This window comes from Podarcis gaigeae, assembly GCF_964106915.1.
Source record: "Podarcis gaigeae genome assembly, chromosome: 7".
NCBI lineage: Eukaryota > Metazoa > Chordata > Lepidosauria > Squamata > Lacertidae > Podarcis > Podarcis gaigeae.
Window position 1 is genome coordinate 5576002 of NC_139683.1, and position 72089 is coordinate 5648090.

General features: G+C 45.1%; 1 long non-coding RNA gene across 2 annotated transcripts; it reads left to right on the forward strand.

Moving 5' to 3' along the window:
• Nucleotides 1-26548: 26548 nt before the first annotated feature.
• LOC310849340 lies at nt 26549-46223 on the forward strand. Of its 2 annotated transcripts, XR_014566876.1 has the most exons (4): nt 26773-26877; nt 35672-35769; nt 39049-39182; nt 45898-46223. It is a non-coding gene; the product is annotated as an uncharacterized lncRNA (long non-coding RNA). The 2 variants fall into 2 exon arrangements; XR_014566875.1 differs by lacking the exon at nt 35672-35769 and having other exon boundaries at nt 26549-26877.
• Nucleotides 46224-72089: the final 25866 nt, after the last annotated feature.

The following is a 72089-nucleotide window of genomic DNA, read 5'->3' on the forward strand; positions in this document are numbered from 1 at the left end:
CTCTTTTCCCAGGCAGTTTCTACAATGGGGAACTGGTTTGGCCTATATTGTAATACTTCACTAAATCCAGAATCTGGCAGTTTATTTTAACACACCAAGCATGTATTAAACTCCAACATCCAGGAATTTTGGGGGGTCAAGGCACCCACAAACCCCAAATGAGTATTGTATTTCCTGTTCAGAACAGAATGAGAGGAGGGTTTTTTGGGGGGTGTCCCTCTCCACCCTGCATCTCCCTGAAAAAACTGCACTGGGGAGTTGGAGTACCTATCAGTTCACTGTGGGAGGTGGCACAGGGAGGAGAAATAAGATGAAGGAAAATCCTTTCTCCCCTTCTATAAGTATTGCAGAAGAATGATGTCAATCAACATTTGATGATCTCCTTCTACCGGTCCACAATAGAAAGTGTCCTTTCATACTGCATCACGGTGTGGTACACTGGTTTGACATCAACTGATAGGAAGTGCCTACAGAGGGTGGTGAATAAAGCACATGATATTTGTCAGCATCGCCCTTGAGCCAGTGTACCAACTGGACTCATGCACTACAGCCCCGACTGGGCTAGGTGAGCTGGGTAGCACTGCCAGAGACCTCCTTTCCCACAGGAACAGGTCACAGTGCTGTGGACTCACAGCTTGGAGCTGAGAGCACTGGATTCACTGTCTCAATAATACAGCCGTTGCGCAGCAGCGTTTTGCAGAGTCTTGCAGAGTATAAACCACTCGGAGAGCAGCTCTGTAAAATATCCTCCTTTATTCTATAACTACAGCTATAATACAAAACTATATACAGAGCTAAATATTCTGAGCATAAATCAATGCTATACTCTGAGTGTCTGCAGCTGCTCTTAGCAGCAATCTTATCTATAAACACGATCTCTTGCACTCTCTCTCTCCGACACACTGACTGACACTCTCTCACACACAGATTCACTCACTTGACTAATTAAGTAGAGAGCAGTACATTGCTCCTCCTCTCTGTAGAGTCAGCAGAGACCTCAGGAGATCATCAGGAGATTCTTGGGTATGGGAGGGGTGAAATCTCCTCAATATTATGGGCTGCCCTGTGAATCCTCTGGATGAAATAGCAGAAGAACGTTGCCTCAGGAGAGTGAGGAAAATTCTCAGGGATGCTTCACACCCTGGCCAGCATTTTCTTGATCTTCTGCCCTCGGGCAGAAGATATAGAAGCATGATTAGTCACACCAACAGGGTAAAGAACAGCTTCTATCCATGGGCTGTTAGGCTGCTGAATGAAAAAATAACAACAGTGCAACTGACTTTCGGGTTTGGTGGGTGTGCGTCAGTAAACGAGGGGAATTAAGACTAAGAGAGCTGAGTGGGGTGGTGTAAGAGAGTCTGTGTACTGGTCCAGTAAATGCTTCCGCTGCGCAACCAGCAACAGTTCTCTTTGCAGAGTATTAATTAAGTCCAGTGCAGAGATTCTTGTTGCAGTACAAGCTTCAGAGTCTCAGTAGCAAAGGAATAACGACACAGGGAAGCCTGTCTTTCCAAACACAGGTTTATTGCAGACAGATAACAGAAACACCTCCGGAGCTTTCAGACATTTTTGCTTCATGCCCCGCAGGCAGAGAAAACAAACACTCTTTATATACTGAGCAACTTAACAACTTAACGAGCTTGACTACTTAAAGTCACATGACATTGCTAACTTGCCAGCGTCTTAGGTTTCACACCCTAACATGGTGTTCATGTAATCTCACTTTATACAAGTTGTACAAGTGACAATAAAGTATTTCAATTTCAGTTTCAACAACTGGAGGTCTCCACTGGTTCTCAAGCCTTTCCATGGACAGAAATACTCATTTCAGTACACAGGTGGGCAATGCTGGATGCACCATTACGTGGCGTTTGAAAAGCAACTAAATCTGCTCTTCCAGGCCTCTCTTTTTGACATTTGGAGGAAAGTGGCAGTGGCTTGCGCTAAATATAGCCCAGCACAATGAAGTTAAATAAACAGGCCTGCCTGGAGAAATGTAGAGATGTGTATGCTACAAAGAGATATAAAAGCACACAGAGATATACATACACGCACGGGGAGGGTTGGTTCTCTTATTATTTCTGTAACACTGCCACCTAATGGAACGACTTTGATGTGACCAACGGCCACCCTGGCAGAAGGCATGGGGATAAAGCGAAGCTGTTCATTGAACAGCTTGCCTTAGAAGAATTTCCCCCCTCCAGAATGCCAGGTTAATGGCTCCAGCAGAAAGGTTTCAAAGGAAGCAGCCTCAAGGGCGGCAACGGATTAAAGAGAGAGATTTCACAAAAATAGATCGGCAGCATAAACCTCAAAACAAACCGATATTGTTTTGGAATCACAGGCAGCAGTCTCCTAGCGTGATTCCAAAGAGAAGAGGGAGGGACAGATATATAAACAGAGGACTGGGTTGCGAAAGAGAGCAAGGAAGAGCATTCGTGAGGTTGTTGCAGATGAAGTCAGGGAGCAGATCTTTCGAGTTTGTTGCTGTTGAAGTGAGGGGAAAGACACATCAAGAACAAAGTGGCTGCACTGGGGTTGCAGAAGAAATGCCTTTTTGCTTCTGATCGGCCTCATTATTGTCTACCGCTGAAACGCCTATCGTCGTCACAATCCAGATAGGCATGGCGGATGCGCTTGGATATCGCAAACAGTGGTGGCTGGTGCCCATTGGGACTGGTGGGGCAGAAGGCAGGAAGGTCAACAGTAGGTGGTGCTATAGCCAATGCTAGACACAGCAAACTCATTCTAGTTTTGTTCCCATCCTCCCCAGCAACACAAGGACTATGGAGGAGGAAGCTGGAAGACAATGCTACCCTATGTGCTGGTTGTAAGAAGGCATGGTGGTGGCGGCATGCTGAAGGCTGACTCGGGTTGCTGGGGCAGTGCCCCACTTACACTAATGGAATAGCTGTTACAGATAACAACAACAATATTTAGAGGTTGCCCACCTGGCTGAGTTGCCCCAGCCACACTGGGCAGCTACCAGCAAAATATAAAAACACAATAAAACATCAAGCATTAAAAACTTCAGATGTCTTCTAAACATCATATACAGTCATACCTCTGGTTACATAAACTTTGGGATACATAAGTGGCAAACCCGGAAGTATATTTCCAGGTTTTTGCCACGTGCGCATGCGGTAGACTGCTTCTGCATATGTGCAGAAGCGCTCTACCGCCCCACGCACAGAAGCAGTCCCTACGATTGCGGAAACCTCAGGATCCGACCGGAGCTCCGGAACAGATCCTGTCCACAACCGGACATACCACTGTATTCGTTTATCTCCTTGACATCCCATCATTCAGCCCGGACACTGAGGTCTAGCCTCAAGGGCCTTCTGGCGGTTCCCTCACTGTGAGATGTGAGGTTACAGGGAACCAGGCAGAGGGCCTTCTGGGTAGTGGCACCTGCCCTGTGGAACGCCCTCCCATCGGTTGTCAAAGAGAAGAACAACTACCAGACTTTTAGAAGACATCTGAAGGCAGCTCTCTTTAGGGAAGCTTTTAATGTTTAACAGACTACTGTATTTTAATACTTTCTTGGAAGCTCCCCAGACTGATCCAGCAGGCTTTTATTATACAGTGGTACCTCGGGTTACAGACGCTTCAGGTTACAGACTCCACTAGCCCAGAAATAGTACCTCGGGTTAAGAACTTTGCTTCAGGATGAGAACAGAAATTGTGTGGTGGTGGTGCAGCGGCAGCAGGACGCCCCATTAGCTAACCTCAGGTTAAGAACAGTTTCAGGTTAAGAACAGACCTCCAGAAGGATTTAAGTTCTTAATCCAAGGTACCACTGTATTTGCAAGTTCTTAACCCATATCTGGTTATTTCAGTCCCCATAGGCAAAGATTCTTCAGCAAAGTGCAGATTCTGTGTGTGAGTGTGTGTGTGCAAATATCTTCAAATGCATCTCAAAAACTCCTACACACACGAGCCATAATGATGGTCTGTACTGATGGTAAGTAATAATAACTAGAAAGGCACAGCAAGCCAGAGTACACTAACGATTGCTCAGAGTAAGCAAAGTAATTGTACAGAACTGCCGAAAACATCGTACTTAGTCGTTCTTGGGAATCGGCAGAGTGACATTCATCGAGGAATTGCAGAAGTCTGATGCAGCCAGTCCAGAGGGAGAGCCAATCACTGGCAAGTTCACAATAACAGCAGCAGACACCAAATCAATACTGCCTGCATTAGAAGAGATCATTAAGGGGCCTAGGCTGCAGTTTCAGCCAGGGGAGGGGGGGAACTATTTGGGAAAGGGGGGCGGGCAGAAGAAGTGGAGCTCTTTGTCTATGCTTTACTGAAAAACAAGGTAAGTTCAACAGCTGCCAAGGGGGAGCTGATGTCAGGCCATTTGATAGCTTGGGACAGGGTCTTATGTTCCATCAAATGACAAGGATGGTGCATTAAAAGTGCTATGGGGGGGGGGGAGATTTAATAGTTTGCGGAGAGAAGGCAAGAGATGGAAAGATGCTCAGATTGAGACTCTGGTTGGGAGTTGGCTGCTGTTGATACAGAGGTTGGCAAAAATCACATCGGGAGAAAAGATTTTGTGCAGCAAGGATGAATAACTGTGCTGGTGGTTTGGATTATCTCTTTATGTTTGCAAAGGACATTGTGCTTTGAGCTACAAATTAAACACTCTTCCCCCTCATATTTGTGGCCTTTCACCTCCCTACCAAGTATAATGGATCAAACGAGAGCAGATTTGCCCGTAACATAATCTATAGACCCAGGGACACGGGTGGCGTTGTGGGTTAAACCACAGAGCCTAGGGCTTGCCGCTCAGAAGGTTGGCGGTTCAAATCCCCGTGACGGAGTGAGCTCCTGTTGCTCGGTCCCTGCTCCTGCCAACCTAGCAGTTTGAAAGCACATCAAAGTGCAAGTAGATAAATATGTACCTCTCTGGCGGGAAGGTAAACGGCGTTTCCGTGCGCTGCTCTGGTTCGCCAGAAGCGGCTTAGTCATGCTGGCCACATGACCCGGAAGCTGTACGCCGGCTCCCTCGGCCAATAAAGAGAGATGAGCGCCGCAACCCCAGAGTCGGCCACGACTGGACCTAATGGGGTCCCTTTACCTTAATCTATAGACCAGAGGCAGGGGCCTCCAGGTGTTGATGAACCCCAACTTTATTCAGCCCCATCTAGCATGGAAAAATAGCTGGAGATGGTGGAAGCTGCAGTCTAGAAACATCTGGAGGGCCAGAGGCTGGACACTTCTGCCTTCTCTCAGTTCACCATACGCACCCAGATGGTATACCAGAAATGTCAGTGCAGAGGAAGAAAGTGGAGTGTGAAAGATCTCCACAGCAATCGCTCTTCTTTTAATTGTGTTCATGATTTCTCGTCCTCCTCCTGGACTCATTATTAAAGAGGCACATTGCCAAGCCAATTAAAGCATTGGCTTCCCATGCCAACCTTGTTATTTCACCAAGGGATGGTCTGCTTAAATAATCAAACCCAATGGCCACTGTTGTTATCAAATGCATAATTTCAACAACAGGTCTCCTTCCTTGCAAGGAGAAGAAAGTGCCTTGGGGCGATGCATGGTTTTCTCTGCAGCATTCAAGTTGATGCAGACAAGGTGACCCGAAGAAAGGAACTTGGAAAGGAGTTTCACTGAGATGGAGATGCTTCTGAGCTTTGGAAGAAGGAAAAGTCAAAATTAAATAGGAATGCTAGAATTTGTTGGTTTCTGCCACTGTGCAGTGCTTGGAGTCAGAAGACTCTGTTTTGCATTCCAGAGATTCCAGGCTATTGGAAATCTCAAGGAAGATAGGAGACGGATGTGCCGTTACTGGTTTCCTGTTCCTATGTTTGTCCAGTTGCTCTCTGCTTTCACAGAGAGTGCATGTATATTTCTTTTCTGTCTGCGTAGTTAGAAATAAAACCTAGCAATGTAGCTCAAACTTCTCGTCTCCTTCCCTGCTGCTTTGATACTCTGCTGAATGGAGAACATGCCTGGAGCCTTATCAGAGGCTCAGGTCGTTAATCGTCGTCGGAGGCGATTCCGAAGGACTTGACCAGAGGGTGAGCTTTTCCAGCTCAGTCATAGTGGAGGCTCCGACATTTAGGGGGAAGGGGAGGCCAGTTTGGGCTATTCGTTAATTTGATTAGGGATTGATATCTCACCCATGGAGGAGATTCCTGACTACAGTAAATATTTAGTTCACCTCTCCTATCCATCCATCTAAATTGGGGGGGGGGGTGTCACGCACCGACACCCATCACCAATGTATGTTAAAAGAAGTTGATGAACTTCTAAATTATACCATTTTACTTAGTTCATTTTCCTTTAATATTTCTGGACTGATTCCAGGCTAGAGTACAGTACTCTTGATTTAATTCATTAATTTTTAATTTACAGTTCTTTGTAGTGATCGGCGAATCTCTCAATTTTAATTTCTCCCTGTTTTTCCTTTTTCCCATCTTAAGTTCAGTTATCCACATTTTTCAGTTATCCACAGTTTGCAGTTTTTTGTTTAAAGAAAGAGTCCTTGTGAATATTCATTTCCACTTCAGTGCAAATGGGAATGTATCTTATTCACACATCCCGAAGAAAAATATGTGACCAAAATGTAACTGTCCTTCAAAATTCATGTTGTTCTGGAATTAGCCCTTGCTGTGGTGTCACCTAATCATCAGAATTCCCTACATTTTAGTAGCAGAGAGGCCCCATCTCTGTTGTCTTTTTGGTGCCTATTGAAGACCTTCCTTCTTCCACAAACCTTTTAATATGAGATCTTTCCCAATCTGCATCTGTACCGGAATTGCTTTTAATATATTTTATCATTTTTTGCCACTCTGGGCTCCTTTGGGAGGAAAGGTGGGATGTAAATTTAATCATCATCATCATCATCATCATCATCATCATCATTTTTTATACCCCCCTTCCCGGTTCAGAAAACCAGGCTCAGGGCAGCTAGCAACAAATTTAAAACACTTAATTGATGCAACAACAAAAACAGCATAAAATACAGTATAAAACGTGAATAACAATAAATTCAGAATTCAAAAATCAGTTTAGGGGGGAAATCCATCCAATAAACATTAGATGATCACCAGGGCTAGCTGGCTAAATTAGTCCTATTTGGGCCAGCGAGGAGACCAGGGGAGAATTAGATGTGGGATCCCAGAGTGAGTAATCTTCATAAAAAGGGGAGGGGGAGGGAAGGAAGGGGAATAAAAGATCAGGCTAAGTTCAAATTGAAAGCCAAGCAGAATAGCTCTGCTTACAGGCCTGATGGAAGGAGGTTAAATCCTGAAGGGCCCTAATCTCAAGCGACAGAGCATTCCACCAGGTCAGAGCCATCACTGAGAAGGCCCTGGCCCTGGTGGAGGATAATCTGACTTCCAGCCAGCCAACCAACCAACCAACAAAATCAAGCAGTATCTGAGCTGTCCATAGTGCTGAATTTCTTTTTTTTCTTTTTAAACTATCAATTCTTTATTGATTAAAAGATTTGCATGTCTAGGCAAACCTTATGTACTATCGTTTCACAGGTAAAAAAAAAAATTATATAAAATAGAAAACGTATAAAGAAAAAAAAAGAAATAAAGAAGTAACAATGATAAGAAACAAAGAAATCAAATTTAAAGAGAGAGAGAGAAAGTTATTACTCATCAGTACAATCCTTCCAATCCTTCTCATTATACTGTTTGATATAACATTCTTTTTTACACAGGTTTACATTGTATAATATCATTTCCTTCTGCTTTGTATACATTCCTTTATCTTTTTCTTTACAAATATCACTCAATTTCTGCAAATATGGAGTTATTTATACAATAAAGTTTTATCTGATTCCTAAATATTATCCATTCTCTAGTTGTTTTTTGTTTCGATATTCCTCTAACTGATCCCGTCAGTTTTGCTAATTGTAGATATTCTAACATGAGTATCTGCCAATCTGTAATCTCTGGGAGCATTTCCTTCCATGATGCTGAATTTCATACAAATTCACAAACGCAAACCTGAAATAGCAGTTGCTTATTGATCTCCACCAAGGCAGAAATGTATTGGATAAATAATGCAGAATGCTTTTCAATTTAGCAGTGATGAAATTAAAAAGCTATAAACTAATATTTGGTCTCTCGGGCTGATAAGTGGAGAGTGTCATCTCCTGACTTGTGACAGAAGTCAAACTGACAGTACTCGTGGAGTCCAGAGGAAGCACTAGGTTTTTGTCATTAATGTACAACACATATTTGAAGTCTTGTTCTGCAAAGTCCCATGACTCAGGACAGATGTCACAGCTCACTGGTAGAGCAGCTGGTTTGCATGCAGAAGGCATCTTCAATTAACAGGATATAAAGAAAGGAAAGCTTTGAAAGACTGCCCACCAGGATAGACAACACTGTAGTGCATCAGTAGCCTGGATCACTGACCAGTATAAGGTAGCTTCACAGAAGGGGATAGACTGGTCAGGAAGTATGACAATTTTCCTGCTGGACCATCAGAATAGGTCATGTCTTAGTCTGTCTCAATAGGCCATGGCACCATTCTCTTTAGAATGATTGCAGGATTCGGGGAGTATAATCCTATATTCCAACAACCACTATTTCAGGGCCACTCTCAAAGAGCCTTATATGTTCTGAAAGTCTTGGGAAACTTGTAGCCATGCTACGATCAAGAGATGTGTTGAATTTTGGACTGTGCAACTTTAGACATCAGGTGCAGTCCTTATGATCTCCACCAGTAGTCCAGTGTCAGGAATCCAGGTTTCCAGCTTGATAACACAGTAAGCGTAGGTAATTAAAAAGGAGGATTTATTGCAAAAACGACAAAGCTCTGACAAAGCCTCCAGCAGCATTACTCTAGATAACCCTTCTGAAGACCCCTTCCTGTATCTACAAAAGATATTGAATTTACGATCTTTATGTCTCTTGTTTTGTTTCCTATCTAGCAGCCCTTGCATTCGCCGACTCCTTGGACTTCGTGGATCAGTTCCACCCTCTTCTTGTTCTGATAGGCTGTCTCTGAGTCTATTCGCTCCTATCTGTACTACTGCCTTATCAGTCTGCTCAACAAGGTCAGGAAGAACTGAAGTCTGCAGCTGCTGGGTCTCCTCTGCCTGACTAACATCTAAGCCTCTCTGTTCCTGGGTGTTTTCTGCTGTTGGCTGCAAACCTTTGCTTGGAGCTGGCTCATTCCTGACATCCAGCATTCACCCACTTGAGACTACCACTTTTATCTTGAATTTCTAGAATGGCTATTGGTAGGATTAGATGGGCCTTTAGGAATAGATAGACTTACTTGCAAAAGGTGATGGAATCAGAATTTTTTATTAAAACAAACATGGCTCCATTGATCCTGAATTGTGATGCAAGGTTCTAAAGTCAAGGTCTATTATACTTTGTGTTACACATTCATTCTGGACCTCAAAGTTAGAAAATAAATAATAAATTATAAAGCATTATGAAAGAAGATTATTTCTTTGACCACACAGAAGACTGATTGATTGATGTTTTGCCATCCTATTCCTCCCCCGGTTGCATTTATATCCCACCTTTTTCTCCAAGGAGCTAAAGGTGGTCACATTGTTCTGTCCCTCCTTATGTAATCTCCACAACGACCCTGTGAGGTAGGCTAGGCTGGGAGACAGGAACCCAGTGAGCTTCATAACTGAGCGGGGATTCAAACCCTGGACTCCCAGGTCTTAGTCTGACACTCTAATTATTTCTTATTTAACAACAGCAACATGTTATCCACATTATAAGAATGCAGGAGAGTAACTGTATGCGGACTTGAAGAATGCAAAGCCCATAATGCAGTGCGACACCACGTGACACATGAATGCAGGAACACATTCAAGGGTCTTTTAGAAGCGAAAGAGGAGAAAATGCTGAGTGAGCTAACAGTGCAGCTGGAACTTAATAAACTTCCAGTCAGCAGATGTGTTTTCTAAAGGAAAATCTGAAGTTTGTGGTAAGTGGGGAAAAAGAAGTGAAAAAATAATGCATGCAGCAGGCTTTGCACATGACCAAATGCAGTCGCTATGGCGAACTGCTTGGGTGCAGAAAACCAGTGTTCAAACTTCTGTCTATGAAAGTCAAGGGCAAGAGGCCAGATAAATCTCAATACCTTCCAGCATGGTTCTTTCTTTCTCAGTGAGAAATTTCTGACAGTTACTTATACTATTAAGGGATGGAAATCCCTAGAACTTGGTTATCTAAAGGAGCCCTGTGACCTAAATTTGGGTGAGTGAGGAGTCCTTTGCACTGGAGCTGTTAGAGCTGGACCATAAAGAAGGCTGGTTGCCGAAGAATTGATGCTTTTGAATTATGGTGCTGGAGGAGACTCTTGAGAGTCCCATGGACTGCAAGAAGATCAAACCTATCCATTCTGAAGGAAATCAGCCCTGAGTGCTCACTGGAAGGACAGATCCTGAAGCTGAGGCTCCAATACTTTGGCCACCTCATGAGAATAGAAGAAAAGACTCCCTGGAAAAGACCCTGATGTTGGGAAAGATGGAGGGCACAAGGAGAAGGGGACGACAGAGGATGAGATGGTGGGACAGTGTTCTTGAAGCATGAGTTTGACCAAACTGCGGGAGGCAGTGGAAGACAGGAGTGCCTGGCGTGCTCTGGTCCATGGGGTCTTGAAGAGTTGGACACGACTAAACGACTAAACAACAACAAACAACAACCATCAATGAATTGCTTTCCTCAAACAATGTAATTGCAAAAGTTATAACTTCTTGGGGGAGAGGAACCAAAGTATTTAACTGAATCCACTAATTGCATCAGTTCCAAAGACTTAGAAAAAGGTATATTAAATTTGCCTGCAATGTTGGTGATTTACAGCAGCAGTTTAAAGCAATGATTTTCATATTCCGGAACACCTAAAGTACTTTGTATAATTGTCCAACTCTCTTCTTATTTCCTCTTGGTAACTCTTAACAATTTCTGCCCACTTTCAAGCCATTAAAAGTTTCTTTTAGCAGCATCTGTATTTACCCCCTTGTTGATCTCCAGCCATCATCCCAGAATAATATCTTAATTATTTTTCTAGTAATTAACTTTGCCCCTAATTATGAGGGTCTCATTTGCAAAAAGTTGCAGCAGCAGTGCGCCATTATCGGGCAAAAGATTGCACTTGCTAATTTTTAATTACAGATGAATGTGTTAGGTAATTTGCACTTGCCAAAAACAAAATAGGAAAAAAAGAAGCTTTCATTCATTGAAACTTTGTCAACAATTCTAGTTTATTTGTTTGCTTCTGGAACAAACGCAACAGCACTCTCTCAACTTGTGGAACCCGGCAAATGGAAATTACTGCCTCTGACTCCCAAGCATTTAACTTTTGGGGTCTTTCCCTCCTAAGTTGTTGCATGGCAAGACCCTCAAGCCAACTCCCCATTAGCACAAAGAAATTCACACAGACACAGAATTTTTGTTTAAGGTTATTGGGCAAATTTTTTGGCCACAACTTTATTGATTACAGAAAATGAGAGCTGTATTGGCTTAGGCATTGGCAAAAGACTATATATGACTCCTGTCCCCTTTGCAGGAAGTCTGTAAGGGTAAACCACCCAAAGGGAAACTGCTTCAGGGGAAGCTGCTTGCATCTCCCCTGGTGTTCCCAGAGACTTGGCATGAGCCTAGCCCCCAAGTGGACTTCAGACAAGATCCAGGCCCCAGATTCCTTTAACGGAATACCCTTGAAATGGAGGGGCAGGCAATGGCTGACCTCCCCTCCTCCACTCAACAATAAGCCAATGGCTAACCACCAAACCTTACAAAGTTGTGATGATTGCTAAGAGGTAGGCAAAAACCAAGTGGCCCGTGCCAATTCGCCAAATGGAAAAATTCCTACCCGATCCCCGACCCAAGACGGGCAACCAACCGAAGTCCAAAGCAAGGCCAAAGGACACTTAAATTCAAGGGTGGGTGGGCAGGTGTTCAGCAGTGCGAAGCAGGTACTTGGCGCACGTTGCACTGCCACTTTTAAACATCCCCCCCATGATCACCCATTCAAATTGATTGGGCAATAGCCCTGGGTGATCATGGTGCCACCCTGGCGTGATGGCTCCACCCATGCCAGGGTGGGGGGGGGACTGGGTTGAGGGCCTGCCTGCAACCAGGACCATCTATTAAGATGATCCCATTTGTTGTTGTTAGTCTTGCTCTGAGTCAGGCAATTGTTCCCTCCTGTGTATTCTGACTTGCAGAAGCTCTCTAGAGCAGTGTTTCCCAACCTTGTGCCTCCAGATGTTTTTGGCCTACAACTCCCATCATCCCTAGCTAGCAAGACCAGTGGTCAGGGATGATGGGAGTTGTAGGCCAAAAACATCTGGAGGCACAAGGTTGGGAAACACTGCTCTAGAGTTTCAGCCATGCTTGTCTCCTAGCCTGCTTGCAAGCTCCAGGGATTGACCTGAAGAGGACTGCCCTGCCTCTCTCCACCTGGCTTGGGGTGGGGCCTGACAGGCTCCATAAGGGACTGCTGCTGCTGCTTCTGCTGCTCAACAGAGAGGGCTCCTTTTTTAATGTTGTTCTTATTTTTTAACTGTGTCATTTTAAATTGTTATTGATATTAATTTTTAGTTTTTATGATTTATGTGGAAACGTTTTCCATTTGGTTGTATACCTTTGGATGTGCTTTGTTTATTGTTTATGACTTTCGTTATGTTGGTAATTACGTACCGTATTTTTTGCTCCATAAGATGCACCAGACCATAAGGCGCACCTAGGGAGGAGGAAAACAAGAAAAAAAATTATTCTGAATCACAGAAGCCAGAACAGCAAGAGGGATCTGGCTTCTGGGATAACCGCGCCAAGCCTCTTCAGGGCAGTGGGATGAAAGCTTCCCCTGCCCAAAGAGGCTGTGCGTGGCTAAGGCAGAAGCCAGGTCAGGCACGTCACTGAAGGGGCACTGCACAGTTCTCCCTCTCTGCGCAGCACCCCTTCAAGCGAAGCTGGAGAAGGAACAGAAGGAGTCCCTTCTGTTCCTCCTCCAGCTTCGCTGAATGGGCGTTGCACAGCTCTCCCTCTCTGCGCAACGCCATTCGCTCCATAAGACGCACTCACATTTCCCCTTACCTTTTAGGAAGAAAAAAGTGCATCTTATGGAGCGAAAAATACGGTACATCTTGTCATGTTGTAAGCTGCCTACAGTGTAGCAGTAGCAAAACGCGTACACATACAGTCAATTAAAAGTTGGTTTTATTCCAGAAAAAACATGCCACTTGTCTGGAGCTCTCTGCCCCCGTGACTTATGGCTACCCTGATGATGACTCAACTAAATCCTCAGCGTTGTTCCTCTTCCTCCGGAAACAATGCATGAAAATGAATCTCTTCCGTCGCTTCTGTGATGTCAATTTCCCCTTTTCTTGTATCGCCCCTCTTCTGCGTTCTTGCATTCTGAGAGGTTTGCAAACTGGCTTGGACAAGCTATCGTCTGCTAAGTCCTGTGTTTCTCTGGCCTGTGAACTCCCCCCTATTCCTTCCTCTGATCTTCTCATAACAAACCTCCCTTCGTCACCTGGGCTGCCATCCAAGTCTGGCAGCTGCTGTTCTTCGCTTGCTGGCTCCAGCCTGACATTGGGCATTGTTTTAACTATGGAAAGGCAAATAAAATGAAAATAATAATAATAATAACAACAACAACAATTATTTATTATTTATTATTTATACCCCGCCCATCTGGCTGGGTTTCCCCAGCCACTCTGGGTGCCTTCCAACAAAACACAAAAATACAATAACCTATTAAACATTAAAAGCTTCCCTAAACAGGGCTGCCTTCAGATGCCTTCTAAACGTTTGGTAGTTATTTTTCTTTTTGAAGTCTGGTGGGAGGGCATTCCACAGGGCGGGTGCCACTACCGAGAAGGCCCTCTACCTGGTTCCCGGTAGCTTGGCTTCTCACAGTGAGGGAACTGCCAGAAGGCCCTCGGTGCTGGACCTCAGTGTCCGGGCAGAACGATGGAGGTGGAGATGCTCCTTCAGGTATACTGGACCGAGGCCGTTTAGGGCTTTAAAGGTCAGCACCAACACTTTGAATTATGCTTGGAAACGTACTGGTGATGAAGATTGAATTTGGGGATTTTTGCATGCAAAGCAGATACCCTATCACTGAACTAGGACCCTTCCCTGTTGGCCCACTGTTGAATCATCTGAACTGTCTTCAATGGTAGATCAATAGAGAGTGCATTGTGGCAAGCGAGTCTAGAGGATGGATGACAAAAGCCAAATTTGCCTCCTCTGGGTAAGATTATAGCTGGCATATTGACCAAAGCTGATAAAAACGAACCACCCAGAAAGCTTCAACCATCTGAGCAGCAAAAGAATGTGATGGATCAAGGAGAATCCCCAAGGGATCTAGTCCTGGCCAAGGCAGTATGATGGGCTTCATTGAAGAGGAATAAACACACATATACCGAAACACACGCAGTGTCCTTTTTTAATTAAAAGAAAAGAAAAGGAATTAAGCCCAACTGAGTGGTCTTCAGATCCAAAAATAGACATTTTAGAGCAACCAAATAGTGTTTCTTTTCCCTGGTTCTCTCTCATGATAGCCTTTTACTAGGTAAGTAATACATCGTCAGATAGCCAAGCTTTGACAGCACATCCATCATATCAGATTGCTTTGAAGGTGTTGTATGGAAAGTGGGAGAACCATGGCAATCAATTACAATTACTAGAAATATGCCAACAGGATAACACACCAGATTGCCAGCTCACATTACAGAAGAAGCGGGGAAAGGAGTTTGCAAATCTGGGTTGGAAATGGTGGCAGTTCAGGAGAGGACTTTAGGAGATGTCTTCTTTCAGGTAGGTGTGAATTAGCCCCTGAACTCTGCAGCACCAGGAATAGTATCAAAATTATTATTTACTTGCATCTTTATATTATTATTATTATTATTATTATTATTATTATTATTATTATTATTATTATTAATGCATATGCCACCTGTCTGACTGGGTTGCCCAAGAACTGTAAGGATAGAACGTTGTTGTCCCATGTCTGGGGAACGAACGAAGGGGCAATAATTTGATTCAGTTCCCATCTAAAGGGGAACCTTCCTAATTCGCAACATTATACAAACCGAATCACAGCAATCTCTCAAAATTCTCACCTCTCTGAATCTTGCAGTGCAGTTTTTCAGTTAATTAACTTGCACAGAAATAAATATGCTGATGTAAAATGTACATAAAATGTGTATATTGTTGAAAACATACAGTATACAGTATACTGTATGCTTGTGAAACATGGACCACTTATAAACGGCAACTCCTTGAAAGATTCCATCAATGGTGTCTCCGAAAAATTTTGCACATCACTTGGAAAGACAGGCAAACTAATGCCTGTGTACTGGAAGAAGCCAAGATCACCACTGTTGAAGCAATGATTCTTCAACATCAACTAGGTGAACTTCAAGATCCTTTCCAACTCAACAATTCTATGATTCTAAGCTTTTTTATTAGGAATTGTAGGTACCAACATACCAAAGGAGCGGAAAAGACTTTTTATGTATATGACAACAGCCACATGGATGCTACTAGCCCAGAGTTGCAAAGAAGTCCCTACCAGAGAGGAATGGCTAACCAAGCTGTGGGACTACACCGAAATGGCAAAACTGAGTGGAAAGTCCAGGGACCAAGAAGACAAAAACTTCAAGAAAGAATGGGGGAAAATTATGATTTATTTAGGAGGCCACTGTAAGCAGACGAAAACATTAGCAGGATTCTAATAACACTTGTAATGTAACAAAGACTATGGACAATATGGAGAGATACAAAATATGGATTATGAAATAATATGTGTGCTGGTCCCAGGGGGAAGGTTACCGTTGGTGTAGCCAAAGTCCAGTCCTGGGTCACTAGCCTGGAAACAGTTCACAAGTAGCGGGGTGAGGTCCGAAGCCGGAAGCCAGGCAGGGACAGGAACACTGGAGGGTCAGGTCTGGGTCCAGGCAGGAACAGGTACTCAACAACGACGTTGCTCCCACAACCTGGGACCGGGCTGACTGGCCTTTATCTTCTCTGAGGCCAGGGGCGGTCCCGGCCCCCAGGAGACCCACCTCTCCTGGCCTTAAGGCGAGCACTCCTCCTGGGAGAAACCAGTTCCCTTCGCATCTCTGCCCTGAGCCTCTGCAGTTCAGGAGAGGCTGAAGGGTTACTGGGCCTAGGGGGAGACTCACCTGTAGGCACTGAGTCCTCAACCACCTCTGGAGCCAGAGTGGATTCACCTGGTGCCTGCTCCTGAGGATCCGGCACAGGTGCAGGCGCTTCAGAATCAAGGCCCTGCCCCAGTTCAGCTGGCCCTGGAGGCGGGGACTCCTGTGCAGGCTGGGATTCCTCAGGTTCAGCCTCTGAATCGGATTCCCAGGCCATCACAATATGCAGCTGAAAATGTTGACAATAGGATCCATAGAGGGGAGGGTGGGAAGTCTGGAGATTCAGAGAAATCTCTCAATATGGATATGTGTCTGGTATTGTTATAACTCTACGCTTGTAAAATAAAGGGGGGGAAACACAGTTATATGATTCTATGAAGTGCAGAGAGGGAGTTGTCCCACAGGTATCTGGTCGGCCTTTTGTAACCCAATCTATTAGACAGCCTAGATCACTCAGTGTGGTTGTAATTATTATTATTTAAATTTCTATATCGCCCTTTATCCATAAGTCACAGGGCAATTTACAATATTAAAAACACCAAAATACATTTCCTAAATTAAGCTTCGAGTCCTCACGGAGGAGCTGTTTTTAAATGTGATGGCCTGGGAATCTGATTCAGAAGCTGAATCTGAGGAGTTCCAGCCTGCACAGGAGTCCCCGCCTCCAGGGCCGGCTGAGCCAGGGCTGGGGCATGAGTCTGAAGGGTCCTCACCTGTGCTGAGTCCTCAGGAGCAGACACCAGATGCATCCACTCTGGCTCCGGAGGTGATTGAGGACCCATTGCCTGCAGGTGTGCCTCTCCCAGCCCCATCAGGGGAAGGTGAGGTTGCCTCTGGGTCCAGTAACCCTCCAGCCTCTCCTGAGCTGCAGAGGCTCAGGGCAGAGAGGTGGAGGGAACTAAGTTCTCTCAGGAGGAGTGCTAGCCTTAAGGCCAGGAGAGGCGGGTCACCTGTGGGCCAGTACCGCCCTATGCCTCAGAGGAGATAAAGGCCAGGCAGCCCAGTCCCAGGTTGCAGGAGCAACGACGTTGGAAACCTGTTTCTGCCAGCACCCAGACCTGTCTTTCCGGAGTTCCCGACCATGCCTGGCTTCTTGCTTTGGACCCAGCTTCCCCCTTGGTGGACAGTCTCCAGACCCTCAGCCTAGGACTGGACTTTGACCATGCCTCATGGTAACCCCCCCCCCGGGGCCAGCACATTAAAAGCATGTTTTTAGTCCTCAGTGGTAAGCTCCTTTTTAAAGCAAGTTTCTAGTCCTCATGGCTGAGTTGTTTTGAAAAGCTCCTAGTCCTCATAGCTACTTTCAAAGCTTCTAGTCCTCGTGGATGCACTCTTGGTTAGAGAATGGTGCTGATAATGTCAAGGCTGCAGCTTTGATCCCTGCACTGGATGAAACTCAGGGTCCCTTCCAACTTCTATGACTGTGTAGCGACTTTTGCAATAAAGAATTTGGAAGTACCATATTTTTCGCTCTATAAGATGCACCAGACCACAAGACGCACCTAGTTTTGGAGGAGGAAAACAAAAATATATATATTCTGAATCCCAGAAGCCAGAACAGCAAGAGGGATCACTGCGCAGTGAAAGCAGCAATCCCTCTTGCTGTTCTGGCTTCTGTGATAGCTGCACAGCCTGCACTCGCTTCATAAGACGCACACACATTTCCCCTTACTTTTTAGGAGGGAAAAAGTGAGTCTTATAGAGCAAAAAATACAGTAATCATGCTTAGAGTCTGAATACTGTGTCCATGAGTGGGAACCAGGACACTCTGTCTCACTGAACCCACTGGGCTCCAAACATCGCACTGGCAATTAATCGGCACATCTTAAAAGGAAGAGAGAAGGGGCAGTGGGAGTATTCATGGCAATCCCTCCAGCAATTCAAAAAGTGAACAATTTATTATAATCAAGTGACAACCGCTATGGATGGAGGAAGGCAAGGTGCGGGTAATGAAATTGATCAATTGATTAAGCAGCCGCCTCTTACACTCTGTTCTCCACCGGCTTCCAATATTTCCCGGCCCCCTCCAGGGAGAACCGGACTGATATTGCTATTTCTTTTTAATGGGGATATTATTTTTCTTCTCTCCCTTATGCTCCCTCCACCAACACTTTGGCACCGAAATCAAGATTAACATTCTGTGTCACTTGGAAGAATATTTATATTAGGGAAATGCCTCAGGAGTAAAGTGTGCTGGAAGTTCCTTTTAATCATATCAGGAATGGCAGAGGAACTGTCACTCAATTTAGCTCGGGCCTATTTCTTACGCTCTTCAAAACGCAACGAAAAGGAGGGGGCGGAATCACCCTTCGAGACATATGCATAAAAACATATGTTCATCATGGTTTAATTAAACCATAGTTTTCATCATTTTTGCTCTCTCCCACACACTTTCAGAACAATCCACAGCTTCCAAACTTACCAGTGAAAATAGGATTACTCTGCTGCAGGCTTGCACTAATATTGATATTATTATTATTATTATTATTATTCACCCTAAAGTCTCTGGGTGGGATGCAACAATGTAAAATTCCTGCTGAGATTCCTGCATTGCCAGGGGTTGGACTGGGGTCCCTTCCAAATCTACAATTCTATGAAAAACATGTTATTAAAATCAGTTAAAATAATTTGCAGACAGAAGAATGGGATAGGTCCTAAAGAAAAAAAAATCCTCAGGTGCCAAACCCTAAAGAGTTAGGTCTTCAGCCTTCAATTGCTAATATTTATTCTGCTGTTAATATTTATTCCATTTATATACTTCCATTTATCAGAAGATCTCATTACAACATTAAAAATACATTGCAGAATATCAGTGATAAAAACATAATAATACAATGAAGGTGTGGAATGAAGTGGCCAGGCACACGTCTTTGGGGAAGGACTTCCACAGGCTCTCCTGAACCACCACCACACGTCAAACTTCTGAGACTGTCAGGGCCTGGACAGAGGGGGAATGGTGGAGATGGCCTCCTCAATTTGAACCTTACAGAGAAGAGGAGAAGACAGTGCAGAATTACAACAGGGGTTTGAGAGAGGTCACAGCTCAGAGGCAGACGAGAAGGAAAGTTGGGAAATACAGTGGTAACTCTGGTTAAGAACTTAATTCGTTCTGGAGGACCGTTCTTAACCTGAAACTGTTCTTAACCTGAAGCACCACTGTTATGTACTGAGTTGAATAGGATTCAGAATGCAGCAGTCTGATTGGTCCTAGAACAATAGGATCCAGAATGAAGCAGTCTGATTGGTCCGCAGGAGCCACCCAATCCAACTGTGGGTGGAAGTGAATCCACAACCTGATTGGCCTAAAGGAGAATCCCAGAATTAGCCAATCACGTGGGGCCCATTGTGTTAAAAATGCATATAAAGCAGACATTTCGGGGGAACTTCCATTCCTCACTACTCTGAGCTGAATAAAGAGCATGAAATCCATACTCAACTCCGAGTATATTTAAACCACTTTAGCTAATGGGGCCTCCTGCTGCTGCTGTGCCGCTGCCGGGGCATGATTTCTGTTCTCATCCTGAAGCAAAGTTCTTAACTTAGGGAAACCCACATGACCTGAAAGTGTTGCTGTGCAATGCCAGGTCAATGATGAATAAAACCACTGCCATCCACGACCTGATTGTGGATGGAGGATTTGACCTGGCATGTGTGACAGAGACCTGGTTGGATGAAGCAGATGGGCCTGTCCTTGCCGCTGCTTGCCCACCAGGTTTCTCTTACGCACAGCAACCCAGGTCATGTGGGCGGGGAGGGGGGGTTGCAGTGATTTTTAGGAAGTCATTAGTCTGCACCAGGCGTCCTATTGGGAAGACCCAGTTTTCTGAGTGCATGTTCTGGAAGTTGGGCAATAGGGGCAGTACAGGATTCCTTTTGGTGTACCGACCTCCCCGCTGCACCAAGGATTCCCTGCCTAAGCTGCTTCAGGTCGTGGCGGATATGCTCCTGGAGACACCTAGCTTGGTTGTCCTGGGGGATTTTAACATCCATGCTGACACGACCTTACAAGGGGCCGCTCGGGACTTCGTGGAAAGCATGGCCTCCATGGGGCTGTCCCTGAATAAGTCTGGCCCAACTCATAGCCACAGACATGCCTTAGACTTGGTGTTTACCTCTACGGATGTTGGTGATCTGACATTAACTAAAAGCGAAACAAAAGAAGTGCCATGGTCAGATCACTTCCTGGTGCAACTGGACTTCTCCGCAACCCTTCCCCTCCGCAGGGAGGTGGGACCGATTCGGATGGTCCGCCCCCGCCACTTAATGGATCCAATTGGCTTCCAGCGAGTGGTAGGGGATGCTTTATCCCAAGTTGATGGCCTTTCAGCTGATTCCCTGGTGGCACGCTGGAATGCAGAGTTAACCAGGGCTATTGACTGTCTGGCTCCGAAGCGCCCTCTCCGATTGCATGGAGTCCGGACAGCCCCGTGGTTTTCCCTGGAGCTGAGGGTGATGAAACAATTGTTGAGACACCTAGAGCGCTGGTGGCGGAAAACTCATTCTGAATCAGACCGGACATGGGTTAGAGCTCAACGTCGAGCCTACCAAGTGGCAATGGCGACGGCGAAGAGGGCCTTCTTCGCCGCCTCCATTGCATCTGCAGAAAACAGCAGCAGGAGACTTTTTCAGGTGGTTCGCAGTTTATCGGAACCACCTGTACCACCGGGGCCTGGTAGCGACCCCAAGATCTCCTGCAATGCTTTTGCAAAGTTTTTTGCAGATAAAATCGCTCAGATTCAGAAGGAGGTAGACTCCACAGTGGGAGCAGGGCCAGGGCGGGAGAGTGCTAGAGTTCTGTCCGGTCCTGTTATATGGGATCAATTCCAATCTGTTACCTCCGAGGATGTGGACAGGCTGCTTGGACGAGTGAAACCGACCACCTGTCTCCTTGATCCTTGCCCACCCTGGCTGATAAAAGCGAGCCGGGAAGGGCTGGGCGATGGGCTTTGCGGGGTGGTGAATGCTTCCCTCTGTGAGGGAGCCTTCCCAGACCCGCTGAAAGAGGCGGTCATTAAACCGCTTCTTAAAAAAACATCTTTAGACCCGGCCAATTTGGCCAACTATCGCCCAGTCTCAAATCTGCCATTCTTGGGCAAGGTGATTGAGCGGGTGGTTGCTGAACAACTCCAAGCATGCCTGGAGGAAACGGACCATTTGGATCCCTTCCAATCGGGATTCAGGCCTCACCATGGGACTGAAACTGCCTTGGTCGCGCTGGTTGATGATCTCCGGCGGGCTAGGGACAAAGGTGAGAGCTGTTTCCTAGTTCTGTTGGATCTCTCAGCGGCCTTTGACACCATCGACCATAACATCCTTCTGGACTGTCTAGAGGGGCTGGGAGCTGGGGGCACTGTCATACAGTGGTTCCGCTCCTTCCTCCTGGACCGTGTCCAGAAAGTGGTGGTGGGGGGTGAGTGTTCAGACCCCTGGGCTCTCACTTGCAGGATGCCTCAGGGTTCTGTCCTCTCCCCCATGCTTTTTAATATTTATATGAAGCCGCTGGGAGAGATCATCAGGGGGTTTGGACTGGGTGTTCATCAGTATGCAGATGACACCCAGCTCTACCTCTCCTTTAAATCAGAACCAGTGAAGGCGGTGAAGGTTCTGTGTGAGTGCCTGGAGGCGGTTGGAGGTTGGATGGCAGCTAACAGATTGAGGTTGAATCCTGACAAGACAGAAGTACTGTTTTTGGGGGACAGGAGGCGGGCAGGTGTGAAGGATTCCCTGGTCCTGAATGGAGTAACTGTGCCCCTGAAGGACCAGGTGCGCAGCCTGGGAGTCATTTTGGACTCACAGCTGTCCATGGAGGCGCAGGTTAACTCTGTGTCCAGGGCAGCTGTCTACCAGCTCCACCTGGTACGCAGGCTAAGACCCTACCTCCCCGCGGACTGTCTCGCCAGAGTGGTGCATGCTCTGGTTATCTCACGCTTGGACTACTGCAACGCGCTCTACGTGGGGCTACCTTTGAAGGTGACCCGGAAACTGCAATTAATCCAGAATGCGGCAGCTAGACTGGTGACTGGGAGTGGCCGCCGGGACCACATAACACCGGTTCTGAGAGATCTGCACTGGCTCCGAGCACAATTCAAAGTGTTGGTGCTGACCTTTAAAGCCCTAAACGGCCTCGGTCCTGTATACCTGAAGGAGCGTCTCCACCCCCATCGTTCAGCCCAGACACTGAGATCCAGCGCCGAGGGTCTTCTGGTGGTTCCCTCATTGCGAGAAGTGTGGCTACAGGGAACCAGACAGAGGGCCTTCTCGGTAGTGGCGCCCGCCCCGTGGAACGCCCTCCCATCAGATGTCAAAGAGATAAAGAATTACCTGACATTCAGAAGACATCTTAAGGCAGCCCTGTTCAGGGAAGTTTTTAATATGTAATGCTGTACTGTTTTTAACACTGATTGGGAGCCGCCCAGAGTGGCTGGGGAAACTCAGCCAGATGGGCGGGGTATAAATAATAAATTATTATTATTATTATTATTATTATTATTATTATTATTATTATTATAGTACTATTTCTGGGTTAGAGGAGTCTGTAACCTGAAGCGTCTGTAACCCGAGGTACCACTGTAATGGGAGAGGAGGAGGAGGGAGAGTAGGAGCAGCTGGCTGACATGTTATCACTAGAAGGCATTCCACACCCTCCATCTCCCAGACCCCGGCAAGCCTTAGACGTAGGAGAGCAAACAGCTCAGAGACAGATGGCCCTAAGCAGCAACCGTAAAGGGGGTGGGACTGTTGGCGAATGAGGAAGTGGGAGAGAAGGGGAGTGGAGATTTACTCAGAGCAATGCCATTATTCCAAGAGGTTGCATTTCTAAGCCTCTCTCTGTGAATATTGAATAAAAGGCAATTGGTAAGAGCTTTTCCTTGTCATACATTCCTGGCAACCTACCATGGAGGTTGGATCCTCTGGCGCCTTACAGAGACCCATGAAACTACCAAGGGGTGCACCTTCCAACTTAGCACTAGGGCTGTGCAGGAGATTCAGCTGAGTTCCAAGCCAAATTGGGAATACTTGGAGGGACTTGGATGTTGGATGTGTCATCTTTGATGTGTTTTGGCTGTGGCCTGAAGTTCTTCATCCCTTTTTTATCCCCATTTTCATCCCCATTTTCTGGGTCCACCACCCGCTCCGAGGAAGGCTCAGAGACTGATGAGAAGGAAGGGGTGTTCTGCTCAGTTGTGGTTCTGTGCAATGCTCTCCCCAGTGAGATCTGTCTGGTGTCTTCACTCAAGGTAAAAATATACCTATTCCTCAAGTACAGTGATACCTCTGGTTAAGAAATTAATTCATTCTGGAATTCCATTCTTAACCTGAAACTGTTCGTAACCTGAGGTACCGCTTTAGCTAATGGGGCCTCCTGCTGCTGCCGCACCGCTGGAGCACGATTTCTGTTCTCATCCTGAAGCAAAGTTCTTAACCCGAGGTACTATTTCTGGGTTAGCGGAGTCTGTAACCTGAAGTGTCTGTAACCCAAGGTACCACTGTATTTGAAGGACTGAGTGATATTGTTCTGCTGTATACTGTCAAAGTCTTCCTGCGACTGTTCTTGTGGGTGGTTGTCTTTCTTCTGTGTGTGTGTATGTGTGCGTTATTGATTTATTTATTCACTAACTTCATTGGTTGCCTTTTCGCCAAGGTAACTCGAAGTGACGCACAATATATAAACAAAGAAGCACATGCATCAAAACCAAACTGCAAGAAATACAAAGAAAAATGTGAACGACAATCCTATTTTTAAAAGACAGGATTAAAACATCCCACCAGCTGAATTGTAGGTGTTTGCATGAGAATGTTAATGTTGAATATATGAATTTTAATGGTATGGTGTGTTTTTTTTATTTTTTTATGATTTCCTCCTCCAACCCCTTCCTCCAGCACACCCATATAATATACCTAAAGGAGGTATGATCAGCAGTACGCCATCAGCCTCTGTCTGAACCATACCCTCTAAGTGCCCTGATTTTTCAAGGACAGTCCTGGAATTACAAAACCCATCCTGACTTCTGATTGGATCCCAGAATGTCCCTATTTCTCCCACCAGTACTGCTGCCACCAAGTTTGGGAGGGAGGCGGATGAGCCGGCACTTGTCCCATTGGTGAGGGGGTGATGGCACTTGCCTTCCTTCTGGAAGGAAATGTTCTCCAGGGTAGGGGGGTGTTGACAAAAATGTGAGGTTGAGGTCAGTTGCTGTGGTGTAGTGGTTAAGAGCGGTGGACTTGTAATCTGGTGAACCGGGTTTGCGTCTCCGCTCCTCCACATGCAGCTGCTGGGTGACCTTGGGCTAGTCACACTTCTCTGAAGTCTCTCAGCCTCACTCACCACACCGAGTGTTTGTTGTGGGGGAGGAAGGGAAAAGAGATGGTTAGCCGCTTTGAGACTCCTTAGGGTAGTGATAAAGTGGGATATCAAATCCAAACTACTACTACTACTACTCTTCTTCTTCTTCTTCTTCTTCTTCTTCTTCTTCTTCTTCTTCTTCTTCTTCTTCTTCTTCTTCTTCATCCGAGGAATGTTGGAGGGGATGCTGAACTAGCCGATTCCTTCTGTGGGATCCATCTAACCATTTTGAAACTCTTCATTAGTGAAAGAAGTCCTGCATGCAGATATTCTGTCAAATATCTGGCTCAGGCCTAAAAGTCATCACTGGAGTCAAAACACGGCAGCAGAAGTGGTGCATGGGTACATTAATGTGTGACAACCCATCTTAAATCTCCCTCCTTTGGGTCTTCATTGCTTCATCTCATCTACCACGATGGCTTCAGCTGTAATGAACCAAGACGCCAGTGCGTTTTTCTCTGCGAGTAGCTCAGAGTGGTATCTGTCCCTAAAGGCGATGCGGTTTGTAAAATCGCGCTGTCTAATGTTATGCACATATAAATGTATTTGCGGGCAAATCAAAGCCGTTACTAAGAATAACAATTTATCAGGCTGTTATCTGTGACTGCTCAGGAGGGCAAATTATTATTTGTATCAGAGCTCCCCTAAAGAGGAAAGAAAAATCCATATATATAAGCAATTTATTTGCTACAGGGAGAAATAATTTTCTTAAGACAGCCTGTGGGGGGTGTCAAGTACGGTGACATGTAAATAATAAATAATACAATACAGAAAAGATGAAGCATTTAGGCACATTAAAGGATGAGGTAATGGTCCAGAAACAGTCGGAGTTATTCTACATGAAAAGGGAAATTTTCTATCATTTTTTCCCCTGCACGTGAATCTAAATCAAAGGCAAAACCCGACTCACTTCAAAGGAAGACACATTTTGAATTTGAGATATGATTACGATCTCCTTTTAGGTCTGTTCACAGAGAGGTCAGAAGTCTGGGCTGGAATGAGTCACATATTATGTGACTGGGAGAGGGAGAGACTAAGGAAATGGGCATATGCTAGAAAATGGATTTTGGTTTATTTCGAAACAACAAATATCAGGACCAGGAATGAGTTTAAACAGTGCTTTGAATCTATGGAATAGGGAACTGGTAGAAATGCATCGAGTATTCTGTTTCCTCTGTCCCATTATGCACATTTTTTTACATGTTTTGAGTTGTGCTTTCAGACATGCACACTTTCCAGTGGTTTTAACCACAGCAGGATATTATTATTATTATTATTATTATTATTATTATTATTATTATTTCCATTATTTATACCCTTCCCATCTAGCTGGGTTTCCGCAGGCACTCTGGGTGGCTTACAGCATATATAAAAACACAGCAAAACAATATTATTTTGTGCATGCTTCTTGCGCACCAAAAATAAATTGCAAAATTAAGTGCATTGCACAAGCCGACGGGGAGTTGTGTCCCAATCTACAGAAAGCCTGGGAGCATGGGAAGGAGCCTTCCTGCTGTGGAGAGCGAACCAAATGAATCCATCCTCTATCCCTAGTGAGGCAACATGGAGACACAATCTAGATACAATCATATAGCTGAGTGCATCACAATGTTCCTCCCACCCCCTGCATCTTAAGGAGCATTGTGTGTGTGTGTGTGTGTGTGTGTGAGAGAGAGAGAGAGAGAGAGAGAGAGTGCACATGTGTGCATGAATGACTATCACGATGGCTATACTCTGTCTCCATGGTCAGAGGCAGCAATGCTTCTGAATAGGTAAAGGTAAAGGATCCCTGGATGGTCAAGTCCAGTCAAAGGTGACTATGGGGTTGACTGCTAGTCAATGTAGACCAGTGTTTCCCAATCTTGGGTCTCCAGCTGTTTTTGGACTACAATTCCCATCATCCCTGACCACTGGTCCTGCTGGCTGTAGACAATACTGCTGTAGACAATAGGTAAAAAAAAAAGGTAAAGGTAAAGGAACCTATATTGGCAAAACCTGTTGGTGTTTTCTGACTTTCTACTAGTTTCAGGACCTTAGCCAGATCTAGCAGAGTAAACGCAGAATCCACGGAAGCAATTGGCGACTTGGCTACAGACAGGATGGACGAAGCAGGAACCAGTAACTTGTAGTTAGGTGTTTATTATATACAGTGGAATATTTACAGGAACAGAACACGGATCTTTAGCTAGCTCTCTCATACACGACTCACAACTCCTACACTGACACACTGAACTCTGAACCTCTGAACTATGAACTAACACATTCCAGTTAGTAGGCCATTAATTATCACTCCTTTGAGAGAGCTTGACCAATCATGGAGCTGACTCCATGCCTCTGTATCATCAGGCAGACTTACTCCTTCAGACTGCCTTCTGGCTGTCTGCCAAACCTTAATAGACTCTGTGTGAGTAGCTGCACATACACAGTTTCCTAACAACCTATGAGGTTGCGGCGCTCATCACACTTTCAGGTCGAGGGAGCCGACGTTGGTCCACAGGCAGCTTTCCGGGTCATGTGGCAAGCATGAATAAACCACTTCTGGTGCAACGGAACACTGTGATAGAAGCCAGAGTGCATGGAAATGCCGTTTACCTTCCCGACACAGCTGTACCTATTTATCTACTTGGACTGGCATGCTTTCGAACTGCTAGGTTGGCAGGAGTTGGCACAGAGCAATGGGAGCTCACCCCATTGTGGGGATTTGAACTGCCGACCTTCTGATCGGCAAGCCCTAGGCTCAGAGGTTTAGACCACAGTGTCACCCACGTGCCTACCTGCTTCTGAGTACCAGTTGCTGGAAAATGCAGGAGGGGAAAGTGCTTTTGCGCTTAGGTCCTGCCTGAAGGCTTCCCACAGGCATCTGTGAGAACAGGATGCTGGACCATTCAACTGATCCAGCATTCAGCCTCTTCTTATTTTTGTACGAATGATCTTTCAGAAGTAGAATCAAAATCTCTGACAAACTGAATATATAACAGCGCTTACGTTTTTTTTAAAAAAAAAAACAGGTGAGAAAACCCAGAGCCATTGAGGATTTTGAAAGAAGGCTAGGTGATTTGGATGAGAAAACCATGTCTGTGATAGGGTGTGAAATATTGTTGTTGTTGTTTAGTCGTTTAGTTGTGTCCAACTCTTCGTGACCCCATGGACCAGAGCACGCCAGGCACTCCTGTCTTCCACTGTCTCCCGCAGTTTCCTCAAACTCATGCTGGTAGCTTCAAGAACACTGTTCAACCATCTCATCTTCTGTCATCCCCTTCTCCTTGTGCCCTCCATCTTTCCCAACATCAGGGCCTTTTCCAGGGAGTCTTCTCTTCTCATGAGGTGGCCAAAGTCTTGGAGCCTCAGCTTCAGGATCTGCCCCTCCAGTGAGCACTCAGGGCTGATTTCCTTCAGAATGGATAGGTTTGATCTTCTTGCAGTCTCCTCCAGCACCAGAATTCAAAAGCATCAATTTTTCGGCGATCAGCCTTCTTTATGGTCCAGCTCTCACTTCCATACATCACTACTGGGAAAACCATAGCTTTAACTATATGGGCCTTTGTTGGCAAGGTGATGTCTATGCTTTTTAAGATGCTGTCTAGGTTTAGGTTTATATCTGCATATAAAGCTTTTCATATTAAGCAGCCACTGTTAGCATGGGGACCAGAAAACAGCTGACATATGTGAAGACTTCAAAGAAAATGTGACACCTTTTAATATATATATATTGTTTGTTTCTAAAAGTAACTTGCATAAAGCAAATAAAATAATATGTTTACAGCAACAAAAACATAAAACCATACAGGTTAAAAACAGATATCAGTTAACCACTGGAGGAGGATGGTTTCTTAAGTGCCCGCATAAGCCTGGCAGAACAGGTCCCAGAAGGTATTTAAAAGTTGTCACAGAAGATGCCCATTAAATCTCTACTAGCAGTATATTCCACAGGGCTAGGCTGATGCCACTAAAGACTCAGTTTCTCATTGTCAGATGAGCCTCACCAACTCAGGGATCTCTCAACAGAAGTTCTGCAGCTGATCTCAGCGATCAAGCTGGGGTATAAGGGTTTAGGGGACCCTTGAAGTTCCCTGAACCTCAGTTTGCAAGCTGTTTTGGATGGGCATTTGCCCAGGAAAGTGGCCTAAAAACATTTTAAACAAACAAAATACAAGAAGAGGTGTTTCCACTGAGGTGGGTTCTACTGCACAAGAACACAAGAAGAAACCCATTAATCTTTTTTTATTTTCCAGGATTTGTAGGAAATTCCAAATTTGCACACACTTCCAACTGATTCCATGCACACACTTCCAACTGATTTCCCCTGGGATGTATCTCTAAAATGAATTTGACTTCTGCTTTGGGTGAAATCCTCATTGGACAATCCTAGCTAAGATTCATGTTCTGCAATTCAGGATGCAAACATGGTCTTTTATATATCTTTTTTTTAATATAAAAAAGAAAATGTATATATTTGCACTCCACTCGAATTTAGCAGAAGACTAAGGCCATATTAAAAGGGACATGGGTGGCGCTGTGGGTTACACCACAGAGCCTAGGACTTGCCAATCAGAAGGTCGGCAGTTCAAATCCCCACGATGGGGTGAGCTCCCGTAGCTCGGTCCCTGCTCCTGCCAACCTAGCAGTTCGAAAGCACGTCAAAGTGCAAGTAGAAAAATAGGTACCACACTGTTGGGAAGGTAAACAGTGTTTCCGTGCATTGCTCTGGTTCGCCAGAAGGGGCTTAGTCACGCTGGCCACATGACCCGGAAGCTGTACACCGGCTCCCTCGGCCAATAAAGCGAGATGAGCGCCGCAACCCTAGAGTCGGCCACGACTGGACCTAATGGTCAGGGGTCCCTTTACCTTTTAAGGCCATATTAAATCATGAGAAGTGCACCTGTCCCAGGACATGACACTGCCGATTTTGGGGGCGCAAAGTCTTTGCCATCCTTTGTAGCGTCTTGCAGTCACCTCCCTTAGTCAAGTTACAGAAGGAATAATCGTAAACATAATGCCACCGATTTAAGCACCCCATAAAGCATCCTTTTCAAATCGGGGGGAAACAATCGCCCTTGTGCTGTCAGATGCTCACATTTTGAAGTCATAATAATGAAATGAGAGATTCTTTCCCCCTCTCTCTCATTCAAGGCATTCCAGTGGGGCCACTCCCCGGCTCAAACGTGTTGGAGAAGACTCTGGGGTACCAACCCTTAGTCTTTCCCATTCCATTGCTCATTTTTAGAGAGGCTGTAAATTTCACTGAGGAGATAAATGTCTCATTTTACGAGGTGATAACAATCTGGATCCTGACAGTTAAAGCAGCAGGCTTCAAGGAAGACAAAAAAACAAACCCGGATACAGTCCGAGATTTTGGTTTACAAACTTCTCTTTGGATTTTGATGTGTGGTTGAGTTGATAACGTGTCCAGAGGAGGGCAACCAAAATGGTCAAAGGCCTGGAAACGATGCCTTATGAGGAACGGCTAAGGGAGCTGGGCATGTTTAGCCTGGAGAAGAGAAGGTTAAGGGGTGATATGATAGCCATGTTCAAATATATAAAAGGATGTCACATAGAAGAGGGAGAAAGGTTGTTTTCTGCTGCTCCAGAGAAGCAGTGGACACGGAGCAATGGATCCAAACTACAAGAAAGAAGATTCCACCTAAACATTAGGAAGAACTTCCTGACAGTAAGAGCTGTTTGACAGTGGAATTTGCTGCCAAGGAGTGTGGTGGAGTCTCCTTTTTTGAAGGTCTTTAAGCAGAGGCTTGACAACCATATGTCAGGAGTGCTCTGATGGTGTTTCCTGCTTGGCAGGGGCTTGGACTTGATGGCCCTTGTGGTCTCTTCCAACTCTATGATTCTATGATTCTATATAGATCACATAGGAAATGTTGACTGAGGAAGGTCAGGGGCGGGGAGCGGATAGTCAAATGTATTATTAGCAGGACAGCAGTCAAGAGAAAGAACTAAAGTAGGACTAGGAGAGGAGAGAAGCTGTAGCTGGTCAAAATAATGAAGTCCTACATGTATCTTAGGGACACGGGTGGCACTGTGGGTTAAACCACTGAGCCTAGGACTTGCCAATCAGAAGGTTGGCGGTTCGAATCCCCGCAACGGGGTGAGCTCCCGTTGCTCGGTCCCAGCTCCTGCCAACCTAGCAGTTTGAAATCACGTAAATGTGCAAGTAGATAAATAGGTACCGCTCTGGCGGGTAGGTAAACGGCATTTCCGTGCGCTGCTCTAGTTCACCAGAAGTGGCTTAGTCATGCTGGCCACATGACCCGGAAGCTGTATGCCAGCTTCCTTGGCCAATAAAGCGAGATGAGCACCGAAACCCCAGAGTAGGCCACGACTGGACCTAATGGTCAGGGTCCCTTTACCTTACATGTATCTTAAAGACATTGTAGCATTTTTGATATCTCCTGAAAAAGTTTAGGAGGGTTAACGGGCGCAGAATACGCTGAAGATTAGGATAGGAAGGAGAACCTGTGTCCCTCTAAAGGTTGTTGGACTCCAAATGCTATCATCCCCAGCTACCACAGGAAAAGGTCATGAATGATGGGAGTTGTAGTCCAACAACTACAAATGAACTTTGTGAAAATATCCATGTCAAGCAGGAATATTTTCTTATGATCACGGTGTTCCTTGATCTCAACAAAAAAACTTTTGTTCCTGCTCTGATACAAATATGAACATTTTCATTTCTCACAAGCATTATAATAAGTATTATTATCCATAATGTTAGACTATTATATTCATATACACTCTTGGTTTCCTAAAGTAACCAGCAAAGAAACAGATACGTGCTACAGTGCATATAAACTGTATAGAAGTATTTATGTATTGATATTAGTAAAATACTGCTGTGGAAATATGGTACAACATGGGACTCAACACTTCCATAATATTATACATAATATATATGTATTTTTTGCATACAATATTGCTTAGTCAACCTTTAAAAATAATAATGTGAATGCACAAGTCATTGGAGATTAGTGGGTGCTTGATGCAGAAGGTAGTTCAATGTGGGGAAAAATTTGATAAAACCAGCTATCAAATTCCACGTATAAATCCATTTAAAATTGATTCCATCTGCATTCTTTGCCAACAATATCTGAAGGAACACGGGTTAGCAATACAGCATTCAGAATTTGATTCCCACCAGCATCCTGAAGTGGTGCAGTCCTAGATGTGCTATACCACGCGCATTTTCTGAATGATGCAAATAATCTCCTAGTTTTATGGACCAGTCTCAGGGCTACTTCTTGTCTTACAGATCCATACAGAGCGATCCACTGTCAGTTATAAAGAGATGGACGTCTTGTGATGTCAGAGTGATTGAGCAAGTGGTTGCTGAACAACTCCAGGCACGCCTGGAGGATGCGGACCATTTGGATCCCTTCCAATCGGGATTCAGGCCTCATCATGGGACTGAGACTGCCTTGGTCACAGTGGTTGATGATCTCCAGCGGGCTAGGGACAAAGGTGAGAGCTGTTTCCTAGTTCTGCTGGATCTCTCAGCGGCTTTTGACACCATCAACCATAACATCCTTCTGGACCGTCTAGAGGGGCTGGGAGCTGGGGGCACTGTCATACAGTGGTTCTGCTCCTTCCTCCTGGGCCATGTCCAGAAAGTGGTGGTGGGGGATGAGTGTTCAGACCCCTGGGCTCTCACTTGCAGGATGCCTCAGGGTTCTGTCCTCTCCCCCATGCTTTTTAATATCTATATGAAGCCGCTGGGAGAGATCATCAGGGGGTTTGGGCTGGGTGTTCATCAGTATACGGATGATACCCAGCTCTACCTCTCTTTCAAATCAGAACCAGTGAAGGCGGTGAAGGTCCTGTGTGACTGTCTGGAGGCGGTTGGAGTATGGATGGCTGTTAACAGATTGTGGTTGAATCCTGACAAGACAGAAGTACTGTTTTGGGGGGACAGGAGGCAGGCGGGTGTGGAGGACCCCCTGGTCCTGAATGGGGTAACTGTGCCCCTGAAGGACCAGGTGTGCAGCCTGGGAGTCATTCTGGACTCACAGCTGTCCATGGAGATGCAGGTCAATTCTGTGTCCAGGGCAGCTGTTTATCATAGAACCATAGAATCATAGAGTTGGAAGAGACCACAAGGACCATCGAGTCCAACCCCCTGCCAAGCAGGAAACACCATCAGAGCACTCCTGACATATGGTTGTCAAGCTTCTGCTTAAAGACCTCCAAAGAAGGAGACTCCACCACACTCCTTGGCAGCAAATTCCACTGTCAAACAGCTCTTACTGTCAGGAAGTTCTTCCTAATGTTTAGGTGGAATCTTCTTTCTTGTAGTTTGGAACCATTGCTCCGTGTCCACTGCTTCTCTGGATCAGCAGAAAACAACCTTTCTCCCTCCTCTATGTGACATCCTTTTATATATTTGAACATGGCTATCATATCACCCCTTAACCTCCTCTTCTCCAGGCTAAACATGCCCAGCTCCCTTAGCCGTTCCTCACAAGGCATCGTTTCCAGGCCTTTGACCATTTTGGTTGCCCTCCTCTGGACACGTTCGAGTTTGTCAGTGTCCTTCTTGAACTGTGGTGCCCAGAACTGGACACGGTACTCCAGGTGAGGTCTGACCAGAGCAGAATACAGTGGCACTATTACTTCCCTTGATCTAGATGCTATACTCCTATTGATGCAGCCCAGAATTGCATTGGCTTTTTTAGCTGCCACGTCACACTTTTGGCTCATGTCAAGTTTGTGGTCAACCAAGACTCCTAGATCCTTTTCACATGTACTGCTCTCAAGCCAGGTGTCACCCATCTTGTATTTGTGCCTCTCATTTTTTTTGTCCAAGTGCAATACTTTACATTTCTCCCTGTTAAAATTCATCTTGTTTGTTTTGGCCCAGTTCTCTAAACTGTCAAGGTCGTTTTGAAGTGTGATCCTGTCCTCTGGGGTGTTAGCCACCCCTCCCAGTTTGGTGTCATCTGCAAATTTGATCAGGATGCCCTTGAGTCCATCATCCAAGTCATTGATAAAGATGTTGAATAAGACCGGGCCCAAGACAGAACCCTGTGGCACCCCACTAGTCACTCTTCTCCAGGATGAAGAGGAACCATTGATGAGCACCCTTTGGGTTCGGTCAGCCAGCCAGTTACAAATCCACTGAGTGGTAGCATAGTCAAGACTGCATTTTACCAGCTTCTTTACAAGAATATCATGGGGCACCTTGTCAAATGCCTTGCTAAAATCAAGGTAGGCTACATCCACTGCATTCCCTTCATCTACCAGGCTTGTAATTCTGTCAAAAAACAAGATCAGGTTCGTCTGACATGACTTTTTTTTCAGAAATCCATGCTGACTATTGGTGATCACAGCATTCCTTTCTAGGTGCTCACAGACTGTTTGCTTAATGATCTGCTCCAGAATCTTCCCTGGTATTGATGTCAGACTGACTGGGCGGTAATTATTTGGGTCCTCTCTTTTCCCCTTTTTGAAAATAGGGACAACATTTGCCCTCCTCCAGTCTGCCGGGACTTTGCCTGTTCTCCAGGAATTCTCAAAGATGACTGCCAGTGGTTCTGAGATCACATCTGCCAGTTCTTTTAATACTCTTGGATGCAGTTCATCTGGCCCTGGAGACTTGAATACATCTAAACTAGCCAAGTATTCTTGTACTATCTCCTTAGTTATTCTGGGCTGTGTTTCCTCTGCTGAATCATCTGCTCCAAATTCTTCAGGTCGGGCATTGTTTTCTTTATCGGAGAAGACTGAGGCAAAGAAGGCATTGAGGAGTTCAGCCCTTTCTGTGTCCCCTGTTTGCATTTCACCATCCTCTCCTCTGAGTGACCCCACGGTTTCTTTGTTCTTCCTTTTGCTACGTACATACCCATAAAAGTCTTTTTTTGTTGCTTTTAACCTCTCTAGCAAGCCTGAGTTCATTCTGTGCTTTAGCTTTTCTGACTTTGTGTCTACACGTGCTGGCTATTTGTTTGAATTCCTCTTTGGTGGTTTCCCCCCTTTTCCATTTTTTGTACACATCCTTTTTTAATCTTAACTCAGTTAAAAGTTCTTTAGATAGCCACCCTGACTTCTTTAGGCACCTTCCATGTTTCCGTCTCATTGGTATTGCCTGAAGTTGTGCTTTTACTATCTCCCTCTTAACAAACTCCCAGCCATCATGAACTCCCTTTCCTTTTAGTATTACTGTCCATGGGATCTCACCCAGCACTTCCCTAAGTTTTATGAAGTCGGCTTTCTTAAAATCAAGAAATTGAGTCCTAGTATGCTTGGCTGCTCCTTTCCACTGTATAGTAAACTTCAGAAGAGCATGATCACTCGCGCCTAATGATCCTTCCACTTCTACCCCACTAACCAGGTCATCAACATTGGTTAGGACCAGATCAGCTCCATCTGATACGCAGGATGAGACCCTCCCTGCCCGCAGACTGTCTCTCCAGAGTGGTGCATGCTCTGGTTATCTCTCGCTTGGACTACTGCAATGCGCTCTATGTGGGGCTACCTTTGAAGGTGACCTGGAAACTGCAACTAATCCAGAATGTGGCAGCTAGACTGGTGACTGGGAGCAGCCGCCGAGACCACATAACACCAGTCTTGAAAGACCTACACTGGCTCCCAGTACATTTCCGATCACAATTCAAAGTGTTGGTGCTGACCTTCAAAGCCCTAAAGAGCCTTGGTCCAGTATACCTGAAGGATCGTCTCCACCTCCATCGTTCTGCCCGGACACTGAGGTCCAGCGCCGAGGGCCTTCTGGCGGTTCCCTCGCTGCGAGAAGCCAAGTTATAGGGAACCAGGCAGAGGGCCTTCTTGGTAGTGGTACCTGCCCTGTGGAATGCCCTCCCACCAGATGTCAAAGAGAAAAATAACTACCAAACTTTTAGAATTCATCTGAAGGCAGCCCTGTTTAGGAAAGCTTTTAATGTTTAATAGGTTATTGTATTTTAGTGTTTTGTTGGAAGCCGCCCAGAGTGGCTGGGGATACCCAGCCAGATGGGCGGGGTATAAATAATAAATTATTATTATTATTATTATTATTATTATTATTATTATTATTATTATTATACAAAAATGTCATTCTTCTGGCTGACACATGGACATGGAGGCTTCCACTTCATAATGAGCTAATTGGGCTGAGATAGGCAAGGACATTTCCATATTATGAAAGAAATGTCTTTTTTCTTTCCCTCACCTCTCCTGCTGTGATGATCCAAACATAGAATTAGGACATTTGGCAGAAAGCAACTATTGGTCTATTGGCTACTGATATCACCAAGGCAATAATTCTGCATTGGGAGAGGTTTTTCTTTGCTCTAAGGTACTGGATTTCATTTACTATTGAGCAAATGCAGATAAATGTTTGTATTCTTGTTTTTTTATTATTATTGATCAAAACGGAGCCCAGAAGCTTTTCTTCCAAATGAATAAACAAACCCCCCCAAAACACAAGCAGCATAATTTGATTTGGGGAACACGACTGGTATTAAATTCCCCCATTTGCATCTGCTTGAAAACAGGGGGCTAATTCAATGGCTCTGGAAGCCCTCCGGGAGCCATTCCATTTACAACCTGATTCTACCCATTTTTAATCACAAGGAAGTCCCTACTGATTTCAGTGGGACTTGTGCCCAAGAAAGAATGCTTAGGACTGCAGCCTTACACTTGAAAAGCCTGGTTCCAGCAGCTTTTCTGCCCTTCGGGGAATTTAGCAACTGGCATGGTGCCTACCAAATTATGGCAATGCTTAGATTCTGCAACAAGGCCATACCTGTACACTAGAAAATCAGAACTATCTGGTATGTGTATTGGAGACGTAAGAGGGACCAGCTTAGTCTACATCAGGGATAGGGAATTTGCGGCCCTCTGGACATTCTTGGACTCCAGCTCCCATCACTCTGGCCAGCATGGCCAATAGTTAGGGATGATGGGAGTTGTAGTTCAGCAACACTTGGAGTGGCACACACCCCCTATTCCTGGTTTGCAGGCTGCTGCTGTCACAACTGTACTCACATGCAAATATGGTCAATGGCCAAAGGTACAGAATGGTCCATTGGTTGAGGATGTTGCAAGCTTCCTTAATTCTGCATTGCGCGAGATTGTTCCATACTGGTCTTTCAAAGGATGAGATTCCTTTGCCTTCCAGAGCAAAAGGTCCTTGTCAGGGACTGGACTGAAGAGGAGGTTTGGGAATCGCCCCCTCCTACTTCTCTGCTTCCCTTGGAGGAGGAGTGGGTGAGGGGACACCCCCCCCCCATCCAGTAGTTTCAAGAGAAGAGGGAGACAGGGTTGTATTACAGCAGAACACAGAGCTGCCAAGTTATGAGATGTTAGGAGAGGGAGGGGGAGTTGGAGAACTTCCAGCAGAGACTTCCTTGGAGAGCATACAGTAGAAGCTCCACCATCGCCACGTACTGGCCGCTCACTTAGAATTCAAGAGCAAAGAGCTCAACAGCATTTGACTTCTGAGGACCCTCGCAGAGCCACGGGCTGTTGCTGGGGAAGGAAGGAGAGGGGCTCAGAGTGAGCAACTTCACCATGGAGTTAAGGACTGGATTGTTTGCCTTGCTCCACAATTACTGAATAAAAACCACAAATACAAACTTTCTTGTTTCTCCTTTGATCCTTGATGCTACCAGGGGAGTGTCAGGAGTGTGTGCAGGAGCCAGGCCCTGTGACCAGTAGGACTTTGCAGGACTGGGGCCTTCCTCAGTTTGTTCTGAAGAGGCAAGGCGTGGCCGCATAGGTGAGGCCGCTTGCTAACTAAATGCACCTGGTGGCAAGAGCCGGGAAGGAATATAAGGTCCGCATTTCCCTTTGGCTCTTTGCCACAGCAACACACTCCCTGCCTTGCTGTGTTTGGCTTCTTGCTTCCTGATCCTTGAACCTTGGCTTCTGGACTCCCTACTTCTTGATCCTTGGTCCCTTGACTTTGTGACTCCTTGCTTCTTGACACCTGGACCCTTGACTTTGTGACTCCTTGCATCCTGACCCTCGGACCCCTGGCTTCTTGACTCCCGGCTCTCTGACCCTTGGACTCTTGACCTCCTGACTTCTGGCTTCTGAACTCTCATTCCTGCTCCCACCTCACCATCTTGCCCCCAGTCCTGATGTCCTCAGCCGGGACTTCGATCGCCTGTAGACAGGACCGTGACAGGGAGGAGAGAATTCCTTGAGCCTGACAGCCATAAGAAGATAGGAAGAGTCCTGTTGGATCAGGCCAATGGCCCATCTAATTCAGCATCCTGGTCTCACAGCACCCAACCAGATGCCTGTAGTAAACCAAGGAGCAGGACCCAAATGCAAGAGCACTTTCCTGCCCTGTGGTTTACAGCAACTAGTATTCAGAAGCCAGCTATGGAGGCAGAGCCAAGCCTACATGGATAGTAGTCATTGATAGCGGCCCATCATAGAATTATAGAGTTGGAAGGACTCCAAGAGTCATCTAGTCCCACCCCCTTCAATGCAGGAATCTCAGCTGAAGCATCTGTGATTGATGACCATCCAACCTCTGCTTAAGGACCTCCAAGGAAAGAGATTCTACAACCTCCCAAGGGAGACCATTCCACTGTCAACCAGCTCTTACTGTCAGAAAGTTCTTCCTGATGTTTAGTCGCAATCTCCTTTCTTGTAACTTGAAGCCATTGGTTCGAGTCCTACCCTCCAGAGCAGGAGAAAGCAAGCTTGCTCCCACTTCCATGTGACAGCCCTTGAGATATTTGAAGATGGCTATCATATGGTTGTTTTGAGTTCAGCCTACACTTGAGTAGGACTCTGGTAGAGACACATGCCCGACTGGCATGTTCCCTCCCTCCTGGTGAATCGTTCAGGAGCTTCAAAAGCTTTCTTCAGCCCAAACATCACTGCGACCGATGCCAACAGACATCGGCACACTTAGGGATCTGCAGAGTTTGCGCAGCTTGCATAACAGACCTCAGCAACTCAGCATTTTGGCTAATCTACTTTATTTACATATAAACACACACGGAGCACTGCAACATGGCTCCCTCTCTCTCTAGCATCAGACAGCAAAGAGGAAAAGAACAAAGGACAATAGTCCCGCTTCACGGAACACAGGAACACAAACATCCTGTCTTCGTCACTTCCCACTCTGTGGAGTCAAAACAAATAGCATCATGTGAAAGACAACAATCCTATGACTGTAATCATTGAGCCAGGAATTCTAACAATGATACCATGATATCATATGGCTATCTTACCTCCTCTAAGTCTCCCCCATCAATTTGTCTCATCCTCTTTTAAAGTCAGCTAAGTTAGTAGCCATCACTTCATCCTGTGGGTATAAGCTCCATAGTTTATGAACTGTGTGAATTTTTTTTTTATCTATCCTGAATCTTCAAGCTTCTCAAATAAGCTTCCCATCCTTAATGTAGCAAAGGTTGCCCTTCCCTTCCTAAAATTCAGGTTGCCCTTCCCTTCCTAAAATTCACCAATCTTTCGCTCCTGATCTGTCAAAAGCTGTCTCTGTCTCCAGCTACTGAACTAAGCAGCAATCATTTAAAAGAACAAGTTGGAAGCCTTGGCCATGAGAGTTGGGTATCATAACATATTGTGAGTATATCTTGGGTTCTCTTTGCAGAACATACACCCGTAATGAAGTCCATAGATGTCTTCTCTTACAGCCAGCAAGAAGAAATATGAGTTACCAGACAAGTACGAAGAGGCTCTCTAAAATCTGAACCTCAGTCAGGAACAAGATGAACAGCTAATCAGGTTAGTCTGAAGGGCACTAAAGAGCACCACAAGATCAATTGGCACATCATTTTAATGTTTGCTGGGGAAGAAGGGAGTTGGTAAATTATGAATATCTTCACTGATGGAAGTGCTGCTTCAGCAGGTTTATCGTGGGGTTGTCATAATACAGTGTTGGCCAGGCTCACATGAACTGAAACCAGCCGTGATGACTATGTGTCTCACCCACTGAGCATGACTCTGAATTCCAGTTGCTGGGAATCACACACTGGGGGAGTACATCTCATTTCTCCAACCTAATAATAATAATAATAATAATAATAATAATAATAATAATAATATTTTTATTATTTATACCCCGCCTATCTGGCTAGGTTTACCCAGCCACTCTGGGAGACTCACAACATATATCAGAACATATTAAGACATAAAAAATTAAAAACTTCCCTAAACAGGTCTGTCTTCAGATGCCTTCTAAAAGTCAGATAGTCATTTATTTCCTTGATATCTGGTGAGACGGCGTTCCACAGGGCAGGTGCCACTACTGAGGAGGTCCTCTGCCTGGTTCCCTGTAACCTCACTTCTCACAGTGAGGGAACCTCCAGAAGGCCCTCAGAGCTAGACCTCAGTGTCCAAGCTGAATGATGGAGGTGGAGACGCTCCTTCAGATATACTGGGCTGAGGCCATTTAGGGCTTTAAAGGTCAGCACCAACACTTTGAATTGTGCTCAAAAACACACTGGGAGCCAATGAAGATCCTTTAGGGCCGGTGTTATATGGTCCCAGCGGCCACTCCCAGTCACCAGTCTAGCTGCCGCATTCTGGATTACTTGTAGTTTCCGGGTCACCTTCAAAGTAGCCCCACATAGAGTGCATTGCAGTAGTCCAAGCAGGAGATAACCAGAGCAAGCACCACTCTGGCGAGACAGTCTGCGGGCAGGTAGGGTCTTAGCCTGCATGCCAGGTGGAGCTGGTAGACAGCTGCCCTGGACACAGAGTTAACCTGCGCCTCCATAGGCAGCTGTGAGACCAAAATGACTCCCAGGCTGTGCACCTGGTCCTTCAGAGTCACAGTTTCCCCATTCAAGACCAGGGAGTCCCCCACACCTGCCCGCCCCCTGTCCCCCCAAAACAGTACTTCTGTTAGCCGCCATCCATCCTCCAACCACCTCCAGACATTCACACAGGATCTTCACTGCCTTCACTGGTTCAGATTTGAAGGAGAGTTGAACGCCCAGTCCAAACCCCCTGATGATCTCTTCCAGTGGCTTCATATAGATGTTAAAAACCATGGGGGAGAGGATGGAACCCTGAGGCACCCCACAAGTGAGAGCCATGGGGTCTGAACACTCATCCCCCAACACCACTTTCTGAACACGGCCCAGGAGGAAGGAGCAGAACAGCTGTATAAGTGCCCCCAGCTCCCAACTCCTCTAGATGGTCCAGAAGGATGTCATGATCAATGATGTCAAAGACTTCTGAGAGATCCAGCATGACCAGGAAACAGCTTTTCACCTCTGTCTCTGGCCTGCCTGATATCTTTCAGGACCCAGGCTATTCTCTTCATTGTGTTGTTGTTGTTTAGTCGTTTAGTCGTGTCTGACTCTTCGTGACCCCATGGACCAGTGCATGCCAGGCCCTCCTGTCTTCCACTGCCTCCTGCAGTTTGGTCAAACTCATGCTGGTAGCTTCGAGAACACTATCCAACCATCTCGTCCTTTGTCGTCCCCTTCTCCTTGTGCCCTCCATCTTTCCCAACATCAGGGTCTTCTTCAGTTGGTGCATAAACCTGGATTACTGTGATGTTAAAAGGTCTGCCTTGGATTCGTATCAAGATATTTCTATCATTTTTGAGATTGCATCCCAATACAGCTTTCACCACTCTTTTGTTGACTATGAGGGCCACTCTATTTCTTTTATGGGATTCTTGCCCACAGTAGTAGATATGATGGTCATCTGAACTGAATTCGCCCATTCACATCCATTTTAGTTCACTGATGCCCAGGATGTCATTATTTATTCTTGCCATCTCATTTTTGACCACATCCAACTTACCCAAGTTCATGGTTGTAACTTGCCCTGGGACCTCATGGTGAAGGGTTGGGCTGGAGAGGAGACAACAATAAGGCAGTCCTATCATGCACCCATAAAATTGTGTGAGAGAAACTGTAGCAATGGATACAGCCACTAATAAACAGTAGTGGTACAAGAACATTGTTTAGGGGCATGTCTGTCACAGTGCCACTCCTACCAACAGGCAGAATGAAGCAGCTGCCTCAGGTAGCATATTCTGGGAGGCAGTGGTGCCCTTCAGCTCTAGTTCCTGAACTGCCTGACCATACCTTTCTGTTGGATAAGAGAGCTGTGTGTCTGCCCTCTGCCTTCATAACTACCCTGCTGATCTCCCTCAGGGACAGGGCAGTGCCATTTTGTGTGTGGCATTTTCTCCTTTGCCTCAGGCAGCAAAATGTCTTGAGCCAGCCTTGGACTCTCACTCATTGGTTGGGATGCTAAACACATCCTTAGCCTAGAAATGAGCATAATTGCTCATTACCTACATGCAGATTGCAGTTTGACACACACACACACAAACCATCAACTTCAAGACAACACGGTTGGTTGTTCAGCACTGGCAAGTCAGCTCTGCTGTCCGAAGTGCCATATATATTCATTTTTAAAGTACGTTGTTATCTTTCTTTCTGTCACACTTCCACAATTATCCAATTAATCCAATCTAAATGATCCCTAAACTGCAACAGAAGCAGAATGTCAATACAATCCGTCGCCTGAGTGTCATGCATATTCATGGAGGTTGAAATGGGTACCATCTATGTGATTCCTGGCTTGAATCCAATCTTTCATCTCTGTCCTTGATTAAGCACCTTAAGAATGTTCCCATGAACTTGAACCATTGATATGAAAGTCCAAAATCAACTTGTTCAAACTAGGGGTCAGTTGAAGTTTTAATACAAGCCAACCTGTAATTTGCACCTCTCAAAACAATACTTGAACTGAAACCTGGGCGTCCCTTAAATTTGTTTTTTTCCAAATTTTGTTCTTCAACAAAAAATGTGTAGAAAATAAGCGTGTGTTATGGAAAAGTGAAAATAAGATACCATAATGCATTTTATATTGGGAAAATTTGCTTGCAAAATGCGTACATTGGGGAAAATGAGCACTAATATGCTGATAAATTTTATGAGGACTTAAAGAAAAATGCAGACTGATGTGGAAATGTGGCAAACTGTTTGGGAAAGTGAGACTCCAAAACTGACAGATTCTTTCCTTTTCTAGCTAAGCTACAATCCAAGTAGTGGCCCTGGACCACATCTGATGAATCATTTCATGGCATTTTTACTGTGTGTATGATTCCACTTCATTATTATTTTAAATTTATCTCTAATCCCTTCTTCAGTCATGGAACCCAAAGTTGGTATTTTACAGCCCCCCTTACCAATTAAACCTTTCTTCAGTTGAGAAATCAGGCCAAGGGATCATGGAATCATATAATTGTAGAGTTGGAAGGGACCCTGAGGGTCATCTAGTCCAACCCCCTGCAGATGGCAGTGATTTCACCCCCACCCCCACCCTACCCCGCTTGACCTGTGGTCCTATAACTAAAGGTAGGATTTGAGACCAGGTTCCTACTGCCTCCTTCACACTCTGCATCAAGTCAATTCTCTTGTTTGTTTTGCCATTTGCCCACCTCCCAGCCAAAGTCTTGCCAGAGTGGTGCATGCTCTAGTTATGTCTCGCTTGGACTACTGCAATGCGCTCTATGTGGGGCTACCTTTGAAGGTAACTCAGAAACTGCAATTAATCCAGAATGTGGCAGCTAGACTGGGGACTGGGAGTGGCCGCCGAGACCATATAACACTGGTCCTGAAAGATCTTCATTGGCTCCCAGTACATTTCGAGCACAATTCAAAGTGTTGGTGCTGACCTTTAAAGCCCTAAATGGTCTCGGTCCTGTATACCTGAAGGAGCGTCTCCACCCCATCGTTCTGCCTGGACACTGAGGTCCAGCGCCGAGGGCCTTCTGGCGGTTCCCTCACTGTGAGAAGTGAGGTTATAGGGAACGAGGCAGAGGGCCTTCTCTGTATTGGCACCTGCCCTGGGGAACGTCCTCCCAGCAGATGTCAAGGCAATAAACAACTATTTTACTTTTAAAAGACAACTGAAGGTGGCCCTGTTTAGGGAAGTTTTTTATGTCTGATGCTGTATTGTTTTTAATATTCAGTTGGAAGCCGCCCAGAGTGACTAGGGAAACCCAACCAGATGGGCGAGGTATAAATAATAAATTATTAATTATTATTATTATTAATAAAGTTCAACTCAACAAATTAGATGGAGATCAATGCAGCTGGAGATTGTGTAGCTTCAATATGTAACATTTTCCTACATACCCACAGAAATACAAATGTGTGAAAATCCAAAAAGTCAGGTGCACTGGTGTATATACAAGCATAACAGGTGCCACGTTTGGGACATTCACTATAACCTAGGTGTGCATATGCCAGATGACTGATGTTGAGACTACCCAATGCCTAAGGTCAGAGCACCTTCCAGAGCAGAAGGTCTGCATTGCAAGGAGTTGGACTAGGTGGCCTTTGGGGGTCCCTTGAACCTTGCAATTCTATTATTCTTTGAATGCCGTGGGCAAAGGCAAGCCCAGGCAAGCATGGACAGCTCTGTGCAAGGCTCAGGTTGAACGCTGCATAAGAGAAGGGCTCAGATATTGCTTCAGCACCAGTTGACTCTCATACAGAGCCATAGATAGCAGATGACTTCTAGCTAGTTCTGCCTTCACTGAGAAATGCCTCTTCATTCAGCCAGCTAGGAAGAATGGTTCAGAAGATAGAATTATAGAATTTGCAAGTTGGAAGAGAGCAGAGGAGATACCAATTGCTCTGAGGATTCTGAGGATGGAGTCATTTTGTGTCAGAGAAGCGGGAAATGGTATTCTCAAGCTTGAGCGGTGCATCATGGGATCTTCTTGCAAAAATGCTTCTAGTTGGTGTTTCTGGGGCTTATCCTGAGGGCAATACCCTCTCCATTACTGAATTCCCAGCCTTATCCCCAAAAGAAGGGCCTGAGTCATGACAGCCATGGAAGCAAAATGGAATTCCTCCCATTGCACATTCATGAAAGTGCTTTTGGCTCACACATGATGCAAGGAATTTGTTAAGCTATCAGCTCTTAAAAGTGAGGAGTGAAGCATGTTCATGCCATAAGATTAATCACACAAGCAGTACTTTTAAGCTGGTCATTGAAATGCTCCTCTCAAGATGGAAAAGGAGCTTTGAGCTTTGCTTATTTTTAGTTCCTGCATTAATCCTTCCAGGGGCCCAGATATGCATTGCAAGCTCTTGAGTGGAGTTCCTTAATATCTTGTAATTGAGCAGGCTCATCAAGTTTTGGAGAAGCGACAAGAGACCCAGAAGTCACTTGGAGACAATTAGGTGAACGTCCTCACGTGGAGAGACAGGAGCATCTCCCAGTGAGCTGATGGAGTTTGAAAAGTTGGCTGTCAGGGATAAATGTTCAGATCAGGCAGGGAGCCAAGCTTTCAGGGGATCTGACGGCTGGGCTTGTTTGGCTCCTTCCAGAAAAGGAAGTCTGAAGGAAAGTGATAACATTAACATGAGGATATTCCGAGGTTCTCAACAACGCACAATTTATATGCAGCCTTGTATCCTACCTGTCAGATTTGGCAGGTCTGTTATCTTGCCAAAAGGGGGTTTAGCCTCAAGAGAGTTTGGCTACCAAAGCATTAGGATGGTGTTGGAGAAACTTCTGATACCTAAGGGATGGTGCTTTGTGAATCAAAATTGGGAGCACACTTCAGTCTTCCGTCCAAAAAGGATTATGTTCAAATTGTGTAAAGGCCCAATAATATATCTGTTACATGTGATTAATGCTACATACACACACACACAGTGGTACCTCAGGTTAAGTACTTAATTCATTCTGGAAGCCCGTTCTTAACCTGAAACTGTTCATAACTTGAAGCACCACTTTAGCTAATGAGGCCTCCTGCTGCTGCTGCGCCGCCAGACCACAATTTCTGTTCTCATCCTGAAGCAAAGTTCTTAACCTGAAGCACTATTTCTGGGTTAGCAGAGTCTGTAACCTGAAGCGTATGTAACATGAAGTGTATGTAACCAGAGGTACCACTGTGTGTGTGTGTGTGTAAGAACTCCATAAGAGACTACGAATCTGTACGTAACAGCTTTGCTAAGGACAGGTGTGTTTCCTTCCCCGTCCTTCCCAGTCAAAATCCACAGTCACTTACGGACTCATTGTTAAAACCGTGTTTATGGAAGACAAACTTACTCAGCTATGAAAGAAAGAAAGAAAGAAAGAAAGAAAGAAAGAAAGAAAGAAAGAGGAGGAGGAGGAGGAGGAGGAGGAGATTGAATTCTACAACAGCAAATACTGAAACTAAGGAAGAGGAAGCTCAGAGTCAAGGCTACCCTGTAGGTTGGTTGCAAGTAAGAAGGCAGGCAGGTGGAGGCTGGCTAGATGTGTGGGGCAGGGCCCCATTTGCCCCAATAGGCAAGTCTTCACTGCACCAGAGCATGGTACCAAATGCCAGTACAAGCTTCTGAATGTCCTGTTGCCTTGAGTTGTGTGGGTTTTTTTGGCGGAGGGGAGAACCTCTTCGTACAGAAGCTGCTCCATATTCTTGTTTGGCTTTATCGTTCTTCTTCATCTCTTTTGTTTGTTTCTCCAGGAGTCCTGCCTCCCGGCTGTGTGAAAAAGGTGCCACCGCTTGCTTTATTGAAGCTTCTACTTTGAAGGCTGAGAACGTTAACTTAATGGCTGAAAAGTGGAGAAATCAACAGAAGAAAAAGCGCATCGCCTCTTCCCAGTCAGGCGCCAGAGCCGTTTGATTCGAAGGCTCCCTTTTTGCTGCTATTTCGGTGGCTTTTGAACAGAGGAAACAGTCTAACACATGTTGTCCTTTGATCTTCAAAATGGACAGCCCCCAAAGGGGAAACTTTTTCTTTCTTTCTCTCTCAGGCAAGCTGCCTTTGATAATAAGAGGTCATATTTGTTGTTGTGGGTGTTAAAATATATTTGTTTCTTTAGAAAAAAAATGGGATTGTATCTCCACTGTCGCTAGCTGGAGAGGTTAAAATTTGGGATGGGGAATTGATGTATTTTTTAAAAGCAAAACGGTTTGAACACCTGTTAACACCATTGTGCCTGATTATCTCCTGCTTGGACCACCCCTCGCCCAGACCCTAAGCAGATGAGTGAGGTTGTCTAGGGCAGGTTCTAATCCATCAATGCATGAACCAGCTGTACGGATGTTGGTGCAAAAGGTGGGGCCAAAGACATTGATATATCACCTCCCCGCACCTAGGTGGCCCTCTTTTGGTTCACCAAGGTGAGCCATTCCCAAACTGGTGACCACCACTTGTTTGGATGTCAGCTCCTCTTGGCATCATTCCATGTAAACATACTTTCTGAGTCAGATGCACCTGGCTCCTCTTTCCCACTAAAGCCTGTTGCTTCTTCAGCATCCAACCATTCCTTCTGTGACCTGTTCTCATTGTCCCACCACCACTCCACAGGCTCTGAGCCTTCCTCCTCTGAGGCTTCCCTAATGGGTTCCCCAGCTGGTGCCTTCCACCACCACTCCTCTTCATCCAGCCAGTCCCTGGAAACTAAGCCATATGAAGAAGAAGAGGAGGAGGAGTTTGGACTTGATATCCCGCCTTTCACTCCCCTTCAGGAGTCTCAAAGTGGCTAACATTCTCCTTTCCCTTCCTCCCCCACAACAAACACTCTGTGAAGTGAGTGAGGCTGAGAGACTTCAGAGAAGTGTGACTGGCCCAAGGTCACCCAGCACCTGCATGTGGAGGAGCGGGGAAGCGAACCCGGTTCACCAGATTACGAGTCCACTGCTCCCACTATACCACACTGGCTCCCAGAAGTGGTGGAAGGAACAGGGTATGTTTAGCCTAGAAAAGAGAAGGGGGAGAAGAGATATGAGAGGAATCTTCAAATATCTCAAGGGCTGTCATATGGAAGAAGGAGAAACAAGCTTGTTTTCTCCTGCTCTGGAGGGTAGGACTCAACCCAATGGCTTCAAGTTACAAGAAAGGATATTCTGATTAAACATCAGGAAGAACTGTCCAACAGTAAGAGCTGTTTGACAGTGGAACGGACTCCCTCAGGAGGTTGTGGACTCTCCTTCCTTGGAGGTTTCTCAGCAGAGGTTGGATGGCCATCTGCCATGGATGCTTTAGCTGAGATTCCTGCAATGCAGGAGGTTAGACTTGATGATGCTTTGGGTCCCTTCCAACCCTATGATTCTACAATTCTAGGACACATGCTGTCTAGAACACATACTTCTTTGGGGTTCGCTTGAGTCACAAGCCCATATCCTAGGGGCTTTGGAGGGATACAACCAACTGACAGGAGTGCCTGGCGTGCTCTGGTCCATGGCGTCATGAAGAGTTGGACACCACTAAATGACTAAGCAACAACAAAACCAACTGACAGTCTGTGCTTATATTTTTATCCCACAGCTCCTTCAAAGAGCTCACAGTGGTTCTACAGCACAGCCTCTCCATTTTATCTTCGGAACACCCCTGCAAGGTAGATCAGTCTGATAATGTGTGGCCCAAGGTCACCCAGCGAACTTCATAGCTAACAGTAAATTTGAAACCATCTTTTCCTGATCTGTGCAAACCTCTAGCAACTACAACAACCTGGAAAGTGCTCCACACCTGATGAACGTTTCCCATTCGAAAAGGGACTCTTAGTCCCGGTTTCACCTATTTATATAAAACAAGATATTGGGTTCTATGCAATCCTAGTTGTGCCTTGAGTAGTCCCATTGAAACTGATAGATGTGACCAAATTAGGTCCATTAATTTCAATGGCTCTACTCTTGAGTAAAAATAAGTTGGGTATAATCCACCACAACCACTCCTGAAAAAGGCCCTCCAGAAAGAACTCATGATGGTAACAAATTATATAACTGCCCTTTGTATAATATTCAGAAGGAACTGCAATTTGCAGATTCCTTTTGCCAGCAAGAAGGCAAATATGACATGACAAATGACATATGCAGCTTAATAGGACTGGAGCTATTAAGCATAGCCGGAAATGGAGACAGTAGCTGTGAGCTTGTGGCTTTGAATGAGTGCTTATCACTGCCAATCATTTCATCTTCATAAAGACAGATGTGCTTTAAAGTCAACAGGACCCTGGCTGTCATTGTGCCTCCCATGGAGGTATAATACTTAGCAGGGAATGTGAAAAGAAGGCTTAGTTTTTATAATTAATATTATTTATTAAATTATATACCACCCTTATAAAACACAGGGCAGTTTCATGCAATCATAGAACTGCAGAGCCAGAAGGTATCCCCAAGGATAATCTAGTTCGACCCCCCTGAAATGCAGGGATCACAGCTCACAAGAAACAACAAACAATACATAGCACATCACAAGGCAGAAACCACAAACTGTTATATATTGGCAATTATACTAAGGAGGGCACGATGAAATATATAATCTCATGGCATAGGTTATTACCAGTTCATCTCAGGGAAAGCTAGAACGCTCAGAAAAACATCTTAGTTTAAATTTTCAACTAGTTCCAGCCCTAAAGAAGAAAAAGAAGAGTTTGGATTTGATATCCCCCTGAAGGAGTCTCAAAGCGGCTAACATTCTCCTTTCCCTTCCTTCCCCACAACAAACACTCTGTGAGGTGAGTGCGGCTGAGAGACAGCCCCCGCCCCCAGGGATCATAAGGAAGGAATAAAGATCCTGACAATGTTATACGGAATTAAAATTAGGCCACAACTTTATTAAACTTCCAAATGTAGGAAGCCCTTGGTTAGGCCTTGGGTGTGTATCCCTCCCAGCCCCCCAGCCGGGGGAACTGGGGACACATCAGGGTAAATGGGATATAGGCTGTTCTGTGAGACGTAAGTGTAGCAGGTAGCCAAGCCCATATCCCCGCATGCAGGGTATTTTACTGACAACCTTTTGTAGCACCCTGCTTGTGGTTAACGCTTAGCTGGAATGAAATATTCAACGCAGCAATAGAGAAATTAAAATAATAATTTATTTGTCAGACAAATAAATGAGAGGCTCAGTGGTATATGGTTACCAAGCTCTGGCCTGGCCTCTTGCCATCCTGGCCAGCACTTATATTCCCTTAATCCAGCCCCCTTTGCTCCTCCTGTGGCTGCCTCTGTCCAATCAGCCTGGTTGAAATTCCTATTGGCTGTTTGGTAGAACCAATCACAAAAGATACACCCACAAAAGATACACCCACTTCCTTGCCCTTATAAGGGAGACAAAGAGCTATATATGTGACAAATAAGTAATAATATATCTTACATGGAATCTTAATTACCAGCTCACCTCTTGCCCTCCTTGCCCTATTGCCTTCTAAAACAAATGTTTAATCTTACATTTTTATGTTCAACAGATGTCAAGGATCTTGAGTTTCACATCAATATTGAAAGATTTCCTTCATTTGAAAGTTTCTAAACAAATGCCTGACAACCATATATATCAAGAGTGCTTGGATGGCGTCTTCTGTCTAGCAGGGGGGCTAGGCTGGTGGCTGACTTAATTTCAGGATAAATACAACTCTTACAACCATATGAAATAAGAATCTAGCATTCCTTAAATCCTTTGCATAATTACATTTAAGCCAATATATTTAAGCTAATATATTTCATTCACTTATCATAGGTAGCCTTTTAAAAGAATAAAGCCTTTGTAAAGTAAAAAGGAACTCAGTAAAAAACAGCTTTTAAAAAGAAGCCTCTTCAGTTTACACCTCCCCCCTTTCCCCCTCCTTTCCCAGCCAGCTAGATGCTTCTCCCATTAGCTCTTCCCAACAGCTTTAGAAAATTTCCCAAAAATGCTCTTGGCCTTTCAACCTTAGAAAGAAGATCTGGCTCATTTTACTGGGAGGCACATTGGTATTATTTTACTATTTACCCTTGCCTTTAATTGTGTTTTCTCAGTCTGCAAGGGCAGCATATGTAATTCTCCCTTTTTTATGACTTTGAGAATTGTTTTTCTACTATAAATCAATGGGGCCCCCTTGTCTTAGGAGAAAAACCTCTTGCCAAGGTTCTTTCTGCCTGGCATGAAACATTTGAAAATCCTTTTTTTTTAAGCTCATTTTTAAATACAAGCCTTGATTGCAATATATAAGCTTTGATAAAAAATGCAGGCTTATGATTAGATGCCTCATTCCCCCCTTTCAAGCTCAAGGACCTTCATCCCAAGTGTCCTTGATAGCTTGACCTTCATCATATTCCTGAGGTAAAGCTCTGTATAGGGCCATGATATGAGGTAGAGTTTCATTTGAAACCATCTTGCTAATTGTACTTCTAAAACATGAAATGATACATGGCATCATACACAAAACCATTACCACTACTGTCAAGAAAAACAAGCAAGACAATAGTATCCCTTTGAGTCCTGTGACATTAGGTAACCAATTGGTGAGCCATCCCATATCCCATCCTTCCCATGTTTGTACTGGGACATGTGCTATATTCTCCATCTTTGTGGCCAACACACGGATTGCCTCACCATTATCTGAAATGTTAAAGCAACAGGCATTCCCTGTCAAGTTCAAGACTCCACATAGGCCTCCCTGCCTGGCAAGTACATAATCCATTCCCATTTTCAGCTGCAAAATGGCGGCTCTACTTTCATCCAACTGTTGTGCAATAAGTCTCAAACTCTGGGCCGTTGCATTGGTTACAAGTTCCACTACTGCTTGCAATCGAATTATTCTGTTTAGATTATAAATAGGATCCCGTGCCCCTTGTATGAGCTCACCAGGATTCCAGGAGGCAGGATCATAATAGGCTATAATGCGCTCTGGCGGCCAATCATCAGTACCGCTCCAACTTTGGGTACTTCCTCCTGCTATATGAGAAATATCAGCATTCCTTCGTGTTCGCCTGGCCGAACTAGTGGGCATAATCCACATTGGTGGTAATACCCAACCCAAGAAACAAGTCCCACTCCATTTGGAAGGGAGCTTTTTGTATGCCCATTCTCCACATATCCACCACAACCATCGGGTCTGAGGTTTTTGGTACGTGGAGTACAGAAGGCGAAATACCAAAAGAGGTAGAGAGTTCACAGTGCAGTATGTTAGATTGCCTTTTTCTGTCACAGTTATGTTCCACACCACTTTCCATGCATGAATAAAAGGAGGTGCACAGGGCAAGGTATTCCGAGTTCGATAGGTAGTACCGTGTGCCCAGGTATGACTATTCTTAATATAATCCCAAGTATAGTGACAATGAGAAGAGCCTATCATGGGAGAATCAGCTGCATCTGATGATTTATGTACACAGAATTCCCCTTGTACAGGTATAACTCGTAATGGTTTAGTTGAGTTCCATCCGGGGAAATTCTGTATTTCTGTTTGGTGTGGCATTTCGCTTACCATACCAATGGCATCTAATGGTATCGGTAATAAGGGCATACCTCCCTCTGAATCATCTGGCCCAAGAGAGCAAACAAGGCAATTGGTCCTATTTGCAACATTGGCTACCATCTCAGCTAAACCTACCCACATATTGTGGTCATGGCTGAATCCATATTTAGCCAATTTGGTCAGATTCAAGGACCCTTCCCCTTCCCAAGGGATCAGGATTAATAATAAAATCATGTTGATGTCTAGTATATGCATTCCTTCCACAAAAGATTACCTTATTGTGATAGCAAATAATTATTAGCCCCAATATAATTCCCCCAGTGACAGAAATGGGGTACCACCAAGACCAAAACATATATCCCGAGGATCCCCAATGAGTAATATCTCTGATAATTGTTCCACAAGGGGGCAGTCAATCAATTGTATTAGAGAATCTTTCCGTTCACAGTCGCTGGTTCAGACGCTCCTCAAGCTTCAGGCGTGCGCAGGTCAGCCAGCTTCCAGGTTGTGGCTGCAGCAGGCCGGTCGTCAAATGTTGCCCGTGACCTAGCCCGTTCCCGGTAGGGCTAGATACAGGGGTTTTTGGAGAGAGTTAGTTTTAAAGGATTAGAGGGGTCACCTTTGCACGTCCAACTGCCTTCGGACTTCTTCAAACGAGAGTGATGAATCCAGGGGGTCACCTCAGCTACCTTCACCGCTGTTGGAGTAGAGAGCAAGACGGTGTAAGGTCCACGCCACTTTGGTGCAAGTGGATCACGTTTCCACTCTTTCACCCATACGCTATCGCCAGCCTGGAACTGATGAATCGGCTCGGCAATGCTGCACGGCGTGCGTTCGAGGGCCCACCTGTTAAGAGAAACAAAAACACGGGAGAGAGATTGCACTTGTCCCTGTGTCACATGATCTCCTATTTGTTTAAGGTCAGCTGGAATATCCTGAACAAAGGAGGGCGGTCTCCCATACAGGAGCTCAAAAGGTGACAACTTAAGTCTTTTTGTGGGTGCACACCGAACACGAAACAGTGTTATGGGTAACACATCTACCCATCCCAATCCCGTTTCCTGGGTTAATTTTGCCAATTGGGTTTTCAGAGTCCGATTCATTCTTTCAGTTTTCCCTGAACTCTGAGGCCTATATGCTGCATGCAGTCTCCATTTTACTTGTAGGACTCGACATACATCTTGTACTACTTGATCAATGAACGCTGGCCCATTATCACTTCCAATGCATCTAGGTAATCCAAACCTTGGGATCAATTCAGTGAGGAGTCTCTTAGTTACCTCTCGTGCCTTTTCAGTTCGGGTGGGAAAAGCTTCAACCCATCCGGTAAGAGTATCTACAAACACAAGGAGATACTTGAATCCCTTAGAAGGGACCAGCTCTGTGAAGTCCACAATTAGACTTTCCATGGGGACATATCCCACATGCTGAATTCCAGGAGGTTGTACCGGTCCCTGCCTGGGATTGTTTTTAGCACAAAGAACACATTTCTGTGAAATGCAAGTTGCTAATTGTGATAGGTTAATAATATACAACTTCCGACTGAGACTCTCTCTGGTTGCAGTACCGCCAAGGTGAGTAGATTCATGATAATTTCTTACAATTGTGCCTGCTAGATGATGAGGTACATAAATCCTATTGTCCGGCAGGATCATCCAACCGTCCTTCATAACCGCTCCTTCCTGTTCAGCCCACTTCCTCTCTTCTGGGGTATAGTGAGGTTTAACTTCTTCTGGAACTACCTCTGGTATGAGGGCTGCTATAAATCCTCCCACAGGCTTTTGGGCTGCCTCTCGGGCTGCTTTGTCAGCAGCATGATTTCCTCTGGTTATTGGATCCCTTCCTCGTCCATGACCTTTGCAGTGCATTACAGCAATCTGTTCTGGAGCCCATACTGCTTCTAACAGGATTTCTACTTCAGGTCCATATTTCAAGGCCTTCCCGTGGGCTCCTATTAGACCTCTTTCTTTCCATAGAGCTCCATGTGCATGCAGGGTTAAGAAGGCATATTTAGAATCAGTATAGATGTTTGCCTTACATCCAGCTGCCAATTGCAGAGCTCTAGTTAAGCCTATAAGTTCAGCCTTTTGTGCTGATGTGCCAGCAGGCAAAGCTTCAGCTTCCACAACTTCCTCATTGGTGACCACAGCATATCCTGCTCGTCTGGCACCTTCATGAAGGTAACTGCTACCATCCGTATAATATACAACATCTGGATTTTTCAATGGTTCATCTTTCAGATCAGGTCTACTGGAATAAACTTCATCCATTACTTGGAGACAATCATGTGATTCCTCATCATCTACCTCTGGTAGGGGCAGCAAAGTCGCTGGATTGAGCATATTCACTACTCGTAGATGAATCCTGGGATTTTCACACAATAGGCCTTGGTATCTAGCCATCCTTGGGTTCGTTAGCCAATAACTACCCTTATATTCCATGAGTGTCAGAACAGCATGAGGTACATTCACATACATCGTCTGGCCGAAGGTAAATTTATCAGCTTCTTTGACAAGGCTTGCAGTGGCCGCTACTGCCCTTAGGCATGGAGGCCATCCTTTTGCTACTGAGTCCAATTGTTTAGACAAATAAGCTACTGGGCGGTTCCAACTTCCTAATCTCTGGGTCAGGACTGCAGCTGCAATCCCATTCTGTTCATGTACATACAGCTGAAAGGGTTTTTCCGAATTAGGCAATCCAAGGGCTGGGGCCTCCATAAGTCGTTGTTTGATAACTAAAAAGGCTTGTTTCTGCTCAGGTCCCCATACGAATGGGTCCTTTTCTGCACCTCGAGTGCTTTCATGTAAGGGCTTGGCCAGACTGCTGAAATCAGGTATCCATAGTCTACAAAACCCTGCTGTTCCCAGGAATCCTCTAAGTTGTTTTCTTGTGGTAGGTTCCTTGATAAGGCAAATAGCTTCTTTCCTCTCTGGTCTCAATGCTCGTTGTTGGTGTGAGATGTCAAAGCCCAAATATTTGACCTTTTCTAAACATAACTGTGCCTTTTTCTGGGAAACTCGGTAGCCAGCTTCCCAGAGCAAGTGGAGCAGTTCCTCTGTCCCTTCTTTACAGGTATTAAAATCCTTTGCCGCTAATATAAGGTCATCTACATATTGCAGAACCACCTTTTCTCCCGGTATTGAGGGGTAACTTGTTAGATCCCTCGCCAAGGCAGTGCCAAATAAAGTTGGGGAATTTTTAAATCCCTGGGGCAATCTTGTCCAGGTTAGCTGGCCTTTTGTTCCTGTTAAAGGGTCTTCCCACTGGAAGGCAAATATAGGTTGGCTCTGTGGTGCCAGCCGGCAACAGAAGAATGCATCTTTCAAGTCCAATACAGTAAAAAATGTTGCTTCTGGTGGGATCAAACTCAACAAGGTATATGGGTTTGGTACATTTGGGTGCAAGGTCTCGATAGCCTGGTTTACGAGCCTCAAGTCCTGCACTGGCCTGTATTCATCTGTCCCAGGTTTTCGAACAGGCAAAAGGGGTGTGTTCCATTCTGATTGGCAAGGCTTAAGCAGACCATATTTTAATAGGCGGTCCAAATGTTTCTGGATGCCCTCTGCTGCTCGCCGGGGTAAGGGATATTGCTTTACAGATACGGGGGTAGCCATAGGTTTTAGGGTTACTACAATTGGAGCTATATTCTTAGCCATTCCTGGTGGGCTATTTTCGGCCCATACTCCTGGTGGCACCTGTAGAGTTCGGAGGAGCTTGTTTAATTCTGTATCCAATGTGGGTTGGACTTGCAGGGCTGACATTAGGCGCCATGATTGTTCCTTAGGTACTGAGAGGGTAATTATTCCTGCTGCTTTTGATGGCAGTTTCATTTCTGGACCTCGAGGAGTGAAGGTGATTTGGGCCTGCAATTTGGACAGCATATCTCTGCCTAAGAGAGGTATTGGACACTCAGGTATATACAAAAACTGATGGGTTAAACGATGTCCCCCAATCTGGCATTCCAAAGGTTGGAGGAAAGACCTCTTAGCTGACTGTCCAGTGGCACTTTTAATGACTACACTTTTGGATGCCTTTTTCTGCAATAGTTCTGGGAGTACTGAGTATTCAGCCCCAGTATCAATCATAAAGTCTATTAAATGGCTCCCTAATTGAATCGTGACCGTGGGCTCCTGGAAGCCTAACTTTATGGAGTCCGGTCGTTCCTAGTCTTGAGTAAAATCCTCTTCTGCCAGTCCAATGAAATTGTCTCTATTCTGTCCTTGTCCTGGTCTCTGATATCTTCCATTTCGGATCATTCCCCGTCCCCGTCCCTGGTTTCTTGGGCCGGAGCCTGGGCCTGGGCCTGGGCCTGGGCCTGGGCCTGGGCGTACTTCTTCCAACCTCAGGGGTTCAGGACACTCCCGCTTCCAATGACCCTCCTTCTTGCAATTTGCACATTGATTCCTTCCCAGTGGTGGATTCCTTCCTCGCCCTCTCCCTCCATTTAAGGGGCGGTGGTCTTGCTTCACTGCTGTGGCTAGCATTACCATCTTTTCCTTCTGCCACTTCTTCTTCTCTTGCTTCTCAGCCTCATCCCTATTCCGATAAACTCGGCGTGCAATGGCCATAATTTGGCTCATCAGCATCCCTTCCCATCCTTCTGATTTCTGAATTTTCTTACGAATATCAGAAGCGCACTGGGCCACAAATGTAGCAGTAATCATTCTGCTGTTTTCAGGGGCTTCAGGGTCAAAAGGAGTCCATATACGATAGGCTTCTTGCAGCCTCTCTAAAAAGTCTCCTGGACTCTCATTTGGTTTCTGTTCTACTTCTGAGACTTTAGACATATTAGTGGGCTTCTGGCATGCCCTGCGGATACCTTGCACAAGCGTCTGGCGGTAGGTGGTAAGTCTGGCCAGATGAATTCCATTGTTTGGATCCCAATTAGGATCTTCCAAGGGAAAGTTATCTTGGAGATGACGGTCAATATTAAAAATATTTCCCACTCTGGCCTGCTCATGCAAATATATCTGTGCCTTTTCAATTATGTCTCTCCTTTCCTCAGTGGTGAAAAGAGTATTTAGGAGCTGGCGACAATCTGTCCAAGTAGGGCTATGAGTATTTACTATTGAAGTCACCAAGTCCATCATAGCCTGAGGTTTTTCTGCAAAAGATGGGGTGTGTGTTTTCCAATTCATCAAATCTGTAGTTGTGAATGGAATATATTGCAGGGTCGAAGTTCGAGGTGGCCGTGGTCCGGGTTGCCCGTTAACCAGCGCAGGCTCCTCAAGTGCATCAAATACTCTTCTAAGAGGGGCTACTACGTGATCTTTCTCTTCGCTTTGCTCTAGGGGCCTCAAATCATAGGGGATGGTATTTGTCCCAAGGCGTTCTTTTAGCAGCTTTATACGCCTGGCTGTATTGCTTGCTGACCGATTAAGGTCTCCCTGTAACTTCTGTAATAATTCTCTGGGACTTGGATGTACAGGGGTTTGGGGTGGGCAATCAGTTGTTCCACTAAAGGAGACTGTAGATGGGGGTCTATTAGGAGTCACAGGTGGAATAACCACTTCTGCTTGGGCTTTATTATAGGACTCCAATGCCTCCTGAAGATATTTATCATAATCTATCAAGGAATCAAGCTCTGTGACTCCACTCCCATTATTCATTCCACTTTCTTGCCTTGGGGTTACAACTGGTGGAGTGTTTGAATTAAGCTCCCTTCGATGTGGAGCATAGGGTGGAGGTGGAAGCACCTCTTCCTCTGGTCCCTCAAAAATGGGTTTGAGTTTATTTGGCAAGATTCCTTTCCTAGCTTCAGCTTTTATAGCCAATAATTTGCATCGTTTGACTTTGCATTCCCTTATCCATGGAGGATTTTTATTTAATGTGCTCAGCCAGGAATCTATATATGGAAATTGTTCTGGGCACCCTCCAGTTTCTTTGGCGATGTTAGACCAAAGTTTGCTTACTAAATTTATATCAAAAGTTCCCTGAGATGGCCATTCAGTAATTTGTTTTGGCCATTCTAGTTCACATAACGTTCTCAAGCGCTCTGGCGTCATTTTGACTCCATATGCCCCTGAGAAGGCTTTCTTAAAATTATTTAACATACACTCAAGAGGTGTATTTTCCCCCTTTGAACCCCCAACTCCCATTGTATGGCCCTGTGAAGTATCCACTCAGTCACTCGCACACACACTTCGTGAGTTTCCTTGCCCAGATGGAGTCGCCTCACTGGGAACCGAAGTACTACCCACTCCACACTCAGGTCAGCTACAGATTGCTCTGTACTTTCTCACACATACAATGCGCTAGATACTTCACCACACTCTACCTCCCAATTTTCCCTTTTCCTCCACCAGACCACCATCTGATGTACCCAACCACCTAGCGTACTCAGTTTCCCCTTACTGAGACACAGAAGTTTGATCAAGACTTCTCTTCCTCCCAATTAATTGGAGGGCCAAAAATCCCTTTGTGCACTTACCCTTGGTTGGTTCCCTGTTTCCCCCCGGTCCGTCGCCGCCAGTGAGCAGGGTATCAGACAGACGAGTCTTCTGCGTTCCCCCTGGAAAAATTTACCAGTGCGCGCTGGGTAAGCAGTTTAGAGATCCTCTCTCTTGTACCCTGCCCAGTAGGGCGAAGGGGCTGCGTTCCAGCAGACCACTTATCCGAGTCACAGTGGCACCATAAAATGTAGCACCCTGCTTGTGGTTAACGCTTAGCTGGAATGAAATATTCAACGCAGCAATAGAGAAATTAAAATAATAATTTATTTGTCAGACAAATAAATGAGAGGCTCAGTGGTATATGGTTACCAAGCTCTGGCCTGGCCTCTTGCCATCCTGGCCAGCACTTATATTCCCTTAATCCAGCCCCCTTTGCTCCTCCTGTGGCTGCCTCTGTCCAATCAGCCTGGTTGAAATTCCTATTGGCTGTTTGGTAGAACCAATCACAAAAGATACACCCACAAAAGATACACCCACTTCCTTGCCCTTATAAGGGAGACAAAGAGCTATATATGTGACAAATAAGTAATAATATATCTTACATGGAATCTTAATTACCAGCTCACCTCTTGCCCTCCTTGCCCTATTGCCTTCTAAAACAAATGTTTAATCTTACATTTTTATGTTCAACAGATGTCAAGGATCTTGAGTTTCACATCAATATTGAAAGATTTCCTTCATTTGAAAGTTTCTAAACAAATGCCTGACAACCATATATATCAAGAGTGCTTGGATGGCGTCTTCTGTCTAGCAGGGGGGCTAGGCTGGTGGCTGACTTAATTTCAGGATAAATACAACTCTTACAACCATATGAAATAAGAATCTAGCATTCCTTAAATCCTTTGCATAATTACATTTAAGCCAATATATTTAAGCTAATATATTTCATTCACTTATCATAGGTAGCCTTTTAAAAGAATAAAGCCTTTGTAAAGTAAAAAGGAACTCAGTAAAAAACAGCTTTTAAAAAGAAGCCTCTTCAGTTTACACCTCCCCCCTTTCCCCCTCCTTTCCCAGCCAGCTAGATGCTTCTCCCATTAGCTCTTCCCAACAGCTTTAGAAAATTTCCCAAAAATGCTCTTGGCCTTTCAACCTTAGAAAGAAGATCTGGCTCATTTTACTGGGAGGCACATTGGTATTATTTTACTATTTACCCTTGCCTTTAATTGTGTTTTCTCAGTCTGCAAGGGCAGCATATGTAATTCTCCCTTTTTTATGACTTTGAGAATTGTTTTTCTACTATAAATCAATGGGGCCCCCTTGTCTTAGGAGAAAAACCTCTTGCCAAGGTTCTTTCTGCCTGGCATGAAACATTTGAAAATCCTTTTTTTTTTAAGCTCATTTTTAAATACAAGCCTTGATTGCAATATATAAGCTTTGATAAAAAATGCAGGCTTATGATTAGATGCCTCACTTTCAGTGTATGGCCAGTGACACCCATTTGTTGATGTTGTTTAGTCGTGTCCGACTCTTCGTGACCCCATGGACCAGAGCACGCCAGGCACTCCTGTCTTCCACTGCCTCCCACAGTTTGGTCAAACTCATGCTGGTAGCTTCAAGAACACTGTCCCACCATCTCGTCCTCTGTCGTCCCCTTCTCCTTGTGCCCTTCATCTTTCCCAACATCAGGGTCTTTTCCAGGGAGTCTTCTCTTCTCATGAGGTGGCCAAAGTATTGGAGCCTCAGCTTCACAATCTGTCCTTCCAATGTGCACTCAGGGCTGATTTCCTTCTTGCAGTCCAGTCAAGAGTCTCCTCCAGCACCATAATTCAAAAACATCCATTCTATGGCAATCAGCCTTCCATATGGTCCAGCCCTCACTTCCATACATCACTACAGTACTGGGAAAACCATAGCTTTAACTATACGGACCTTTGTCAGCAAGGTGATGTCTCTGCTTTGTAAGATGCTGTCTAGGTTTGCCATTGCTTTTCTCCCAAGAAGCAGGCATCTTTTAATTTTGTGACTGCTGTCACCATCTGCAGTGATCATGGAACCCAAGAAAGTAAAATCTCTCACTGCCGCCATTTCTTCCATTTGCCAGGAGGTGATGACACCCATTATATAAACCCTTTAAGAGGGGACCCTGATATCGCCACCACAAGGGGGTGAGTTGCCACTTCGCGGCCCACCCCCATTATAGGGAAGAAAAGACTAAAGGATTCCTCACAATGCCATAACTGCCCAAGTTGTGATAAATTGCTACAGGTAAGACAAAACCTGCCAAAGCAGGAAAATTTATTCCCGGTCCTTCAACAGCAACCAGTCATAGACTGTAGAAGCACCCTCTAAACAGGAATAAAAAGTTAACCTGCAAACAAGAAAACATTAAACAAAGGGAGGGTGAATCTCCAGAGCCGACTGCCTGGATACTGTCGGCTCCACCCCCTATTTATAAATGGGGCTGGCCCCACCTCCCAGCAATTAAACTTGACTACTGAGGCTGGGCGTGAACCTCCAAAAAATAAGACTGGGAAGCAAGCCAGTCCCTGTCTGCCAGTAAGTTCCCTGGGAACTGTAGCACCACACGTGATCCCGCAAAGGGCACCCACAATGTAAAGTGTGAGTGCTCATTTCACTTGAGATTAAAGTTGGTGTCATCACAGTGAGTTTTTAGAAAGGGTTTTGCAGGAAGAGCAACAGACGCGCGTGCGTGCGCGCGCACACGCACACACACACACACACACACACACCTCAATTTCAAACTTTAGATCTAAAGCAGAATCTAATTCTAACCTGGACTGATACCAAATTGCCCTCATCAGTACGATGGCAGGCACTCCCATAGAGATGCAAAGTCATTGTAGGGTGTAAAGAATGTATATTTCACAGAACCTGTGGAAAGTAATTCAGGGTAAAGGAAGGAGGTGCTGTGTTAACTGGTTACAGAAATTGCTTCCTTTTAAAAAGCTTGTAAATAAATACCAAGTGCCTCATTTCTCTCCAGGCTGAATAAACCTCCTGATGAGAGGAATTCGTACACTGAAAATAAAACAGAGCTCTAAAATTAACAGCAGCAACAACATCACCCGAAAAGGTCTGATCTCAGTCTGTAAATACTTGGCACAGTATCTAAGGTAAATAAAAACATTTAAAAAAAACAAAACAAAAATAAAACACCCAACCACCTCTTGGAACTAACGATTGCTGCAAAGCACTGTTTGCAGAAACCTAGCTGGCTTAGATTTCCTTCACCATCTTAACATCAGTCTGGAAATCTTTGGAGAAATCCCAGTGAGAAGCCAAATGAGGATGTTGTCCCCAAAAAGAGAAGTCATTGAAAAGAGAACAACTCCACCTCCTGCCAAATGCTCTTGGTGGAGATAACTGGGGTATAGAGAGGTGGGTCAGGCTGAAAATAGAACCTGATTTCTTCCGGTCCCTTAAAGGTGTGCTTGCTCAGAGGCATCACCTGTAATGTGATTATTTCTTATTTACATAAGCTCCAGGTTAATGGGGGGAAAGTAGGAGTGGTGTCTCCGCAGTACACCTGGTGACAGCTGAGCTCAACTGGGTGTCCTGATCAGTGCCGGATTTATGTATAAGCTAAACAAGCTATAGCTTAGGGCCCCACTCTCTTAGCCCCCCCCAAAAAAAAATTAAAGGAAAATAAAACTGGATGTACATTTCCAAAATATAAGATAAAAAACAAATAGAATAAAACCTACATACAGCAACAGTTTTTTGTATTGTGTTAGGCTCCTATGATGTAAGTCATGGAACCCGCCTGCTAACCTGCTCCCTAAAATATCACTGGTTCGCTCATTGCTATATATAGGGTGTCTACATTCTGCATGTGCAAATGGCTTTAGATACCTAGAAGGTCCATAAATTGTTGTTTGTTGTTTAGTCATGTCCGACTCTTTGTGACCTCATGGACGGGAGCACGCCAGGCACTCCTGTCTTCCACTGCCTCCCGCAGTTTGGTCAAACTCATGCTGGTAGCTTCAGGAACACTGTCCAACCATCTTGTCCTCTGTCGTCCCCTTCCCCTTGTGCCCTCCATCTTTCCCAACATCAGGGTCTTTTCCAGGGAGTCTTCTCTTCTCACAAAGCTACCAGCATGAGTTTGACCAAACTGCAGGAGGCAGTGGAAGACAGGAGTGCCTGGAGTGCTCTGGTCAATGGGGTCACAAAGAGTCAGACACGACTAAACGACTAAACAACAGCTATTGAATATGGAGGTTTGGTGAGCTGTTATGGTTCCAGCATTTGGCATGAAGTGTGGGGGATGCAAATCCAGAGTTATGCCAGCATCTGTGGGTGCTTTTTTTGTGAAGCCTTTTCTCTCCCCAGGAAAGCTCTGCTCAGATAGAGGGATTCATCCCCCAAAGAGGCTGATTATTCTAATCTCCATATTGAGTTGCAAATTGAGAAGGAAGTCGGGAAATGTATTCCATTTTGCACACAAAACACAAAGAAATAAATAAAAAATGCACCTCATAGACCTGGGCAAGGAGTGGGTGAAGTCACAGCTTATAAAGCTTTCTGTTCCAAGCACTTCTTCAAAAAGACGGATAAGACCAAGCTGTCTTATCAGAATGCCACAGGAGCCTTGGGATAAATGCTTTGTCTTATTGCTCCTCCGGGGGCCACTGGCCACTGACTTGGGGCGAGGTAGGGTCTCTCATAAGAAGGCATTATGATAAGTGATGCTATTCTAACTCTTCTTTCTCGGTCCCCTTTATTTTGAGAATAGATCATAAGAGGACAAATGCAGAAAATGGGTTGAAAAGTTCAGGATAAAATGGCCGGTGTTAAATGTATTGTTCCAGGAGAAAATTACTGGGGGTAAAGAGAAAATGCTACGCCGCCGCCCCCCACTTTCCCCTTGGCTGCCCTGTCTTTTTGTGAAGCTGTCAGGGTTATCTGGGTTTTGCTCCCCTATTTCAATGGAATAATAAGCCATCAGAAATCTTGTCCCATCAACTAGATGGGATGGCTACATGCTGGTTGCTGTTGTTGTTTTTCTGTGAAAAATTTGCTCTGCTAGATCAGTTCAAAAGCTGAGACTTTTCCAAGGAAGGCGATACTATGGGATTGACCTGTTGGGTTTCTGCCTGCCTTACAGCACAAAAGAGCAATCGGAAAAGGGGTGCTCTTTCAAAAATCTGTGCCCGGGGCCACAGCCCCCCTGGCCCTCCAAACGCTATGCCCCATCAGCAGGAGGAACAGGTTAATTTTGGGTTTATAAGTTGTTGTCTATTACATTTGTATATTGCCCTATAGCTGTAGATCTCAAGGCAGTCCACAACACAGGTTGATGTCTCTAACATTAGAACTTTCCACCAACACAATCTGTTTCCTTCCTTCCCCTGTATGCTCAATTACTATCTTAGTGTATTTTTTTTTTCTTTGTTGGAAGCCGCCCAGAGTGGCTGGGGAAACCCAGCCAGATGGGCGGGGTTGTTGCTTGTTGTTTAGTCGTTTAGTCGTGTCCAACTCTTCGTGACCCCATGGACCCGAGCACGCCAGGCACTCCTGTCTTCCACTGCCTCCTGCAGTTTGGTCAGACTCATGTTTGTGGCTTCGAGAACACTGTCCAACCATCTCATCCTCTGTCATCCCTTTCTCCTTGTGCCCTCCGTCTTTCCCAACACCAGGGTCTTTTCCAGGGAGTCTTCTCATGAGGTGGCCAAAGTACTGGAGCCTCAGCTTCACGATCTGTTCTTCCAGTGAGAACTCAGGGCTGATTTCCTTCAGAATGGAGGAATTATTATTATTATTATTATTATTATTATTATTATTATTATTATTATTATTATTTCGTCCAGCCTTTTCTGCAATCATGAGGACTAGTAAGTCAGGCTTTAATAAAGCTGGAATGACTATGTTCCCTGAAATGGTTCTTTTCAAATTTTGATACTGAATATCACATTCAAATATCTGCCTGCCATGTATTTATCAAATCTGTGACATCTGTATTTCACAGTTGTTTATATTTCGTTTTAACTGGACTGTCGTCATCTGATGGCATTTGGAAGCTGACATGCAAATCATTTATTCATTTACGAAAACACCCGCATGCTGCAATTTCATTAAAAAATATCAAAGCGGTTTACAATTATTTGCGCAATAAAATAAAATAAAATTACAGATCACTAGCTAAATGTTACAAAAAGATCCCCCCCCCTTAATTGCTGCATAAGCCTGGAGGCATAACAAAATGTTTTCAGCAAATGTTTAAAAATTAATACAAAAGACGCCTGCTGAATATCTGAAATGCTATTCTAAGAAGTGGGCTGATCACATTGAAAACTTGGTAAGCTGAGCCTTCTCAAATCAAGGGATAAACAGTGACTTTTCTCCCAATGATCATAGGGTTCATCCAGACCTTTTGAGCTGTGCTTTCTAGGCCTTTTAAAGTTCTGTGTCTGAGTGTGTATATATATTTTTCTCCTGGCACTTTTCCTGGGAAAACCCACATTTTACCATTAAATCAGAGCAAACGGCAACACACAAAAAACCCAATTGCTGTTTGCTTTGTTTTCCTGGGTAAAAACTCTGGGACAAACGCACACACATATACTGAGATGCGGAGTTTTACAGTGCAGACCTGTGCCTAGAAACATGGTATAAACACTGGTATAGAATGCTTTGGGTGGTCCCTAAGGTCCCCTGGACTTAAGATGTTTGTTGTTGTTTAGTCGTTTAGTCGTGTCTGACTCTTCGTGACCCCATGGACCAGAGCACGCCAGGCACTCCTGTCTTCCACTGCCTCCCACAGTTGGGTGAAACTCATGCTAGTAGCTTCAAGAACACTGTCCAACTATCTCGTCCTCTGTCATCCCCTTCTCCTTGTGCCCTCCATCTTTCCCAACATCAGGGTCTTTTCCAGGGAGTCTTCTCTTCTCATGAAGTGGCCAAAGTATTGGAGCCTCAGCTTCAGGATCTGTCCTTCCAGTGAGCACTCAGGGCTGATTTCCTTCAGAATGGAGAAGTAGGGTCTCCTTTTTAAAAAATAATAATACAAGGACCGTAAGCCTGGCTCGTTAATAGATGAACATCCAGTTTAGACGCTTAACAATTGTGTCACCTGCTGCCAGTCTGACCCAGAAACTCCAGCGGGTGCAGAATGCTGTGGTGAGGCTCCTTACGAGGTCCTTGCCGTGGGATCACATTCATCCAGTGATTTACCAACTGCACTGGCTCCCGGTGGAGTACAGGGTCAAGTTTATGTGAAAAAAGGCGTGGCTAATTGGTTTACGACCCCAATTAGACCCAGCTTACAGCGATCCCCGGGTCTGGCACGTTTCCCTCAAGCTGCGCCGATCCTTCGCTCAGCCACGACATGCAGAGTAAACACAGCGGAAAGCTGTTGCTTCTCGGTGTATAAGATCCAAACACACCTAGCCACGCCTTTTTTCACAGTTTAAGGTGCTGGTTTTGACCTTTAAAGCCCTATGCGGCCTAGAACCCACGTACCTACGGGACCGCCTCTTCTGGTATGCCCTGCGGAGGACCTAAAGGTCCACAAATAACAACACTTTGGAGGTCCCGAGCCTCAAGGAGGTTAGATTGGTTTCAACTAGGGCCAGGGCCTTTTCAGCACTGGCCCCGATGTGGTGGAATGCTCTGTCACAAGAGACTAGGGCCCTGCGGGACTTGACATCTTTCCACAGGGCCTGCAAGACAGAGCTGTTCTGCCTGGCCTTTGGTTTGGACTCAGTCTGACCGTTATGTTTCCCTCCCCTTATGGTCTTGATTTATCAGCTACTTTAAAATGAGGCTGCATTTTAAATTGCATTTTAACCTGTATTTTAAATTGGTTTCCCCCCCCCCTCTCTTTTCCCCCTATTATGTTTTTACTGTGATTTTATTGGTGTGAGCCACCCTGAGCCTGGCCAATGTGGTAACATTCAGATATTGTGGGCACAAGCTCCCATCATCCTGAACCATATACTGTGCTGTTGGAGAACATCTGGAGAACATCAGGTTGCCCACCTGTGTACTGTGTCACTGAGCTAAGTGTTCTCCTCAAACGTTCCTGACATTTTGGGCTCTATTACCTGGGCAGGCAATTCAGCAGCAACTCTTCCCATATCTCCCAGCAAGGATTGGAAGTCACATTTCACTAGACCCCCAAAATCTATTGGCATTCCTTTCTAGTGCCACACTGATCTATACCACTACCCAGTCCTGAATGGCTTTGACACCTCCAGGTGACACAATTCTCCCCTGTGTTACTCATCCTGTATTACAAATGCATCTTTCCTTTCAATCTAGCAGCAAGTGAATTGTGTTTTGTGTGTGTGTGTGTGTGTGTGTGTGTGTGTGAGAGAGAGAGAGAGAGAGAGAGAGAGAGAGAGAGAGATGGTTTTCAATGCTTCCTAAGGCTGGAGTTGGGAGTTAAATGCTGTCCTCCCCCAACTACACAAAATAACTCCAAGAGGAGAATCAATTTCCATGGAAGAACCTTTAGACATCCATCTATGTTTGGTGAGTAATTTAGGTCCAGCGAGGAGAGCAGATAGCACGTTGAAATGGTGCTTTTTGCAAGCTCACCGAGTGAATAATGCGGCAATGCAAGGTTAAGGTCATTATCTGAGGGAGCAGCCTCATGACAATGGGGAAGAGAAATATAGCCTCTGTCCGGGAAGACCAATATTTTCATTTCAAATGCACTTGGGCCGAGGTGGCAAGCTTGATATTTTATGGAGGATGGCATCATTTCTAGACCTTGTTTTATAGTGTTTGCTTTCCTATGGCATGGTGCTATCAAGATGGGAAAGTAAATCATTTGTCCCCAAGTGGACCAGGAAGGTGAATGGGAGCATATCATGGGTACCAGAATCATTGTCCCAAATCATGGTCCATCTGGCTCAGTATAGTCTACAATGACTGTCAGTGGCTGTCCAGGCTTGCAGACAACTTACAGGAAAACTCTGTGAGCTTCAGCTCCCATCATATGCCTATCTAGTAAACATGAATCGTTAGTTTGACTGCATTGTAAATATCCCATGAAGGGACGTGGGTGGCTCTGTGGGTTAAACCACAGAGCCTAGGACTTGCCGATCAGAAGGTTGGCGGTTTGAATCCCTGTGACGGAGTGAGCTCCCGTTGCTGGGTCCCTGCTCCTGCCAACCTAGCAGTTCGAAAGCACATCAAAGTCCAAGTAGATAAATCGGTACCACTCCGGTGGGAAGGTAAATGGCATTTCCGTGCGCTGCTCTGGTTCGCCAGAAGTGACTTAGTCATGCTTGCCACATGACTCAGAAGCTGTACACCGGCTCCCTCGGCCAATAAAGCGAGATGAGCGCCACAACCCCAGAGTCGGCCATGACTGGACCTAATGGCCAGGGTTCCCTTTACCTTTAAATACACCACAGCATCCAACTAGGTGCCTGTGGGAAACCTGCAAGCAGAAGAGTGTTCTCTCCTCCTGTGGTTTCCAACCACTGGCGTTCAAAAGCATTGCTGCCTCCAGCAGTGAAGACAGAGTGTAGCCATCATAGCTAGGAGATGTTGACAGCTTTCTCATCCATAAATTTGTCCAATGCTCTTTCAAGAGCATCCAAGTTGCTGCCCATCTTGTGGGAGGGAGTTCTACTGCGTAAACTATGTGCTGTGCAAAGAATCACTCCTGTGCACTGTAGTGAACCAAAGGGTGTTCCTAGAATGTGGGGCAGAGGGGTCGCTTAAAAGCATTGGTAAGGTAAAAGTAAAGGGACCCCTGACCATTAGGTCCAGTCGTGACCGACTCTGGGGTTGTGGCACTCATCTCGCTTTACTGGCCGAGGGAGCTGGGGTACAGCTTCTGAGTCATGTGGCCAGCATGACTAAGTCGCTTCTGGAGAACCAGAGCAGCGCACGGAAACGCCGTTTACCTTCCCGCTGGAGTGGTACCTATTTATCTACTTGCACTTTGATGTGCTTTCAAACTGCTAGGTTGGCAGGAGCAGGGACCGAGCAACGGGAGCTCACCCTGTCGCGTGGATTCGAACTGCCGACCTTCTGATTGGCAAGTATTAGGCTCTGTGGTTTAACCCACAGTGCCACCCGCGTCCCTAAAAGCATTGGTGTTTGCAGATATTTGATTGCAAAGCAACTCCCACTTGAAGGCACTGCTCTGGGTTTTGCTTTCAGGTGCATGTACTTTGTGCAATCAAGCCGAACGTGGACTCAGTTAGGTGTGATGACGTTTACCAATCAAAAGTTAGCCAAAAAGAAAAAAAGTCAATACTCAAATCGAACTATGCCTGAGTAATTAGCAAACAAACTGTAGGCTGGAATAGGTTTACAACAGGGATCAATAGGCTTCCATGATAAGGTCTGGGTGCTTGTCATAGGAGAACAGCTAGATGCAGTTGGAGGGTCTAGGATGGATTCTGGAGGTCAGGGTGGGAAGTCTCTCAGGTGACATTCTACCAAACATACACTGCCAAAATCAATAAGACTATTACAAGGAAAGAACAGCTGAGACATTAAGTGGAGATGCATACAAGGGGCCTGGCAATTTAGATTTTAGTAAAGTATATAATGTAGGAAGGAGTTGTAGGCCTCAAATGTACAGGCCCACTCTTAAAGGTATCCAACTTTAAATAATGAAACAAAATAGTTGTCTTTTTGCAGGTCATAACTGTGGTCATGTTGTCAGCCCAGGTGAAAACAGCTCCTAGTATGAAGTCGCCTCTCTTTATTTTATTTTGCTATGAACTTTGCAAACAAATCAATATTTAAGAAAACAGTCGTACTATGAATCCATTTAACTTATGAAAGTGAATATGGAATCTATGGTTCGATCCAGCCTTGCAAATTAATGTTGCAGTGGCTTATAATTAAGGCTCAGTTTAGGGATGGGTGTATACATCAATTTCTGCTCTGTGTTGCTTCTGCATATATTCACTCATAAGTCCGTTCCATTCCATTTCTGCATTCATCTGATTTTTTTAAAGAATGGCATGCAAAATGTTAACACCTATTTTACAGCAAATTTCCCCTTAAGGCACTTCCAAATGTATAAGGTAAAGGTAAAGGGACCCCTGACCATTAGGTCCAGTCATGACCGACTCTGGGGTTGCTGCGCTTATCTTGCTCTATAGGCCAAGGGAGCCGGTGTACAGCTTCCGGGTCATGTGGCCAGCATGACTAAGCCGCTTCTGGCGAACCAGAGCAGCGCATGGAAACGCTGCTTACCTTCCCTCCAGAGCAGTACCTATTTATCTACTTGCACTTGGACATGCTTTCGAACTGCTAGGTTGGCAGGAGCAACAGGAGCTCAACCCGTCGCAGGGATTTGAACCGCCGACCTTCTGATCGGCAAGCCCTAGGCTCTGTGGTTTAACCCACAGCGCCACCTGCGTCCCTTCCAAATGTATAGGGCATCTTTAAATTTCAAAAACGAAAACGAAAACCACCACCACATTTGCAGAAGTACAAAATTCAGAGGTTCTTTGAGTTCCACGTCACACAAATAGTCCAAGACACACAGATCAGGTCAAGTCATATTGGTACTTGCGAAGATGAAATTCGTCAAGATCTCTATGGAGGCTGGACCACTCCATTTTTTATGCTCTGCTTTTCTGCCTGCTGGAAAATTGAGAGAGAATTTCTCTCTGTTTCTGCCTCATCCCAGTACTCAGGATGTTGTCTTTGCACACAAAAGAAAACAAAGTGAATAATTGGCACACTCCTTTTGTGGGGTCCCCATAACTTTATCTCTGCAACTGTTAAAGCATCTGAGTGGAGATGCTTTTGAGCTGGGAAAGGGCACATATAGGAGGATGGGGAAGCCTAAATGCATGGCCTCCTCATCTCCTCTGCAGAAAGATCAGCACTATAAGGCTCCTAGTACTTTGACTGTTACCTGCAGCAGCCGACCTGTCAGGTCTTAGAAGAGGAAGAGAGGCAGGGACTTTTTATCATAGAGTTGATTTTGGTGTACAGTGGTACCTCAGGTTAAGTACTTAATTCGTTCCGGAGGTCTCTTCTTAACCCAAAACTGTTCTTAACCTGAAGCACCACTTTAGCTAATGGGGCCTCCTGCTGCCGCCGCACCGCCGGAGCACAATTTCTGTTCTCATCCTGAAGCAAAGTTCTTAACCCGAGGTACTATTTCTGGGTTGGCGGAGTCTGTAACCTGAAGCATATGTAACCTGATGTGTCTGTAATGCAATGTACCACTGTATTTCATTACTGTGCCTGGGTTTTCACTTTTTGCAATATGGCAACACTACCTGTTTTGCTGAAAGACCAGCAGCTTTTGGCTCCTTCATTCTCACTGGTCATTACAATAACTCTGAAACTTAGAACTATGCAATAAAATGAAATATCATTATTCTCCCCCCCCCTCCCCTTTCTTTTCCCTTCAACAGAACAATGTCTATGACCATAGTTTCTCCTACCAAATGTAAACCATTTACAATTCATCTACAAATGAATTGACAGTGGAAACACTCTATGTACTTTCCCTTGTTTATTTGCTTATTTTATTATCGTTTCTTGTAAGGCAATAATAATAATAATAATTTATTATTTATACCCCAACAATCTTATACCCCAGCAACTCTGGGCGGCTTCCAACAAAACACCAAAATACAATAACCTGTTGTTGTTGTTGTTTAGTCATTTAGTCGTGTCGGACTCTTCATGACCCCCTGGACCAGAGCACACCAGGCACTCCTGTCTTCCACTGCCTCCCGCAGTTTGGTCAAACTCATGTTGGTAGCTTCAAGAACACTGTCCTGTCCAACCATCTCGTCCTCTGTCGTCCCCTTCTCCTTGCGCCCTCCATCTTTCCCAACATCAGGGTCTTTTCCAGGGAGTCTTCTCTTCTCATGAGGTGGCCAAAGTATTGGAGCCTCAGCTTCACGATCTGCCCTTCCAGTGAGCACTCAGGGCTGATTTCCTTCAGAATGGATACGTTTGACAATAACCTATTAAACAGTAAAAGCTTCCCTAAACTGGGCTGCCTTCAGATGTCTTCTAAAAGTTTGGTAGTTATTTTTCTCTTTGACATCTGGCAAGAAAACCTGTAATAAAAACCTTGCATTATTCCTTCTCCCTCCTTCTCATCTTGTCTCATGCTTTTTAGATTTTAAACCTGAGGACAGGGGCTATTTTCTCACTGAAATTAGACAGTCACCCTGGGGTTCCATTTTGACGGAAAAGCAGGTTTTAAAAAATGTGAATCACCACCATCATCATCGTTTTGGATGGTTCCTTGGTCTCCCTCCCTCTCCTTCCTTCTCTCTTTGCCCTTTTCTCTCCGGGCTTCAAGTACTCCTCTCCGCAGAGTCATTGTGTATGATAATTGGCTGTATCAATAATTAATAATTGCAGAGCATAAAAAGCTTCAACAAATGCAGCATTTCCATATACAAATACAACTTTAGAAAAAAGAAAAAAGATTTTCCAGATCCTTTGACAAATATTTGAGCTTGTCTCCACATCCTTTGAGGCTTTGGCTGCCAATCCATAATAGCATCATTTGCCTTAATTAGATTTACTCTCATTTAAGTTGAGAATTCTTGCCATTTGCCTTAATTTGTTTAACTCACCTTAATTCCCGTAATTCGTTTAATTTCCTTTTAGGTGGATGTAACTGAAGCTGAGGCATGTCACCGAAATCCAAAGCCTCTCTCTTTCGGGTGTGTGTGTGTGTGTTGCTCATTCTTTGCCACCAACTGTCACGTAGCAATCAATCACCAGCTACAATAGCCAAATGATCAACTCCAGTTAAGTGATTTAAAATTCCATCCCATTGTCCCCGTGCAGCGTGACAAGTGGTATTTATGATTACTCATAATACTTAGCATTTACACAGCACTTCCAAATGGAAGAGCAAAAATTAAAAGAAAGTGGCGTAACTCAGGCCGCCTAGTGAACTCGCAACAGAGGCAAGTTTTCCAGGTTCACAGCGCATTAGTCTATTAACTGCGAGGCTGGGCAAATTCACCGATCACATTCAATACACTGGGAGAACTACAGCAAAATGTTGCAGTGAGAAGTACTACCAAACGTTGCAGTGCACAGGGTGCTCCAGCCAGCCACGTTCTTTTCCAGGATAAAATCTAAAGCTGGGGGACTT